The 72,089-nt window shown below is 41.4% G+C and overlaps 2 protein-coding genes across 6 annotated transcripts; both read left to right on the forward strand.

Moving 5' to 3' along the window:
- Positions 1-26,308: 26,308 nt before the first annotated feature.
- PENK (proenkephalin) lies at positions 26,309-31,092 on the forward strand. Of its 4 annotated transcripts, none has more exons than XM_054816679.1 (3): positions 26,309-26,585; positions 27,092-27,233; positions 30,113-31,092. In XM_054816679.1, exons 2-3 carry the CDS (start codon positions 27,096-27,098, stop codon positions 30,773-30,775), a joined length of 801 nt encoding a protein of 266 aa, XP_054672654.1. In that variant the 5' UTR covers positions 26,309-26,585; positions 27,092-27,095; the 3' UTR covers positions 30,776-31,092. The 4 variants fall into 4 exon arrangements, with proteins under 4 accessions (XP_054672654.1, XP_054672655.1, XP_054672656.1 ...); XM_054816680.1 differs by having other exon boundaries at positions 26,313-26,933; XM_054816681.1 differs by having other exon boundaries at positions 26,366-26,581.
- A 13,550-nt stretch (positions 31,093-44,642) lies between these two features.
- Positions 44,643-55,431, forward strand: LOC129203667 (epidermal retinol dehydrogenase 2-like). 2 transcript variants are annotated; one of them, XM_054818482.1, is made up of 7 exons: positions 44,643-44,895; positions 45,777-46,133; positions 49,997-50,128; positions 51,533-51,632; positions 53,325-53,469; positions 54,467-54,589; positions 55,094-55,431. In XM_054818482.1, exons 2-7 carry the CDS (start codon positions 45,804-45,806, stop codon positions 55,185-55,187), a joined length of 924 nt encoding a protein of 307 aa, XP_054674457.1. In that variant the 5' UTR covers positions 44,643-44,895; positions 45,777-45,803; the 3' UTR covers positions 55,188-55,431. The 2 variants fall into 2 exon arrangements, with proteins under 2 accessions (XP_054674457.1, XP_054674456.1); XM_054818481.1 differs by having other exon boundaries at positions 44,643-44,872.
- Positions 55,432-72,089: the final 16,658 nt, after the last annotated feature.

Here is a 72,089-nt window from a genome sequence, read left to right on the forward strand (position 1 = left end):
TGAAAGTAAGCCTTGTAACAGCTTTCAGGATTAATAAGCTTTGAAGGGGTGACACTGGGAGAGTTTCTAAAGACAAGCAATTTGATAAAGAGCAGAATTAATGAAACTCAAATTTCAAGTTTTTCTGTTTTTACTCTCCTCTGTGGATTCTGATGTCTGATAAAGGGTGAGCCTCTTAGCCTTTCTATCTACATGGGTGCCTGTTCTCCTAAGTCTTGTAGGAATTTACCAGCTGGGAGGTTTCCACCCTTCTGTTAAAGAGGGTTAAAACTGAGCAAGTTCAAAACTTGTTATAGGGAGTCTGATACAAGCACATGCACACACAGTAGGACTGATCAGGTCTTATTTCTTTCAGGAATCTAGATATAAAAAACAGGATATGAAAGTAAAACATACCTTTGGAGCAAAGGTGGGAAACTTATAAGGAAAAAATTCAACACCTTGGTTCTAGGAAAAGAAAGCGTCACATTAAAAAAAAAAAAAGCAGAAGTAACCACACTTCTGCTCAGAAGTAACTTTGATCCATGATAGCCTGGTAAAAGAGAGAAAACTTCATCCACTGAAAGGCGACATACCTTAAATTTCACTTTTTGTTAGAGCCTGATAAGCAGACTGGGGAGAAGGGAAAGGGGAATGTACAGTATCCTTTGGGGTTTCCATTACCCAGAATTACTTTGTTGCATCCCATTTGTATTTTGCTAAGTTTTGTGATAATGAAAGATCTTGAAGGCTACTAAGACATGCAGGCATCAAAGTATTTAATGTATTTCCTGTGTGCTGTTGCTGTATGTTTCATAGTAGTAAAGATAATGATAGCAAAAAGTATCTCTTACCGAGACAGGCATTCATGAAATGTAGGAAAAAAAAAGGCATCACACTATCAGCAATGACAGGTACAAAAACGTGCCGTGTCCCACTGTGATACAAAGGATCAGGGATTGACAGAGGTCACAAAAGTCCTTGTTGATTTTGTCAATTTAGTGATAGCTGGTAACGAAAATGCAGAAAATAGTTTTGAGTGGGGTAATAAATACATATATAAAAAAAAATGTATATTTAGCATGTCACATCAAAAAGTAACATTACATCTTTATTTTAGTCTCCACAGTAAATTAAATTTTCACTTTCTGAAACAAAATCATGTTAAAAAAAAGTGTTTGTGAGTGGCAGACAAAACAAAAAGGATGTTTATCCGATGAAATAAAGTTTTATGGAATGTGAATCAGGGCAATAATTCATCTTTCTTGCCATTGCTTTTAGACATTAGTCACTGCCACAAGGTTTTCATCCCTGCAAATTACATCCTCCCAAATCACTATACTGAATCACAGATCTTTCTGATTAGCTGCTTTTATTTAGCTGCTCCATAATCATTTGATTCTCTCCATGCAAGTCAAAAACAGAGCTGTGATCCATCTGTTAAGTTATAGACCATAAGTTCCCATCTGTCATCCATGGACCAGTGGTAGTCCCCAGAGCACTCTCTGCCCATCTGCAGAGAGTTGGCTGCTCTCCTGGTGCTGCCTTCTCCTTATCTCCAGCTGTTAAATCACATTAAAAGATGGGTAAAAAAACACAGAAGAAAAAAATGTGAATAACATTAGTTTTCCATGTAAACAATTGCTTTAGCTGCAAGAGGGATGTTATACAATTGTGAAGGGGCAGGGAGGAACCTCAGAGCCACGTGCCTTTCTCAGCAGCAGCTTTGCGAATGCCAGGTCCCTGCCAGCGGCTGCGGCAAGGGCTCCGAGCGGGGTCGGCTGCAGGGTGCTCCTCCAGAAACCCAGGGCCCTCATTCCAGTGTCAGCACCATTCACTGGTTCACTGCTGATCGCTTCGACAGAAACGTCTACCACGTTAGGGAAGAAAGAGCTGATTTCCCTGGATTAGGCTGGACCAGTTGCCCCCCCTCCCCAGCTGTTCATCTGGTCCTGCACCCGAAGCACCAGCTCTGACCACAGCTGAGCAGTCTTGTGACAGCTCTCCCATCTCCACAGCCTGCGGTAGGAAATGTAATTTTTGTTTACTTCAGTCTGCTAAGCTGCCATAGTTCAGCAGTTGCTACAGATCCCACTCCTGGAGATGAGGAATTAGTGGGGCATTTCAGGCATCCCACTTCCCTCTGACCCCACGCACAAGGTGACACTGCCCGGTCCCTGCCTCTCGTTACGTCTGACAGCCCATGGCAGGGCAGCAGCAGAACTGGTTTCTGTCCCCTCCATCCTCCCACCCCACCTGCCCAAGGTTACCGACCCCACCAATACCACAGCTGAACATGGTCTCCAACCACCTCACTCACAGCCCAGCATGAAAGTGAAAGTACCATCAATCCTTGTTTGTTTTAAAATACCTCAGGCCTTTGCATCCCCAGTCCCTGCCAGATGACCTGCTGGGGTAAATTCTTCAGCTATCACACTGAAATCTGACTGAGATCATGAAACCTATAACACAATCCCAGACTGTCTCACAGATACCTGAACCCATCAAACTGTCCTTCAGCCAGGACCCTCCAGACATAACACACAATATTGCCATTACAGATCAGACTGAAAACTGAGGATGCAAGAATAGCATAACCAATCAATATTTAATTTCATCTAAGAGTACCTGAAGGGAGGATAGGTGCGGCAGTGGCTCTGTTATTGGGTTTTACTTTTTTTAACTCAATAACGTGTCCCATTTTCATGTGTGCCAAATACATCAAAGTGTTCCTGTACACTGTGCCAAAGAAACACAGGCAAGGGCCACATGGTAAAGGCAAGATTTCGGTGTTTGTGCAGTTGGTACATGATGTTTATTCTCATCTGTACAGGAGAAGCTGGCACACATGGATTAACACCCCATAGCCCTTTGCCCACCTGAATCTATTTGGTAAAGCAAATCGATTTCTGTGACCAACAACACACCAGAGAGTGTACGGCCGACATCCATCATGAGTTCAAGCAGCCCAGCACCAATTTACTGCTGGGTCTGGTGGGAGCATCCTTACACACAGAGCTGGGACAGAGCTTCAGTCCATACATGTTGATTAACACTGAGACAGCTCTGCAGCTCTGCTGCCAGTCCTGACAGCACCGATATGTCTAAAAATGGGTTGACGTGGGAATACTCTGACACAAAGTAAAATATCACCCCTTACTTAACTATCCCCAAAAGTGCTATTTCAAACACTAACTCATTCTCGGAGCACGCACGCGTGTACTTACTTAGTTCCTAGTAAAACCAGACCTACCAACTATATTTGAATGGTGCCAAGAAGATGAACATGTTTGTGTGTGTCCTCAGCAGTAGCTTCTTGGGGCCAGTTGTGCCAGGCTCAGGGTTCTCTGGTCTCTTCAAATTTAGCATGTGTTTAAGCACTTTACGGTGCTTAATTCTGGGCTTGTGGGAGCCTAGAATACTCCACGCACTAAATATGTTAAGTAATTGACAGTCGGAGCCCTCAGCGTCTCTCAGTTATTCATTTGGAACAAAAGGTTGTGCTTTTCATGGACTTCATGCATTGCTAGCCTGGAATGAGCATTTTGCCAGCCCCCAAAGCTCAAATGTGAGCTCATCCAAACTTTGGGAAGGATGGATCCAAGCCCTGTATTTCAAGGCCATCTTTAATCTAGTGCTAGAAAAGGGGTGGCGGGGGGGGGGGGGGTGGCAGGGGCTGTTAAATGCTAATTCCCCACTTTCTCATCAACCAATGGAACAAAAAGGAGGAAAAACTATCTGGGTCCTAGGGATATTATCTTCCCTTTCTGTTGGAAATACATACATGATGAACCAATCAGGCTGTGAATGATAAACAACTGCTTTAAATAGATAAGAAGCAAATAGGCAAGGAGACAATAAGGTTATTAAGGGATAATACTGGGAAACTGCGTGACAGATGATTATCTGAACTTCATTTAATTTCAAATTTAGCATTTCTTTTATGTTCACTCCTATAATTTTTCTTTTCCCTTTTGTTCACATTCACTTTCTGCAGAAGAAAAAGGGGGACACATTCAAAATACAGAATTTGATATCATCTAAAGCAAAACTTAACTCACCAAAAACTTAGTACTTTGCCACGGGTCTCTAGGGTCACATGCAAGGGCTTTCATGCAGATTGCTACCTCCGTTCTCTTGTCTTGCTCTTCAGACAGAAGCCAGCACTGGCTGAAACAGGAGCGGCTTAGTGCAGTCGGTAAGACCTGTCCTGCCTGCCCACTGTTGAGACCTGAGCTGTCTCTGTTCCCTGCTGCTCTGGAGCATGGGCAGAGGTGACACATGGCTTTTTACCCTGATCAGGCATCACTTCAGAAACTTTTGTTTAAAAACACAAAGATGAAAAGTCTCGCTTTAATTTTATTTTAATTATTATTAATAAGGTGAAACTTACTTATGAGGCATATCAGCTCATTTTGTTGTTCATTTCCCTCAGAATAAACAGGAAATTTGATTAACTGAGATAGTCTTGGCTTCATGGGCCTGATGAGTGATGTCCTCTTTCATTCATGCACATGGGAAGGGTGAAATGCTCTTCTGAATGGTCTTGCTACTTTCTGCGCCACAGAACTTCCCTCTGAGACAGAGGGAGAAGACTGGTTGTGCACCAAAATCATCTCACGGAAGGAGCAGCAATGCCCCACTCCTGTGGAAGCTGACCTGCAGCTCAGCAGCTCTGTCATACACCACTCCCAACAGAGTTGACATCAAACTTTCACCAAAATGCATACAGTTCTCTCTCCTCTTCATTTGGAGCTCCAAAACCCATCTGGTAGCTTCCATCCAAAAGCACAGATGTTTCACCCTTTGCTCTAAATATTACCACCTTAACCAAAAAGAAATCCCCACCCTCTCATCTTCTCTTCTATCCTCATCTTTTACTATAATGTTTGGTTATTCAGGGATGAGTAGCTCACATCTTCTTTGAATAAAGTATCAGCAATTTTCCTATGCATGGTTTCATTCACTTGGCAGTTTTACAGCTGCTAATGCTACTGTGGATAGCATCCTTTTAAATAATGCCTGAAAATAATGTAATTTTACCCTCAGAAAGTAGCAAAGTTATATGGTTCTATTGGTTCATACATGAATATGCCATTCTTGAACCAAAATTGTTTAAAATATTTTTTTAATCCTTGCTAGAAGGAAAGTATCAAAAATCCTGTTTTGTACTAAATTAAGGTCAACATCTCCTGCAACGGTATCTCTGATTTTATGTGCATAGGGCATACAAAATGATATAATAAGCAGAACTATAGTGATAATGTTTTTCATCAAAAGAATAATTCAGTATGAAATGACATCAGCATTCTAACTAATATTTCTTCATTGGTTTTAGGCAAAACATCAAAGAAATGTTGTGAACTGATTTTTCATTATATTTAGTTGAGGTCCCCAAGAGACATTTTACGACTCTTCAGATCAGACATTAGCTAGTAGGAAATGTTGGGTAGAAACTGGTAAACTAAACAGTCATTGTCCAGTGCCACGGAAAACTTCTCCTTTGCGGAAACTCCAGACTACTAATATCCCTTATGGGGATTCAATCAGTTGGGTTCTAAAGAACTTCAGCAAGTTCTTATTAACCTAAAAAATTAGGTTTTATTAACACAAAATTAACCTAAAAACTGAGTACCTTCTTAATTTTTTTTTTTTTGGAGGTGGCTGCTGGCTTTTATGCATTCAGCAGAGATATTTTGCTAAACATTATTTGATTTTTTTGAACTGTGTAACTGTTCTCAAATTCAGCTAAATTCTACATGTCTGTAGACAAACAGTCCCTGTTGTAATACTGGAGAACATGGGTAAAAGCAGGAGAGAGCCTTTTGGGAACACTGCCGCAAATCAGGGGGAAAACATGTAGCTTGCCATGTGTTTAACTTTGTGAATTTACATCCTGAATGAATTCCAACAAAATCCCAGCTCTGCAGATAAGGAGGTAATACAGATCCTTTCTAGTCATGAATTGCATCATCCCAACATCTCTTGGGAATGGCACTTATAACAAACCCCCCTAGCATTTATTTCACTGCAACAACTTCACAGAGTTAGTTCATGGAAAATACAAAGCAGGCTAAAGATAAACCTCATTTGCCTTCTAGAAAGTGCAGCAGTTGTGGTTTTGGGGGACCTTTTTCATTGACACCAAATTCTTTGGAAATCAGAGCAACAGAAAGAGAACTCCCATGTCCTCAAAGTGGAACTGTAGAATAGAATTGAATGTGGTTTTAGGCTTGTTTCTTTCAATAGTGAGGAAAATAAATGGACTACCACCATGTCTTTCAGAACCCATCAAGAGGGATGGGACACCAGAGTCAAGAAGAACAGCTGCTTCAGCAGCAACAAGATAAAGCAAAGAAATTCTGTTGTGAAGAATACAGTAAATCTTAAAAAAAAAAAAAATTAAAAAAAAAAAATTAAAAAAAAAAGCTGATGTGAACAGGAACAGCCTGCTGTTCATTATCCTCTTGGGAACTATGTTCAGAGCGTCATACAGCCAGAGATATTGAAGAATCGGTAATGCTTTGACATGCCTTTACAGTATATGGCTTAGGAAACAAGCACTGTTCCTGGTGCCAGCGAAGCTTGGAATTACATTTCCAATTATTTGTTTTGCCTAGCAGAGAACAATAAGGCAAAAGCTTATTAGTATAAAACTTGTGCAGAACTAGTATCTAGTGTAAAACGAAATCACGTGACTACATAATGTGCACTACTCTTTGTGCTACAGTGCTACATCGTCTATCAAATACAACTACAACAATGCAAAGAGAACCAATCCATTTACCCTCTATAGTTAACTAATACAGCAAAAAGGACAATCTGCACATTTTTGTATGCATTTTACTTTTACCTAAAATGTCTTTGTAAAACAAGCATACGCCTAAGCTGATATGAAAAACAAATTTGCATTAATTTGTATTTGATAGCTATGTTCCAAAGAATAGAGCCAAAGTATGGAGCAGGAGCTCTGCTCATATGCATCTTAACTGGGCAAGCAAGGGGGAAGATGGTGACAGTGGCATAGAGCAGAGGGAAGGTCGGTGAGGCTGAATTGTGTTTTCTTGTACACATAAAATGTGTTCAGTAGTCTTTAAAAATATCTCAGCCCAAAACAAGGAAAAGATGTCTTCAGTTCCTAAGCATATATATATATAGCAAGTATTTCAGAAAGCTGATAAACAGTAGCATACTTCTTGTATATTGTTAGGTTCTTGCACAACCTTTTCCCCTGAACTCCTAAATATTGTATTTCCTACCAGTATTCACTCCCATTCTTTCTAAAGGTAAGAGGAAATATTCACTGTATAAATCCATGGGTAATCCACATCATGAACACAATATGCAGTTCTGATCTCCTCATCTTTAAAAAATATATACAGCAGATCTGGAAAACTTTGAGAGAAGGGCAGAAAGAGGAATCAAGTCACAGACCAGTTTCTGTGTGAGGAACTGCTTCATAAGCCAATGTGTTTGAGTTTGGGAAAGAGAAGACTCATGGAGCATACAACAGAGCGCTGCAAAATCATTAGGGATGTGGAAAGGGTGGATAGGATTTAACAGTTTGCTGCCTCTTCTCTAACCAGAACTACAAATGAAGGCAGAAGGAATCAGCTTAAAAAAGGATTAGGGGGAAGCTGGTGGTCCCACACATATGGAGTAGTGGGTCTGCAGAGTCCCTTGAGAGATGACCCTGGGAATGCTAAAAATTGACAAGGTTTCCAGGGGAGCTGCTCATGTGAGAGGAGTCCTCTGCTATGGGACACACAGAAACCAATCCAGCTCAGGAGACACTGGTGCTGAAAATATCTAAAGGCTAAGAAAATATAAGTGGGAAGTATTACAAATGCTTGGCCTGTTCTTGTACTTTCCTAGACAATGAGGTAACTGGGTACTTATGGACACAGTGGGATACTGGATGTTGAACTAAATGGATCGCTGATCTAAGCCAGGATGGCTCATTTTATTAGGATGAGAGAAGGAAAGGGGGAAATTTCAACAGGAAAAAAAATCACAAAATTAGTTTGGTTTATGATCATGAATTCTTGTGCTTCACTTTACTAAAGAGAAAATGCATCAGTCTCCATCCAGACTTCTGCTTTGCCATCAAAATGTCACTGGCGTTCAGGTTAAAGACACTTCTAGTTCAGAGAAACAACATTTCACAACTGCGCCTTATCTTCGGCTCCCACTGACTTCAAGGGTTCAGCAGTCATGAAATTCTCACTACAGGATTGCAGAGGTGGAAGGCAATCAAGTTATTTTCTACAAATGCACAAGAAAAAAAAATATTTTTCCTAGATAAAAATTGTCACAAAATAGGAGTTATTTCATTAGGAAGCTCTACAAATCTCAGGTATTTTCTAGCTACCCTCCTTCAAAGAACGTGTCATGATCCTGCACATTAACAAGCCCAAGTCAGAGCCTTTCCCAAAGCCATTGTCCAAGACTGATCCCCTTCTGTCAAAGGGGCAGCTAAGCAGCACACAGGACTCTGCGTGTCCCAGGCTATAAGACAGATATAACACTCAGATCAATGAAGTTCACATCCTGTGGGGGTTTTGTTCAATACAAGGAAGTATTTATAAGCTTTCTGCATTTTTCATCTTTCAATAAATGCTATAACAATTATATTGTCTAATATTTAAGTAGTAAAACTATACTTAACCCCTTTCAATTTCACGATTGTATAAAAGGATTGTGTGGAGTACAAACTACCTGGGAAAAAAAAAATTATAAATCCTCATGTTAACAAGATAGCCGTCAGCTACCTGGACGTGGTGCCAGTGGGTTGGCATAAAATAGAGCTGTTGGTGGGCTGGCAAGAAAGGAACAGGAGAAATAGTCAGGCTTAGTTCTAATTACTTCATTATTAAAATAACTGTAAAGGGAGACTAGCATGAGTCATTTTCTTGGGGCCAAATTTTTCTTACTTTCAGTCACGTTGAGCAATACCGTGCTGCATGCGTGGTTCTGCAGAATTCAATGTGATTCTCATCAAATATTATTCAGTGTTAGTCAGCAGGTGGCTTGTAGAGTTTGGGACTGAATTTCAAAACTAGCTTGGGTTGAAGAAATACATCATGGCATGGATAGAAGCCTTTTCTCCTTCCAGTCCTGGGACCAGAAAGACCTGATATCCCATTGCTATCTCTGCCCTTGCTTTCTAAACTTGCAGCTTATCTCCGGAGTTTGCACATGATTTGGATTGTCTGTCACATAGAGCAATTCCTCCTCCTGCCCTGAGAAATAGAGTATGATACACCTGATATTTAGAAATGGAGGGGGGTGGGGGGAATGGGGAGATTAATCACTATTTAAGGGAAACTTGTAATCTGTAGATTGTTAAGCATTTGGCACTCCTAAGCATGTTGGAGAGGGGGGGAAATTAAAATACTGGTTATTTGGTTTAGCATAAAGGTTTGTTGGAGTTTCTGTTTACACTAGAGACAGGAAAACTATCTCTCCGGGTATGAACTGAAGTAATTACACATTCAATAGAAAAATCACATAGAATTTACCAATAGGAAAAGGTGGCAAACACTTGTCAACGTGGCAAGAGAGTTACATCAAAAAGGTCTGATTTCCTTCTTTAAGATAACAACATTGATAGAGATCAGTGCTGGAATGATATGTCCACTTCTGGGATCGATGTTCTCTAAAGGCATTAGGAAAATAGAGACACTACAAGAACTATTTGAGAGTTGGAGAAAGTCCTTTACTGGGAGAGACCAGACAGATCTTAATAGCTCATTTGAAAAAGTACATTTAGAAAACATGTGATTACAGTGCACAAATACTGGCCTGGAAAGAAAACATCAGATAGGAAAGCCTGTGTAATCCTGCAGAAGAAGGATTATAAGGATCAAGAGCTGAATCCTATGCAAAACTAATTTAAATTAAAAATTAGGCATCACTGCTTAATTATGGGGAAAGAGGTTAATTACTAGGAAAAGCTATGAAAAGAATTTGAGCATCCTCCATCTCTGGATATCGTTAGAACAACATGCTGCTTCTAAAGCCAAGATATTGGCCTCATAACAGGGTAACTAGGTGAAGTTGAATGACCTATGATAACAAGAGGATAAGACTAGCCTTAATAGTCAATCTTGATCTTAAAATCAGCAGAAAATATCATGAATCAAAATTTAGAAAGCTGAAAAATATGGTAAAGAATTACTCTGCAGACTTGATGGAATCCACTCTCACCTAATGCAAATGCTGCTTTTGGAGTACGACAGTACTTAGGAGCAAAGTCATGGCCTGAAGAGCAATCTGCTGTAGTAACACAACTCAGAAAAAAAGCAAGCAAAAATGCTTTAGTTATCTTGGTGCTTGAAGAAAATATAAACAAGTTCCCAGGTATTTTGCAGTACTCACCTTCAGAATAACAAATAAAAAAAATAAATAACTTGCATCTTAAAGTCCTTTCAATGGATTGATGCATCTGGGCTGATGGATCTTGATGGAATGATGCACACAGGAATGAAAAAGTGCTTTAAATAGAATCTGAGTCTTTCTAAAAGCCCAGGAATTGAAGGAGGAAATTTAAATAGATAGTTTTGCCTACGTGTGACAAGATGCACGATGGAAAGTCGTTTCACAAACCCGATTTAACACTTCAGGTTTTTAATGAGAAATAAAGAGTGGTGGGAAATGGCAAATGAAATGCTGGAAATGTAGGCTGGTATTTATGTCACTTGATAATTACTGGCAGATATTCTCCATTGTATTCTGCTTTCCTCATTTAAACCCACTATCTTAAATTCTGAAATATGGAAACTAACACTTTCAATTTAAATGTGCAGTTCTAAGGAGCTTTGCTGGTGCAGTGTCAACCATACGGTAGAACAATTTAAACAAACTTAACCAGTTTTCATCTTTACACATGTATCAGCAAAACAAAAGTCCTACAATTTAAAGGGTTTGGGTTTTAATGTTAAATAGCATGGTTCTTTTTCATGGTTCATTAAGGCAAAATGGAAAGAGAGCTAAAAAGGCAGCTGAACTATAACAAGACTTCTCTCCTTCTGCAAAATCAAATGAAGTTGTGTCCAACTTCATTTTAACAACACATTATATATGCACTATTTTCACGGAATTTACTAAAGGGAGGTGGCTCAACAAGATACTTATTAGACCTTAACATTGATTTATATGATGATTATCTGAAAAGAATATTTTCTATGCTGGTGGTAACTTGAAACATCGTTAATGTGACGTTTAAATTATTCTTAATATTAATCCTTCCTGATATCAGCGATACAAGTACATTAGGTGCTTTTCTTCTTCATTTATTGATACTATTCCTCATTAAAGAAATCTTATTTTCACTCTTCATCGACAACAAAAAAAGGATGCCTTTGCTTTTCAGAACAGCAGAGAGAGGGACGGACTTGAAAGAGAAACTAACATTTCTATTTGGTATTTTGCAATGATAAAGACTTATTAATGCTGCCTTTAGCCCCATTTATTTATCAGCTGCAAAGAATCTGTCTCTTTAAAAGCCAGCTAGCATGAACTCATTCTTGGGTACATGGGATTCAAATAAAAATGTAATAGCTTACTACTTGTTTTATTTCCTCTCTCATTATAAAAGTAATGTTAAACAACTTTATGTATATTGAATAAAGATAATGATGGTAAAAAGCATTAGCTGAACATGGGGACATATGCACTATTTCTTCAGGGAGTAGTATACGACAGCCAGCAACAGATTAAATTTGCGCACAGCCGCACCACCTCGCCCATGTACCGCATTTCGGCAGGGGGAAGTAATTGTAATGTCTGTAACATTACACAACACAGAATCAGATTGGAATTTCTTGCATATTTGGCATAAACTAGTAAAATCTGTGAAAACTGAACATAGGTTGGATGAAACTTAAAATCTTCATGAATTAGAGATGGCAGAGGTGCTCCTGAGCCACGGAACTCCTCAAAGGAATAATGATGCCTATTCAAAATGCATTAATCTGTTGGTGTTCCTGTACTTCCTTTGTGCCTGCAAGCTGCTGTACGCAGGTCAACATCACTTGGCCCCCATTTCCTTCTGAGCTTCCTACTAAGTTTTTTGGAATATCCTCTGCCATTTCAGCGCTCCGACTTCACCAGAAGGTTTGGTGGTGGTGGCTCATTATTGTGTTGTTTGACTCAGCAGCTGGGTGAGTTGTGGCTTTTGTACCTTTGTCAGTGGCCCATTCACTCCAGCTTTCTTCCCTTTAGATGCCTTTAGATGAGACAGGCAGGGTTATGTTGCAGACTTCCAGGACCAAATTTTGTTTAAATACCTACACATGATGAATAAACATAGATTCGTATCCCTTGAAAGTCACCTTTAAAATAAGAATAATAAATATTTTTCTGTCTAATAATAAAAATCTCTGTCACTGAGATTTGTATTATTAAGCAAGACTTACCAAGATAATGTGCTGCCTAGCTTGCTATTGACTGAGTTTGAAATCTAGATTATTTTCCAAAGGTTGGTTCCATATGGACCGATTTACTATAGAGAAAATTGCTTTTCAGTTTAAGGAGTACATATAACAGACTATGATGTGCAGTCTGAAATGGAGGAAAGCTATCCTTTGTGCAAGTAATCCTATCTTATCAAATCTGTCTTGCAATATACCAACATGGCGGGAGTGATGGATGAGAAATAATTTACTGCTAAGATAACCTTAGTCTAAGTGATCCTTGGCAAACTGCAGCTCCAAATTATTGATCAGAGTTTACAGAGTTTGTCTTGGATTTGACAAATGTAGGCACGACTTAGGCAAAGCTCTGATTGCTTTAACTGAAATCTATAATCACATACATTTATTTTTTGCTTCGGCTGTTTTGCATCCTGCTGCCTCTCTGCTGCTTCTGCTAAAATGAAAAAGTTCAAAATTTGTGTTATGAAAAGTTGATATTTTCTGTCTCCTGTCCTTGAATAATAAAAGACATCATTGTCTAATCAATGGAAATAAAATTTCATATCCATGATGCTACTAACAGCTTCTTAGACATAGATCTCTTGTTTTCATAAACAATTCATGTGAGAGGCAGTTAACATTTTCTGATCATTATCTGCCGCTACCTACATTTTTAAAACTTGTTTACAGAATTGATTTGGAAACTTCCAGAAATTGAACTAAGTTTTCTCCCTATCAACAGGAAGCATGAGGAGTCATTTCTAACAGAACCAGCCAAGCTGCTGCGTGACAGAGTAAAACTCAAGTAACAGAAGGCTATAGCTGACTTTAAAATACATGTAAATACCTATTTAAATATGAAGAATTGTTTCACTGTACACATGTAAATTTATATTATAAATATGCAAGTGGAATTTAGCTGAATTAAAGTTACAGACAGAATCTATAGCACATCAATTTTGTGTACGAGAATACAGAAGTCCTTGAAACCTATATACACCGACACTTAAAAATATGGTCACATAAACTGTGTTTTGACAGCAAAAGAGATGGTCATCTATTCCACAGTGCCGTCTGAGATGCAGCAATGTAAATGTTAAACAGGAAAAGTCATTCAAGAGGGCAAGAAAATGGGACTCACAAGGTTCTGATCTTCTGACTACTCATGTACAACAGCGGCTTAAAGCAATGGATAATCCTTATGAGTACAAACCTGAGATAATGAAGAAACGTTAAACTTTTGCAAAGGTCACCCTTGAAAGGTTTAGTAATCTGCAGCAGGTTTTCAGGTGAGGATCACCTTCCACACATTTTTAGAGATTAGAGAAATTTGACAAAGTAAACCCAGAAAAGTTCAAAGCATGTACAAACACACAGAAGTGGTGAATGGTATATGGAAAAAATATAAATAGCTTGATGAAGGATGAAATTCAGGTAGCATGGCATCAGTACGAAATTCAATAGATGAATGCATTCATTCCTAAACCACACAGAGAGTACTGCCCTTGCAGGAATGAGACTGACTAGCTTGTTCCATGCAAGCGCTTTGAGATGTTTGGATGAGAAGCATATGGATACAAAAAACCTGAGTGAAACTGTACTGAATTTTAAAAGAAATCAAATTTTTTTTGATTCTCATAAGGTAAGTTTGGCTTTGCCATTAGTAACAGGATTAACAAGGTCTGCAAGGCTTATCTTCAGTGTATAGATATTTATGAGCTTATAGGTATATTCTCATTGAAATATAGTATGCATCAAATCATCAAAATAGGAGGTGGAGTGAGCTTTCCTAAACATCCTTACTGCACTGATATATTGTTCCCCTGCCGCGTAATTAAATCAACAGGCTGAAACTAAATCAGGCAATAGGGGTGCCACCACTTACCTCATATGCAGCTTAAGTTTGGGGAACAGTCTAAGCACTCCATTATGTTAAAAGATTTTCCTGAAAAGTACATCAGATTTTAGCTTACTTTAATGTCACTGCTCAGAGTCATGCATTTATCTTCTTTTCTGACTGCTTTTCTTTATAATAAAGCAGTTATAAATCATTGTCTGTAATGGATTTAAATCAAATGATGCACAGCAACTAAAAAGATCAGTGCCATAAAAACTGGCAGACTGGAAAAATATTAAGATGAGTATATGACACGCAGACAAGGAAAAGTAGTTTTAAACTTCATTGAGAATACAGAATACAGTATCACTGTAGCTACACGAATTTGCACCAGCCAAGATATTGGCACTAAATTTCTAAAGGGTGACACTTTGTGCTCCTTGGCCACAAAATGATTCCTCATGGGACTGAGATATGGGATCTTGACCCTTAGGTAGAGATTAAGTAAGATTAGGCAAGGAGGTTGCTCTGAACAGGTGGGGAAAGGCGGAGCACTGAAAATCTCTCATGCTTTCATGGGTTATTTTATTACAGAGAGTGTTAAATGCTGGTATTTCGGGGCCACTCAAGAAGCCCAGATTACCCAGCAGAGTAAATTACCTATAACCCTTTCCTCCCTCTCAGAAAAGGTGGAACAAAAAGGAAGAGTAACCCGGACAGTAAATATTAGCATGGGTACTAATGCCATGACTTTCTTTTCTGTAACATGTTGTAATTGCTTTCTATTTTAAGTTGATGGTAAAGAAGCAATGATCCATTAAAGTAGCAATTATTTAATACTTAGATCACTGCATTTCAGATACTATTCCCCCGCAACTTTCATATGTTCTAATTTATAACTCGGCTAACTGCACAATAGATACTAATCACAACTCAAACAAAGTGAAGAGTGTCTTTTCACAAGATCAAGGAGGGAATAGATGATTAAAACTGAACCTCTGTTTTAAATAGGCCTCCTGGAACCGAATACCATATAGTCACGTATAAATTAGCCACAAAACTCCACAAAATTTCAGTTTTACAGAATTGCATTAATTCTGTGTTTGTAAAGTGCATTTGAAAATACCAGATTCAGTTTGATTTTTATTATTTTCAGAAAGAAAGGCTTACAGGAAAGTTCTTATCCTGTAAAAATATATGCACTGCTCACTTCTATGTGTGCATCAGTGGACATTACTGGATTCTGCGCATTCATAATGGTAAGCTTGTGCAGAAGCTCCAAGTCATAATTTAATTAAATTTTTAACTGAAGACATTATTAAGAGGTAAAGTCATCACTTTTCTTTGAATTTCATATAGCTCCATACTACTCATATTTAACTTATTTTATTGCAATAGTTGATAAAACTCATTAATCCATATCTGATAAATTAAAAATGTAGTTATCCTTTAAAAAATTAAAAGTTACATCTTTCTCCATTATTCTCAACCCATTTTGCTGAGTATTTGCAATGTTTCACATTACAGTTCCCTTTTTTGAACGGATATGCAATAATACAATTACTATATGTGGTGGGTTGACCCAGGCTGGATGGCAGGTGCCCACCAAAGCCGCTCCGTCACCCCCCTCCTCAGCTGGGCAGGGGAGAGAAAATATAACGAAAGGTTCGTGGGTCGAGATAAGGACAGGGAGATCACTCACCACTTACTGTCATGGGCAAAACAGACTTGACTTGGGAAAATTAATTTAATTTATTACCAATCAAATCAGAGTAGGGTAATGAGAAATAAACTGAAATCTTAAAAACACCTTCCCCACACACACACCTTCCTTCTTCCCAAGCTTCACTTCACTCCTGATTTTTTCTCTCCCTCCTCCCCCTCAGCAGCACAGGGGGACGGGGAATGGGGGTTGTGCTCAGTTCATCACACGTTGTCTCTGCTGCTCCTTCCTCCTCGGGGGGAGGACTCCTCACACCCTGCCCCTGCTCCAGCGTGGGGTCCCTCCCACAGGAGACAGTCCTCCATGAACTTCTCCAACGTGAGTCCTTCCCACAGGCTGCAGCTCTTCACAAAGTGCTCCAGCGTGGGTCCCTTCCATGGGGTGCAGACCTTCAGGAGCAGACTGCTCCAGCGTGGGTCCCCCACGGGGTCACAGCCTCCTTTGGGCATCCACCTGCTCTGGCGTGGGGTCCTCCATGGGCTGCAGATGGGTATCTGCTCCACCATCAACCTCCATGGGCTGCAGGGGGACAGCCTGCTTCACCATGGCCTTCACCACGGGCTGCAGGGGGATCTCTGCTCCGCTGCCTGGAGCCCCTCCTGCCCCTCCTTTTGCACTGACCTGGGTGTCTGCAGAGTTGTTGCTCTCACATCTTCTCACTCCTCTCTCTGGCTGAAATTGCTCTCAGGTTTGGGGTTTTTTTTTTCTCATTCTTAACTAGGTTATCCCAGAGACGCTCCCACCGTCTCTGATGGACTTGGCCTTGGCCAGGGGCGGGCCCGTCTTGGAGCCGGCTGGCATTGGCTCTGTCGGACATCGGGGAAACTTCTGGCAGCTTCTCACAGCAGCCACCCCTATTGGCCCCCACCCCCCTGCTACCAAAATTTTGCCATGCAAACCCAATACGCTATGTTGTACTGCAAAATATTCTCATAAATACCTAAGCCACAGATGTCAAGTAAATTAACACTGCATTGCCCTGCCTTTTGTTTTCTTTTGTCTCCTTATTAGCTAAAAGACTATGATAATCCATAAATGGTTTCCCAGTCATTAGCTTTCAATTAGCATCGTGTCATGTAACTTTTTGATGGAAAACTCTGGAGGTGTAAAATAGAAAATATGCACTCCTGTGAACATTAGCAGAGAAGGCAGGTAGCTTATGAGAGAAGGGAAGATTTTGTCTGAAAACACAGATTCAGAAGTTATCAGTGAGGTTCATCACTGTTAAGCAGCCAAACCAAGCCCAAAGCACCAACGTTGGATGTCAAACATCGGTTTATCTCCACGCGAAGCACATTTTTATAGAAATGGATCAGTAATTATTTTCTCAGACTCAAGTGCTTATTCAGATTATGGGAAAAAGAGAGCAACCGCTTCTCCCCTCCAAAGCATCCTTCAACAGCCCATGACAAAGGATAACACAAATATGGATATCAGACTAAAGCTGATGATGGGTGGAAGATTTTCACCATGATACCAAATAACTGGCAAGATTGAAAACCATGATGCGCCTTATACTTTATCTCATCTTTTTTTCTGTTGCTGTAGCTCTATTCTTCATAACAGATGTTCATTTGGCCATGGCCCACCACACACAAAGACAGGGAGCTCCAGTGTGGACGTAGAGAACCTGGAGGCCATCAAATGTCCAGAAGATGACAAGTCTGCAAACAAGATAAAGCAGAATTCACTGGAACTGTATCAGATCTCCACAAGCACTTCATTTTGAAAAACTTGGAAATCACATTAATGAAGTATTTTGTCTGACATTTTTCCTCATGAGCTCTAACTTTGAGCTTTAAATGCGTAGTTAGAGTTTACTGATTCACAGTTATAGTTTACTGATTTATGGTTAGTTTACTTCACACATCCTCTCAGTAGGTTTACATGCATGACAGTCATGTTGGGCATCCATCCTATCTGCAATTCTGTTCCTGAGCTCATACATGGTCTTAACAGAAGAAGAACCAGAAGCTCAGCTGCTGAGCGCTGTCAGAGGTTCCATCATTGTCCTAATAGAACTAGAAATGTACCATGGAGAAAAAAATTTGACATATCAGACATATTTAGAAAGCTACCGGCCTGCATATTCCATCAGTGATGAAACCCGACGTTGGTCCCCTGAGGAACCCCTCCACCACCTGCAGGTATTCCTGCACATTTCTGCACTGCCTAAACAGGGGTAAAAACAATGGTCTAAGGGTCAAAATGACAGTCAGCTCTTACATATGGGAATTACTTTATATACTCCATCTTCAAAGGAAAGCAAAGCAGCTGAGTGACAACATGCAGCTCTGTCCTCAAGTGCTGAAGCCAAAAGCTGTACAGCCAGGCTGGTGATAATGGTCACGCTTGTCCAGAAGCACCCTGACCTTAGCAGCCTTCCTCTTCCTTCTCTTGGTTTGCAGTGGTATTTTGATCAGTTGGCCAGGGAATACAGATCCCAGTTATTTTTGCCACATCATTTAGTTTGCTATAATTTTAAAGATTTTCACTAATATTTATTTTTGCAGTTTCAAATAACAAGCTTACTGCTTTTCAAAACGAAACTGACATTAAAAGAACCAGCAGGAAAGCACCAATAAAAAAAGCTCCTCCAAATTCTGGCATCACTTTTGGCACACACGTTACATCCAGTTTTAGCACAAAGTATACACCAGACCAATCCTAAATATTCTGGAAATTTCAGCCTAGTGTAATCATAAAAACCAAGACGATTAGACAAATGAGTCATTTTATTTACTGCCACAAGAAAACAGCAGAGCACTTTAGTCAACTTCATGGCACAAAAACTTTGCTGCTGCATTTTTGGAGAGTAGTTCTCACTTCAGTAAATGATTTATCTCTATTCATTGTGTCCCATGATAAAGCTCCACCTAATCCTGAAGATTTGGGTGAGGTGACAAGGCAGTCTCTAGGATGCTCTCAGAAGCAGGTGGAGAGTCTGCCTCAGCTACGGACCAGCGCTGCTGCCTGCAAAGAAGCAGGGAATACACACCAGGCAACAGCATAAAATCCAGAGGAAGGTAATCAGCTTCAGGAATGTTTTGTGACATAATTGTCTAATCTAATAATCTCATAAAAACTTCCCAAGTGTGACTTTCCCCATTCTACTTCATCCTTGACTCAATTTTTCTTCTCTGTGAATTATTTGCTTACAGTACCCATTCTCTATACTCAGAGTGCTGATGCACTTGAATAAGTTGAAGTGCAACTTATTTCTGCTTAAAATATATTAATATTTTAGTATTATGAGATTTGCATTATTTTATATTCTATGTCTTTTTTTTCTGAAATCTTAGCACTCATCAGTCTATTTACCTTGGATATGTCTGAACACATCAGCTGATTAAATCCTAGGGTACCAGTGTAGACAAGGGACACTCCAAAGGTAGTCTAAATCACTAAGCTGAAAGTCTAAAATACATGATCTTTTAGTCCTGTCCTAGAGGTATAAATACTATACCTGATACTTTGAATGAACTCAATCAAATGCTATGGAATAGCATCGATTACTTTGTCTAGAAAAATGATGCCAAGACAGGTATTATCAGATCATAATTGATAGCATTTACATTACATTAGAGGGAAGTGGTGAATTCATCACTTTGAGGTGACACAGAAAGCTTTTGGCAGAACTAGAAAAGACCAGACACGACTGGTCAGCTGCGTGACAATGTCATTCTGAGCACTTTCATGTTAAAAATAAACCTTGTATTATACCTCCACTTTAGCAGTGGTTGCCACCCTGATTTTATAAGCTTTCAGACTGACAAAGGAAAAGCTAGGTATCATGAGAGCAAGGCCATATAACAACCAAAATGCAAGATGTATCTTTGGAAGGAGGGAAAGGAGTCAATCACAAGGCAATCTCCTGCAATACATGTATGTCATCCCAAAATAATCAAAATATCTTACCACATCTGTCATTTTCCTTTACTATGCACTGTCACTGCACCTACATTCTCACCCAATGTGATGTCTTCTGCTTCCAAAATCATTCAGGATCTCCTCAGCTTCTGCATAAATTCAATCTTCAGGTTAAGCCTGGGCCCCAGTCAAATTCACAGCTTCCACTTTCATGAAATATTTTCACCAGGGCTGTGCAGGAAAAGCAATAAGGGCTCAGCTGGCTGAGGTTGCTTTTTAGTTTCTAGAGTGTTCAATTATGCAGCAGGAGAAATGAAATTACTTTCAAGTATAAAGCAAGCAGCTTTAAAGGAAAGGAATGTAGACGAGTGAACTGAGAAGGAAAAGGTCAGTTTCCAGGTTTTTTAATAGAAATACAAAGCACAAAGAGGTACAAACAATGGCCAGTGGAACAGGTCAAATATGTGTAAAATGAAGGAATGTGATGACAATGTTTCTTATTTCATTTTCAAACGCTCTTAGGATGTTTTCTTATGTCAGCATCTTCTTCCCTGTCCTAGCTAGATAACTTGATTAATTAAACTGCCAGCTTTCCTTCCTACGGAAAACACTTTCTGGAACATAACTGAAGTCCCAATTCATGTAAAGGAATTGAAAGTCATTTACATTGAAAGAAAAACAGTGGACCTTTCACATGGCGCTTGTGAGAACCCTGTGCTTTACGCACCTTTCCCACTCCGTTTTTTGCATGAATGTCATCTGTTTAGTATTTGCAATTCCGCAGGGAGTACAACTGTGGCTGTAGCAACTCCAGAGTGAACTCTACTGTAAATGAGCATAAAGTTTCTGTTGCAGCTGAGGAGTTTAGCCACCATTAGACCAACGTGTGTTGTAAGAGCACAAGAGGCTCCGTGCTGCTTGCGCACGGGCTGGGTGCTACAGCCACAGCAAGCTGTAAGGCAGACAGATTCCCGGTGTGGACGAGGGAATTTCCAGCAGAGGTATAATGAAATGAAGGATGACCTCATTGCTATCTAGGTCACCTCTGGGGAATCCCTCCAGCGAAAGAGCAGAAGAGGGAGAGCACACATGGCCCTTCGCTGTTTCCTTCATGGCCCAGAGAGAGGTCGTGCTCAGGCCATGGTGGGAGCAGAAAGGAGAGAGCTCGGTGCTCGGCCATAAAACGCTCCCCGATGGGCTGTTGGAAATCACAGCCACCACCGACACCATTTTAAATTACATTTCTGAACTGCCCAAAATATGGGAGTTTCAAGTCACCTCTGCCTGCCCTGCAGCACCAAGCTGTGCCCCCCGAGGAGCGCAACAAGGAATCCAGCCAGCCTTTACCCTGTCTGCATGCAATGCGTCAGGCTCTCCTTACAGCTCCAGTCTGCAAAAACAACTTGTTTTGAATGTTGTGCTGAAGTGTGAACACAGCACTCCCCAACTGGGCAATAAAATACTAGCAATGAAAATGTGAGGCTGGAACTGGGGAAAAAGCTCCAAAATTCTGCTGTATGAATGTGAATAATGGGAAAATAGTTGAAGCTTGCCCTCCAGATACATTATTTAGACTCTGCTTGTTTGTTTTTCTTAATATGACTGAAGTGATCAAAATCTCTCATTTACAATTTTCAGCTAATCCTTCCACATATGCATTAGACACTGCAATCCTTTTCATAGCTGGAATCTAATACTTCCTTTGTAATTCATGAATGCGTTTTCTTAATTAAAAAAATGAGGATAAATCACTCCACTCATGTGGAGTAGTTATTGTCTTAAATAATAATCACTGTGCCTGGATTCCATCACAATGTATTTTGCTACTGAGCACCCTGTTTTCTTCTTGTTTTATTGAAAGTACCCCTCCCATGGCCTCTGTGGAAATGAGCAACATAATGCTTTTATAATGAATACGGATTTTGTACAGTTTGTTCTACTTACACTGCAGCACATTCTACTTACTCCAGTTCAGGCCTGATCTCAGAAATCTTTGAGTGCACACATTCGTGTGCCTGTGAGAAACAGCAAAGCACGCAATAAAGTGAATGTCCGTGTATCTCCACGGAACAGTAGAAACTTCTCTGCTTCGTTCTTATCTTGTCTGATACAATCGCAGGTAAACAAATGCACCAAGCGTTGTATTTGTTGTATGCTTATACTGAATGCATGTCACACTCTTATTTCACTCAGAGAACATAGCACGAAACTTCCTCCCCCCCTTAGAAAGCTTCCTGGCATCAGCCACGAGACAGGGACAGAAGCTGTCGGTGCTCTTTCAGTGAACACCTCTCCTTATTGCCACTAGATCAGCTCATGGTTTTGCCTTCTAAAAAAGGTGTCATTTGTTCAAAGGCAAAAATATTTTTAATATTTTATTTAATATTTTTGTTTGAGATTAAAAGCTTACCATTCCAGTTCTTCATACAAGATTGTCTTCAGCAGCTGTGAGCAGAAACACCTGCATCGCTGATATCTTTCTTATTTCTTCATATCTTAAATGATATACCTAGGTGTATATTAAGGGATATACAGAGATATTGGAAGCACTAGAACATCTCTGTCCTGTAAAAGTAAATTTTGGGCAATGCCATACCAACCATACATTGAGTATCTCTCTGTATGACGGTTCCTCTCTGCTTACATTAGCCATAATTTAATAACGATATTTAAAAAGCAGCAATGCATACCTTGTATCTATAGATTAATAACTTGTGTCTCTAAATTACTTTGATGATAAGTGTGGTATAGGAGAATTGACTTGCAATGCCTTTCTCAGCTCTAATATCAGTTATATATGTTCCCATTAAAAATTAAGCCTATTTAGACTGTGCTAAATGGAAACTGACTGGTTTTAAGAAATGCTGTGACCTTTTGCACTGAGCTGAAGAAAATAATCGACATGCTGTTTTACATTCCCCGTTCCTCATTTCAATTCTATCAGAAAGGCTCTGTGCTGCAAGAAGGGTTGCTTGGGGTGCTAACAGCATGTTTATTTCATATTTCCGTAAATCTATCTTCATTTAATGATTTTGTAGCAGCTCAATTAGCATGATGAGTATAGTTTGGAAAGGAAAGCTGGTCCTGCACTAAAGATACTGATGTGAAATCCAAGAGAGAGAGATTTAGTTTCTAGCTCGGCTGCCCACTTTTGGCAAGACTTTGTAAAGTCATTCAAATTGTGTTCTCCATCAGTAAAATGAAGATGATTTCATCTTGGCTTCACCTTGGTCTAGCTTAAGTCTGGGAGTCTGGGCAAGCCACAGGACGACAGAACCCTTGGGGCTGCAAGCACTACTGCAATACAAACAGGTTTCTTTTGGCTAGTATATTTTGATGACAGATAAAAAGCAGTTGGTGTCTGTGGTAATTCTGGATTATATAAATGCCAAAGTTTTTATCAACACCAGGACATTTTTATTACAGAGTTAGTAGGGAGCAACAAGTTATCATCTTTACTGCTGTGAAAAGTGTTCCCTTTCTTTTTATGCCTCCCTATTTCTTTGTTTCTCAGTCCTCCATTGCTGAGGATATATTACCCTCCACACCTACAGTGAGTAATTTTCCTTATGTAGTTTTTGCTCTGTAGCATTTTGTCAAAATTGTCCAAATTCTCTCTTGCTTTCATTCTCTCTCTGCAAAGAATATATTCCCTGTACAAAACTGAACTCAGACTGGGAATTACAGAGTTTTTATCTGCTGACACTGGGAAAAGTGAGCTCTTCAAGAAATATTTTCTTAATTACTCCTTCCTTGTATTACTACTCATTCTCTCTAACTATTAGCATCTTTCAGGAGGAAGGAGAGGACTCTGTGTAGCAGGCACTGCTACACCTAGTGGGAAAAATGTAAAATGAGAGTCTGGCTGGGACCTTCTTCCCACTCCCCACCCTGCCAGGTCCTGGGGACCCTCACACAAACTCCGTAAGGATGCAGGATGACCAGCGATAGAGAGGAACCAGCCAAAGTCTCAAATGACAGAGGACAGGGAGAAGCAGATGAACGAAAGAGTCAGGGATATCTGTAGCACTTCCAACAGCTGGATCCATGGCTGGATTTCTTCTGCCCAGCGCTGGCTGTGCACAGGTACCTTTCCTCTGTCTCTTATGGTGTCCTTGCACCAGTGCATTTCACACCTGATCTCTTTCCATCTTTTCCTCTTCCCTGGTCCCCACCAGCAGCCATAAGACTTATCCAGTGTAAAATAACCCTCCTCATTATTCCTTTTCCACAAAGAATTTACATGCCCTTTATTTGCATTACTCTTCCTTTTATATGCATTACTCTTACTTCTTCCTTCATCTTTTCCTGTTATAGTCTGTATCTTACCTACAGGGATTATCTGCACATCTGTACACAGTGAGATTCTGACACTGGCTGCGTTTTCATCACGACCAGATTAAATACAATAAGTGACATTAAACAGAGTAATGAAGGACATGGCAGGCTGAGTAGCTGAGTGGGCAGGCTGAGCGTGGACACTCGTGCAGAACAATGAGAGCAGGAGCCAGTCAGCCCAGGGACGTGGGATGTATGCTGCAGGAGGAATAATCAGGAGGCTACTGGGCTATCTGTTCCATCACGCCATGCTGACTATTAGAGTGCAAGCCAATAAATGATGGCAGAGCCGAGGGTCAGTAATTGACCCAGAGGATGAATCTGACGATGTCCATCACAAAAAGCTCTGCTTGTAGAGAGCATCCTTACAGCAAAAGAGGCACCGAATGTGTCACCTCTGGAGTTAGTCAGTGCTTCCCTAACCATCTTAGGAACAAACTTTATAGCATTCCTGCTGATTCAGTGGCACAGCAATTTGCTCATTGCTCCAAATGCAGATCCCTCACATGCTAACATAAATATACCCACTGGGATGATTTTTAAAATGTCTACCCCTTCTCTTGAGGGTTCACTCACAAAGCTGGCTGATATTACTACGTAAACAGAGAGCCTGATTCTCTTCTCACATACACTGATTGTACCCAAGAGCTATGTCTTTGGCTTGAATGGATGTATTTCTGAAAATCCAGACATACATTTGAGTGTCCTCAACCTGAGTCAGATAGCTGATGTAAAGATTAACAGGTGGCAGAAAGTGCAATTTCCATACAATAATAGTACTGGATTTTGTGTTAGTTCTGAAGGATAAAGACCTGGCTCTATCTCAGTTACTAGACAAGTGTGTGACATCGATGCACTGCAGCATTAGGAAAGGCACATGAGATCTGAGGAGGTATAAATTGAGATGTCTTCCTCCTCCAAGGGAGATAATTATGCATTAATGTCCTAATGAAATTTCAACCAACATACTGTGTACTGTTCCCATCACTCATGCTCAGAAATTATAAACTCCAAGTAAAGCAAATGCAGAGCAGAACATTTACATGAAAAGGGCCCATCTCAGGACAGAAAGACAAAGAGCACAGCTTGTTCACTTCAGCAAAATCAGGACTAGGGAGAATAATCCGACCCCAGAAAAACACCAGGAAGGGGAAAAGTGCTCTTTAAACTGAAGGACAACGCTGAAAGGGGGTTGGGGATCTTCCAACCCAAACTATTCTATGATTCTGTGGAAGAAGAACAAATAAATATAAACCAGCTAGAAATAATTTGTGGCTGGAAATAGAAGGTGGTTTCTGACAGTCAAAGAAACGCAGCTTAGCACGGCTGTGGCAGAGCTCTCTACAAACAAGAGGTGTCAGGGATCAGTGTCACCGCTCTATGCCAGTTCCCCAGGATGCCGAACGGAGCAGAGCAGTGAGATGCCCCGGTTGCTACGGTTGAAGACCTTGCAGAAGTGTTTGGGATTTTGTCTCTGTTTCCCTCTTATTCAGGTTTTCCTGGTCAGGCAAATCTATGCATACTGGTGAAAGTCCAATATTTTCAAATCAAAAACCTTGTCTTCTCGCTCGCTCCAGTAAAACCTGCTTCCCCCAAACACAGTGTTTTACCCCTGAGGCCCAGGGAAGGAGGTAGAAGGTATGCAGCCGGCACCTTCGGCACCTTCAGCACCAGCGGCTTGGGGTTTTGGCAGGGTGGCAGAGAGACAAGGCGACAAAAAGAAAAACCAACCAACCAAACCAAAAACCCCCAATCCCAACCCCTCTCCCCGGTGCTGTGCAACGCTCTGCAGGAAAACTGCGCCCGCCGTCCCTGGGAGCGGGGCTGCCGCCGAGGGGCTGCCGCCAGCCCCGGGGCCCTTCTCCCTCCCTGCGTGACTCACGCCGATGTCTCATCGCCGCCCGCCCCCCGTGAAAACTTCCCCCGGTAACTTTCCCGGTGCCGGTCCCCCGCTCCCCCCGACGACAGGGGCACCCCCCTCCCATCCCAAGCCCCGTCGGAGTCACTGACGGCGGGGCAGCGGCGCTGGGGGGGGGGGGGAGATGTCGTAAGTGCTGCGTCAGCGGGAGCCCGACGGCGATTGGGGGAGGCCGCGCTCTCCCCGCGTTCACTAATTATAAAGTGCCGCCGCCGCCGCCCGCACCCGCTCCGGTCCCGCTCCGCTCCGCAGCGGTGCGCTCGGCCCCGGCAGCGGGCGCTTGGCTTGGCTTGGCTTGGCTTGGCTTGGCGTGCCCCAGAGCTGCTCTCACTGAAGCCGTCAGCGGCCGCAGGCTGTGAGTTCCTCCCCCCGCGCCCCCCCCCTCGGGCTTTCTCCAGAGGCTGCTCGGCCTCGCTATAAATAATAGCGGCTCCGACGCCGAAGCTCCGGCAAGGCGCAGCTCACTCCCGAGCAACTCCCGGGAGCCCCGAAGGGAGCCTGTATGTGAGTGAACTGCTCTGCCTGCGGACCGGGACCGGGGGAGGGCCGGGGGCGGCTCTGCCGGGGCTGGTGCCCGTCGTCGGGGCGGCTAGTCGGGGAGCTCCGGTGGGAAACCCGTCCCGGGAGGGGCTGCCGTCCCGTCCGTGCCGCTCCGCGGCGGGTCTCTCCCCCTGAGGTGCGGGCTTTGCGGGAAGGGCGGGATAAAGTGTCTGGGGACGAACACTTTCACCGGACGGGAGCTTCTGGTCGCTCCAATCCTTCGGGTCCGCTCCTGCTGCGGCCGCAGGTCCGTTGCCTCGGCAGCTGCCAAGCGCCTGCTTACCGTAAGCAACCACTCCGGCTCCAAGAACCGTGTGAGTTACCGGAGTTGCGTGCGACCCGGGACTTGGTTTCAAACCGCGGCGGCCGAACAATTTCGTGCCGTCTTTTCCTGCCCCGAAGCTGGGGGAGGCAGTGCCGGGGGTGGGAGCGGAGGGAGGCGGCTGCCGGCTGACCTCTCCTTCTTGCAGCCCCATGGCGTTGCTCCTGAGACTCGGCTGTTCGCTGCTGGCCCTCAGCACCTGCCTGCTCCCGCGGGCGCGGGCGGACTGCGGCCGTGACTGCGCCGCCTGCGCCTACCGCCTGGGACCCCGCGCCGGCATCCACCCCCTGGTAAGCGGGAGCGGGGCCGGGGGGGCCGCCCGGCTGCTTCAGCGCCGCGGAGACTCCTCGGCCGGGCACCCGCCCCGTCTTAACTTTGGGAGGGAGGGACAGGGGAACGGGCAAAGGAGCGAAATAACAAAAATAAATAAGTGGGGGAAGCCGCTGGGGTCGCTTGGAAGACCTGTTTTTGAAGGGGGGGAGGGAGGAGCGGGCTGCGGGGCGCTGGGGAGAGAGGCGAGGCGAGGGGGGGCTGACACAAACCCAGCGCGCCCCGAGGAGTTTCCCCCCAGCCCGCCCGTCCCTCCAGCTGCCCATCAGCGAGCGGCGGGCAGTCCCGGGGGGAGCAAGGAAAAAGCCGAGTGAAAACGTAAGGAGGAAGGGGAATCCGGCCGGAGAGGGCAGCTCTGCAGGGAAAGGAGAGATCGCTGCCGGGCACTTCAGTCCCGGCAGGGCGGGGGGGAAGCCGGGCGGGACGGGAGCGGGGGGTCCCGACCCCCGGCGGCAGGCTCCCCGGCAGGATGAGCTCTCTCCAGGCAGGATGGCTGTCGAGCTGAAAAGAGGCGGCTCTGCCTGTAATCTCACAAAAAGTGGGGCTCAAGCCTGGTTTGAGTAGCAATACCTCCCGCTGCGCTGCTGCTTTGCACGGTGCTGCACAGCGTTAGGAGTATGGCTGTGGGAAAGATCCCTTTGACATTGTCTCCCAAGACAAATCATGCTAAGAAAACTCTAGACTCCAGAAGGCTTTTTTCTATCTGTAATTTTAATGATATTGAAATTATTTAAAAGTATAGTCACAGAGGCAATTCAACTTGAAATTTAAGGGTCGGGGTCAGGAAAAGCCTGGGGTCCCTCAGCCCTCCCTGCAGAAGGTGGGAACTCGGGCTGGCAAGTCCTTTGCCAGTGGCACCTGCGGTTCCTGACCTCAAGTAGATGTGTATTGAGGCATCATGCTCTCAGCACATCTAAATGATCTGAAAAATTTTGTTCCTATGATGTCATCGATTATTTGGGAGCACACAAAAAGAAGGACTGGACAGAATTAGGAATCACTGACTACTGCTTACTCCAAAAGCACGAGGACTCACTGTTAACCACAGCAGGTTCATAAGGGCAGTATTCTTAGGATGACTGGCAAAACAGTTCCCTATACTTTTTTTGCTTACCTTAGCTTTCAATCAAGCTTCAGCTTTAGTGTCAATTAGGGAAAAAAATGGTAGTTCGCTCTTTTGGAGGGAGGGATATATGCTCTTTGGAGTGCATGTTGTGGACATCTATGTTGATACTCTCTCTTGCAGACCTTCAGTAATTATTCAAGAAAGAATCAAAGTCCCATTCAGTAACAACATTTACTAGCTGAATAGGAAAAGAAGCAATGTGCCATACCTTATTTAATTATACATGTACAAACAATTTTTAGAAACAAATGTTTCTAGATACTAGCATCTAGTAACATCATAACTGAATTTATCACATGGTATCTGTAAGACACAGATTTATCACATTGTACCTGGTCATTCACACCTATGAGATGGCATATGTTCATGTGACAGTAGAGGGTCATTAAAACTAATTGAGAAGGGGAAAGTCCTATTCTTACTTTGATTTAGAGCAATTTCAAAGGCAGACTGAAGGTGAGATCCCGTTCTCTTTACAGCATAACTATAATACGCAGCAATAAGCAGGTAGTGCCAGTTAAATTATTGTGTTGCAAAATACATAAATCCCTTTAATTTTCTTGTGATCATATAAAAAATCATGTACAAATTTCTCAGACTAAAATAGGGTTCAAGAGACAGGTAAGGCCAGAGGTAGGGAGCTGGTCAGTTAGCTATTAGAGAGAACTGTGCTTGGGTTTAATTTCACACTTTTAAAATATATTGAGATCTTTAGAAAATATTATCCATAGGGAGAATAAGTGTTTCTCTTATTGAAAATATTGATGATTTCTTCTTTAATTATTGTGGTATGAAAACCATGGACAAGAAGGAAAAATACCAGATTCACCTTTTTTTGCAACTGAAGAGTGTGTCTTCACAAGTAAACTCCCCTGACACAACAGAGATAGTAGAAGCTAATATGTATGTTACTATCTTTACATGACAGGATATGAAATATGCATACAGGCACTGAAAACTTTTTTTATGTCTTAGCCTGAAAATTTTTCATTACAGCCAGTAGCAACACAGCTTGGGATTTTTTCCCTCTTTCTCATGTTCACTACTTTGTATGTCAAACTAGTAAAAACAGAACTTTGATCCTTTCTGAGAGAGCCTGGTTTTCTACATTCATATTGGTACACATTTGAAAGATCTGTTTCACAAAGAGAAACTAGTGATAACAGACAGAAATACAGCCTTTAAAGCTACGCAGTGTATTGAAGATACTGACCAGTACGGCTTCTGTGCAATGACAACGCCTTGTAACTTCTTTCCTAAAATTTCTGAATGTTACTTTTAATTATGAATGTTGAATACACTTCTACACTTTCAGTATGAAGCAAACCACAATTGGTTTTTGGCTTCCCAGTAGTAAATAAATAAAAAATAATCATAACAACACACCCATGGTAAGGGAGGTGCAAGAACTGTAAGTGTGGCTTCCTTTGAAACAGAAACATAGGGGCAGCCTTGACATACAGGACCCACAATTCATCTTGTCCTGTATTCTGTCTCTTAGAGTGGAGACTACCATGTCCTTCAGAGAGGGATATGAAGAACTTCAGAACAGACAGGTACCAAAATAGCTGTTCATGAAGAGCAGTCCTGCCAAGCCACTCAGAAAGAGAGGCTTATTCACGGTCTTTTAAAAACAAGGAAAGCTAGGACAAGGTGGCAGTGAGGTGCTTGTTACTATAAAATCGTTCTCAGCAAACCGCATCCATTTTTCAGGCATGTACACTAGAATGTGAAGGAAAGCTGCCTTCTGCCAAAGCCTGGGAGACCTGCAAGGAGCTCCTGCAACTGGCAAAGCTGGATCTTTCTGAGGATGGCAACATTGCTCCAGGAGACAAGAAAGAGCTGGATGAGAATCATTTGCTTGCGAAGAAGTACGGAGGCTTCATGAAAAGATACGGGGGGTTCATGAAGAAAATGGATGAGCTCTATCGGGTAGAACCGGAAGATGAAGCTAACGGAGAATTCCTGGCTAAGAGGTATGGAGGGTTTATGAAGAAAGACTCAGATGATGATGCCCTTGCTAATTCCTCTGATCTGCTGAAGGAGCTTCTAGGAACAGGGGATAACCCTGAAGCGGGGCATTACCGAGAGATAAATGAAAACGATGGCGACATCAGCAAAAGATATGGAGGCTTCATGAGAAGCATAAAGCGCAGCCCCGAATTGGAAGATGAAGCCAAAGAGCTGCAAAAGAGATACGGTGGTTTCATGAGAAGAGTGGGCCGGCCAGAATGGTGGCTGGATTACCAGAAACGATACGGTGGGTTTCTTAAGCGCTTTGCCGACTCCATTCTCCCTTCAGAAGAAGATGGGGAAACTTATTCCAAAGAGGTCCCAGAGATGGAAAAGAGATACGGGGGATTTATGAGATTTTAATACCTTTCCCTTTATCCCTTTTGTCCTAAATGAGAAAGACTGCCTTATTGGTCATAACTTATTGTAACGTGTTGCTTGTACTGTACAGTTTTTTACTGTCCTTGGTTAATGATGCAACTTGCGATTTGTTGTTTCAGGGTCTGTGTTCTTTGAAATCAAATAACTAATTTCTGGTTTAGTCAAGTTTCAGTCTGTATTGTAGTTTCCACGCTAGAAGTATTTTGATTATTGTATTAATTTTCTTTAAAGAGGAAGTACATCTACAGTAGCATTGCTTAACTGTATATACAATAAATTCTTCATCCTAACTGCATAAATTCTGAAATGTTATTTATTTCTCTCAGTCATTTAATCAAACATCATCCCAATTTTTCTTTAAGCAATCAGAGCAATGCCGACCTCTTTTCTGTAAGTACAGAATTTGTACTGCACACACATCAGCTGAAACACATTTTTGTCTTTAGTTTTCTCAGTTTCTTAGAATACTAGAATAATAAATATGCTCTAAAGCGAATATAACTGTATTTGCTCTAACTGCTGTCATTTTAACCAGTTAACAGAATAAATGTTTAAAACCTAAATTTATAATTCATAGTGTTCAGCCAATTCTCATTAAAAAAAAATATCATAAGTGTGTTTGACGTAAAAGCACTAAAAACATTTCCCCAGTGCACAACACAATGCCATGCTTGATTAGTTACACCTTTTATATCTATCCAATATAGAATTGTACAGTTGGCCTTAAAGTTATAAGCACTAACTCAAAAAGCGGTAAGTCAGTGTGTGCAAACTAAACATGACCCAAAACTGCATAAAAAACCCTTAAAAATCCTAATTTTACAGAGCACCTGACAAATGGTTTTCCATAAAACAGCTTTATGTTTGATTCCTCAGCTGGTATAAATCGTGTTGGCACTACTGAAATATGGGAAACTGCTGGTCAATCTTTTCTGTTTCAAACAAAGGCAGTGTAAGTAAACCTGAGAACAAACTGAAACCCCAACACTAGCACTGTAGATCCTTTGGCATTTACATAGGTGGCACTTAGATCGAAGGCCAGCTCCCATCCCAGCGTGCACTTCCTTCCATCATTCGGACTGTCCCCCTACATTCCTAGTCTGTGAGCACCTTTCCCCCACCTACTGCTACTAGTTACTGGTTACTTCCCACTTAAATCAACATGGTAAAAATCGCTTTGACCACTGGCACTGACAACCATTTAAAGTTTCTACAGTCAAAATCCTTGAAGCTGTTTAGATAACTGATTATTGCCAAAATAGTTTATGGGAGCTAGATGTCCAAAACCATCTGCCGCTCTTGCATTTGGTAGCTGTATTTCAGCTTTGCACAGTACTGCCTATTGACACCAAGGGCAAATTAAGGGTCTGATTTTTCTTTAACTTCAAGTCAATGGGATCTTTTAGGTACTTGAGACCTTTCAAAATTAAGCTGTGTTTAAATACGGACTTAAAAGCCTCATCACATAAAATTAGCTGCGATGATTTTTGGCTTGGCCCTTAGAGGATGATTTAGGTGGTCTGAAGTGGCCAAAATCCTGCTGAAGAGTTGATAAATGGTAAGGTATTTCTTTTCCTTCAGTAAAAAGCAGGCCACCTATTTTCCTCTTCCTGCTGTACAGGATTGATGATACGACATTTCAAAAGACAGAAAATACAGATGCCTGTAAAAGCTCCATGGCCTTTTCAGGATTGTGTCCCCTATCACCTTTCTAGAGAGTTCTTCAAGACGCCACCAGTCTCAGGAAAAGTCTTTGCATTCTTTCCCCCCACAGCACCTGCCCACTCGTGGCTGGAGGACATCAGTCAGGCTCCTGGAACACATCACCTGAGTGGTTTCATCCACAAGAACCTGGGGCTGTACACACTAAGCCTGCTCTGCAGCTCAAACCCCTGCATGGGATGCAGGCATCAGCAACAGGTTTGTTTCAAACGTACACTCCAGAAAGAACTAAAATGACAATGCAGTTGCATCCTTAATCTCTCACTTCAACATTTATTCACTTCTTTTACCTAAAACTTACCCTCTAATTTAGTCAAAGAGAGGCCCTTGCCAGCCTTCTAACTAAAACAAGCATTGTTGTACTTGATGATGCAAAAGGTTTACTAGTTGTTGTCACCCATCCTTCACAGTAAACAAAAACTTGGTGATTTAATGAGGAATAAAATTCCCAAAGCCTTAGAGACCTAGTATGTATCTTGCAGAATGAAGCATTTTGATCTACTAAACCTACCTATTTATATCAATTTGTATAGTAAAAAAAGTACTTGATACACACACCTAACGGGGATATACGCATACAACCCAAAACAGGAGTGAGGGCAAGCAAAGTGGAGGAGTAAGTCTGTTCCAAGGCTGAACAGGCAGGTGGATGCAACATGGAAGGGGGATGCAACTTTGATTCTCTGAATGAAATAGCAAAGCTGAATAGTCCTCATTCCTTCCATTATAATTGAAAACCTCTCCAGTCAGACACTTCCTTGATTATAATTTAAAAGATGTAAAATCAGAGTAACATCTAATTTCTTCTGTTGATGTGGAATTTCTTATCTTATGACTTTCAGTTATGCCATCACTCACGGGCTCTCTAACACTAAAGTGTTCTAACATTCTCAATAATTAACATTTCAGATGGAATCAGCTTGAAATGTACCAGTGAGTCAAACAAGGTTTCCTGAAGTCCACTTTACTAAATCACAAATCACAACTAAGGTTGAAGATAGGGTCTACTGGGCTGGGAGATGAAAAAGGGCATCTCGCTCTTGGTCTTAGTTCTGAAAGCATACCCCAGATTTCCTCATATGATACATTCCTAGAGCTGTCACTTCATCAGAAGATTATTGAAACAGCTCTATTGCTTTACATAAATAAAAGCAGAATGGAGGAAAGCCTGATGTCTGGAAAGAAAATTAATTGCAAGAGTATTCTGAAGGAAGAAATGTCATCCTGAGACCAAAAACTAGATTCTACATTTCCTTTCACTGGCTTTCATCATTGGTTTGGCATTTTTACATGGCAATCAATATTCCAGAGTATGATCAAATATAGTATCATTGCTTCGAATACTGAGTGAGTCTAACAAAAACTGAACAGGAACAATGAATGCTGGAAGGGTCTAGACCAGTCAGAGATTAATGCCTCTGCATTGGGAACAAAAGGAAGAAAAAGATAGTCTAGTTGAGGTTAGGCAAGGATGAGTTGGGATTTTTTATAGGAACTAATTAGAGGAAGGAAGCAAAAAAAAAAAGAAAAGAAAAGAAAAGAAAGGATTTCCTGAACCAAATGGAGTTCACATACGGGAGCAGATCATGAGGGAGAGAGAAGCCGATGAATACAATGATTTCTGAATACCAAACTGCATGCAGCTGGAGCTCTGCCTGAAAACCTAGGCTTAAATCTTGGGATAATGAGGAAAGGTCATAGAGCCATTCCCACATCTCAGATGAACTTGGCATATTCTATGAACTGAAATATGCAGAGCATAACTTCTAATTTCCTGCTGTTTTTTTTCTCGTAAATGAATATGTAGTATGATATATAATAAAAATAAATAACTACAAAATTATTATTACAATAATTATTTCTAAATAATTATAATAATTTACTTTATAATTGTTTATAACCATATCATAAATACAATGTTGTTAGCTGTTTCAGATAATGTTTCCCAAGATAGAATCTTTATAAGAACAGAAACATGTTCTAATTTAATATACTGAAATAAGTATTATTAAACTGTGTTCAGCATAGACTCTAAATATGCACTGGCTCATTTTAATTCTGAAGGGAACTTAATTAACAGGAAAGAATGTTTTTGTGTATAGTGTATAAGGGCCTCTGTGTCATTAAGGATGGTTTTGGAGGTCTACATATAATGCAGAATGATAAATTCATAGCACAGCTCTACAGTTTATGTATACATCTCAGTGCCACAGAAAGTTTTCTTTACAGCCTCCTTCCTCAAGCACTACAGAGCTCAGCTGGACACAAACAGCAAGATTCCTTCTTATGCCAACAGGAGTATCCCAGAATCTGCAACTTAAAAGGCAAATGAATGGTTAAGTTCCCTGACCTGAGGTCGCTTTGAGAATGAAAAAAAATCCCAGTACAGGTTAGCCGGCCCCAAAACCCATTTTATTTACAGTGACATCCTGGGACAACCCAGGGAGCGTACCATATTTCTGGCCTTTTAATGCATTGAAGTGGGATCTAAAAAGTCACACAGAGAACAGTGTAACCACTTCCCTTATCAGAGTCTTAAATCCTTCATGTTTCTCTTCAGTTCCCACCAAGATGGGTGATTCAAGCATCACCAAAGAGATCCCTCTACCTGACTAAGCTCTGCAGTCTGGTCTCTTTCTCCAAGAGCAGCTGCTTTGGCAGTGCACAGACTTCATCTCTTCCACTTCCTTTGCAGTCCTACCATCTCTCACAGAAATCCCTTTGCCAGTCTCCACTCACAGCTTTGGGTGTAATTTCACCACCCACGAAACTGAAGGTTGCTTTCTGACTCAAACCATAAAAGACAATTGTATACATTTAATTGGAAAATGACTGAGACCTGCAGTTCCAAGTCCTAACTGTGGAGGTTAGGTGGCTATTTTTAGTTTTTCTGCTTTTAATATTTTGATCATAATGCTTTGCTGCCCACAGTATTAAAACTAGTTGTACATACCATCAGGAATGCACCAATTACATCAAATCTGTATCATAACTGTATTTCATAATGTCATCACTTTATTGCAGTTATAGACCACTACTCCACCCACCTGATCAGGGCCAGGAGCTATCATGAACATAGCTGTAAGCAACGAACAGGGTAGCAAAGCCAGTTGTAAATCATTAATCCAAGCATTCAATTACTAATCCCATCAGCCTCATTTAAAGCATTTAAACTGACAGTTGCATATCCAATTAACTGTTGCTATAGAAAATGAAAACACTTAGAGGTATTTGACAGACAAATCTTTACTGGCCCAGCAGGGATTTAGACTGAATTTGTTTAATTAGATTGTGACTTTACCTAAATTAAGCATCTACTGTAATCCTTGCTGAAACTATCGAATGAAATCTCTCAAGGTTAAACAGTCATCACAAAATCATATCATTCTGCTGAATGATTTGTTAAAAGCACTGCACTACACTGCTTCCTCAAGGAGAAGGCTGGCATATCCTTGTACACAGGTTCCGAGTGCTAAACCTTTCCATAGCTATCCATGTCAGTGGATACACAGGGGAAAACATGACCTTTGCCTCTTGCCTTTCTGCCATCACTCCCTTTCTCAACACAGTTTTTTCCAGCCCAACAGTTGACTATTTGCAAAAGATCCTACTGAGCCTGTATTTTCCTACTAAATCTAAATGTATGCATTGACTTGTGCTCCAAGTCTGCAGTGAGATCTGTGTGCAGACCTCTGATCAGATCTCATCTTGATTCCAATCCATATAAAATTACAGGACACTGAGTTATGAAAACTGTTCCTACGCTCCTATAAGAATCTGCATCTTAACGCTTAGACTTAATGCCTCTGGAAAATATTCTAAAACACTTATTCAGGTAATGCTTTTTCTTTCTCTCATGAGCAGAAGACAATGCCAGCAGCAGTATAAATAATAGGTGAATTTCTCTCATAAAAGCAGTTGAGGCAGATAAGCCACATTAGCCTTTCTTAGTACATATACACCAGCATTTTTCAGTCATGATGTACAGTATAAATGGGTTTTACAGTGGCATGTTCACATTTCTCTACATTTCCATCTTTATCTCTGCAAATAACTAGCTGACAAGGGTGGGAAATGGGGCTGAAATTTCAACTTCACCATATTCCTCCATCTAGAGAAATATTCCGTGGAAGAATATCTTTTTTATTTTATTTCTTGTTAATACAGCATAGCTGTCATGCTATGACAGCTAATGACACAGTTAATGTGACAAAGTCATTCTCAGAAAGTGATTAACTCATTCTTTGCCCATCAGCGAGGAAAAAACCTGTCAGCTTCCATCTGAACAGAAGCAGAGGAAACTAGTCAAAGCAAAGAACTTCCATGGGAGCCCATGTATGCTTAAACTTTGCTTACTGAGATGCAGATCAGCACACTTGAGGTTAGGGAAGTGTTTCACTCCCAGATATCCATCATACTGAGTTTCTTTGTAGAAACTGAGACAAAAATTACTTAAACAGGATTCTCAGGCTAGTTTAAGAGGTTTGGAAGTAATAGCTTCTCCTTCTGAATTCTTCAGAGATCCCTTAAACTCAAAGAGTTTCACCATCACTGCATAACATGAATCTGTTGACCGCATCATGACCATTCATAACATGTAGCACCTGCAAATGCCTTTTAAACACACCAACCTTCACTGTCACAGAACCAATCCTTGTGGGCCCTCAAAAGGCTAGAGTCACTGGAGAAGCCTGGCCAAAAAAGATTGCAGCACACTGACACGTCTACTCTACCTTCTTCGTGTAAATGTGAATACCGTCATCATTCAGTTTTCTCAATATCTTAATGAAAAGAGAAGTTAAATCACTAGCTAACCTTAACCTGAGACAAAATAAATAGACATAGCAGTAGGTAAAGAGAAATGCTTAGAGGAAACAATTTTCTGAATAATGTCCCTCACTACTCCAGTCCCCTGCCCCTCCAATTCCTGCACAGCTTTGAGATCTTGTGTGGTTCGCTGGCACTGTTAGCACACTCCAGCTGTTCTGGTCTCCTGGTTGCACTTCTTCCTAGCATCACTATTCTTTGGTGATTTTTCTGACTATCTGATTATTCAAGTTTGTTAGATACATTGAGTCACACCTTGAGAAATCTCCAACTACTATAAAAAATAGCAGTTCGTCTGCCTAAGTGCCCAGACAGCCATCAGCATATCCCCTTTGCCTTCTGCTCTGCACTGTCTCACTACTGTTGGAGTTCAGAGTCTCCGAATCCAACCCAGCGTCCCTGATCTCAGAAAAGAGACCTTTGCTGAGCAAGAATACCAGGTTTCCTTCCCCTTACCCATCACGATTAGGCTCTACAGCACCACAGTGACACTGGGTACTGTTTAATCAGGCTCAAAGAGATCAGACAACCCACTTCTGTAGTCCTCAACAATGCTGTCACTAATATAAGAACTCATTTTTTCAGTATACAAGAAGAAAGGCAAATTATTTAAGAGTACATTCAAGTGCTGCTATACCCACATGCAAATTAACAACCCATCCTAGTGAAACAGCCCAATTGCTTATCATTCAAGCTGAAAAGTGGAGGTCTAGTGGAGGATGTCCCTGCCCATGGCAGGGGGGTTGGAACTAGATGATCTTTAAGGTCCTTTCCAACCCAAACCATTCTATGGTTCTATGAAAGGGGTTGAAGAGAGAAAAGAATATATAGTGCCATAATCATAAATAATTTCAGTCTTTTCAATTAATTGGGAGACACAGAATACCATTTGACAGAAAGAACTGGCCAGACTACGTAAGAAAAGACTTTGTATGTCTGACTAACTTACGGAGGACATCATTCTCCCCAGCTTCTGGGGAATATGCACATTTCACCCTGGGAAGCAAAGTCAGTTTTCTTTTTACCTGCCTACATTCAAGAGAAAACTTTATACATTGTCCTCTGCTCAGTTGCCTAAACCTGTCTCCATGTCTGGCTTTTTCCTTGTGAAGAGCACAGTCAACAGTAGCTTTTCCCAAATGACACACATTTCTAGGGATTTGAGGTTCCACAGCTTAAATCCTTAAGTGTCTTTAGGCACAATAACGCCAAGCTCTGTTTTGTGCCCTCTTCCCCAGGAACGGTACCATCAGCTGTGTGTTTTCCTTGGAGTGAAGCAGCTGACAAGAATTGGTGCCCTGCGAAACTCACACCAGATATGACCATACTATCATAGACACCACATCTGAATACCACCAGATCGCAAGGACTTGTGTTGGGTTTGCATGGCAAGGTTTTGGTAGCGGGGCATGTCTACAGGGGTAGCTTCTGTGAGAAGCTTCTAGAAGCTTCCCCTGTGTCTGATAGAGCCAATGCCAGCTGGCTCCAAGACGGACCCACCGCTGGCCAAGGCCAAGCCCATCAGCGCCTCTGTGATAACATATTTAAGAAAGGGAAAAAAAAACAGTTAGAGAGAGAGCTTTTGCAGCCGGAGAGAGGAGTGAGAAGATGTAAGAAACTCTGCAGACACCAAGGTCAGTGCAGAAGGAGGGGCAGGAGGTGCTCCAGGCGCCGGAGCAGAGATCCCCCTGCAGCCCCTGGACAAGACCATGGTGAGGCAGGCTGTCCCCCTGTAGCCCACGGAGGAAGGATGAGGGGGTGTAGAGATTCCACCTGCAGCCTGTGGAGGACCCCACGCCGGAGCAGGTGGAGGCACCTGAAGGAGGCTGTGGCCCGTGGGAAGCCCATGCTGGAGCAAGCTCCTGGCAGGACCTGTGGCCCTGTGGAGAGAGGAGCCCACGCCAGAGCAGGTTTGCTGGCAGGACTTGTGACCCTGTGGGGGACCCACGCTGGAGCAGTCTGCTCCTGAAGGTCTGCACCCCATTGAAGAGACCACGCTGGAGCAGTTCATGAAGGACTGTAGCCCGTGGCAAAGACTCATGCTGGAGAAGTTCGTGAAGGACTGTCTCCTGTGAGAGGGACTCCATGTTGGAGCGGGGGAATGATGAGAGAAGTCCTCCCCCTGAGGATGAAGAAACGGCAGAAACACCGTGTGATGAACTGACCATAACCCCCATTCCCCGTCCCCCTGTGCCACTGAGGGGGGCAGAGGTTGAAGCCGGGAGTGAGGTTGAGCCCGGGAAGATGGGAGGGGTGGGGGAAGGTGTTTTAAGATTTGATTTTATTTCTCATTCCTCTACTCTGTTTTGCTTAGTAATAAATTAGATTAATTTCCTCTCTAAGTTCGGTCTGTTTTGCTCGTGACAAAAATTAGTGAGTGATCTCTCCCTGTCCTTATCTCGACCCATAAGCTTTTTGTTATACCTTTTCTCCCGTTTAGTGAATGAGGGGAGTGATAGAGTGGCTCTGCTGGCCACCTGGCCCCAGCCAGGGTCAACCCACCACAGGGCTACAAACCTGGTGCTGGCTAGGTGTATCCTCCAAGCACCTTCTCAGTCACGGGGTGGTGTTGCAGAACATTAAGCACCTGTAGGGTTAGATGCTGATGCAGATGAGCAACAGCTTCAAAGACGGATGTGGCATGCACAGGCCTGCTGAGGGATCCCTACATAGCTATAGAGATCTGAGCTGCAATGTCTCTGTAGGGTCACTATAGGATGGCTTAAATTCAATAGATGAGGATTTTCTTTACAGTATTAAAAGTCTTTCTTAAATGCCTATGAGAAATACAAACCGTCCCATAGCTGCAGTAGCCTATAGTTGTCTTATCTCCGGGATCGTGCCCCAGCAGTATTGCAACAGCCATCTGATATAGCAACTCGTAATTTTCACTTGAACACTTGGACTGGAAATTAGATTAATTTGACTGACTGTGTGATGAAGTATATTGAACCAATTAGCAGAAAAGAAAAAAACAATAGGAAAGGAGGTCGTCTCTGCTCCCTACTATTCCTCAGAAAGAAAGAAACTCATGGTTTGATTCAGGATACAAGATCCAAGCTCTGTGAGCTGGAACTCCTTTTCCTCTCCAGGTACAGGGTGTACAGTCACTTCCCTCATATCCCTGATCAGCTTCATCTTGAGGTAGAATGACAGGTTCACTGCAAAGTGTATTGTCTCCTGGGTGCTCTACTGTAGTCCTGAGATTTAGGCAAAGTTGTTAGAAATAATACACACAGATCCAAGGGATATACATTAAGTTTGTGCTGAGGATTTAATTTCCTTCTGATAAATTAATCAAACTGCTACTTTGATTTCATTTAGCTTGAGTCTTAGCTATCTGGTGAGATTGCAGACTGACACCTTTGACCCCTATGGATCAAGAGTATGTTTTGCCACAGACATTTAGGAGGCAATTTGAGCCTTCCCTGCCCTTCTGAAAGTTAAAATTATTAAAGAAGGGCTGGAGAGTTAAGGTTGTCACAAATCCTGTGTAAGAAGGGATTCCCACATTTCATCTTGTGTTCCATATTGGGTTAAAAGTTAATTACATGACTAGACTAAATTCAGTGTCACAGACAGATACTATAAACTTCTTGTCTAGGTCCTCATGAGCCTGGACATTTTCTTTTAATAGGATCACTTTGCTAACATCACTGAATACTAGTGACCTGCAGAGAGCTGCTTTTCCTCACCAGTCCTTACCAGTGCTAAATAGTTCACCTTTTGAGGAATTAGGTATATTTGGATTTTTTTTTGTTTCTCCAAAAATATGAATATAAATTACTTTACCACATGATCTGCACAACTACATTAATTGTTAGCACTGATATGATATCAAACTACTTTTGAATGTCTGAAAATTCTTCACAACTTCAGCAGAGATCTAAAGCACCATTATCATCTGCAGAAATTAGTTTTGTCAGAAAATATTAATATATCAATTTATCTGTATCTATCAAAGCATTTGTTTGGCACATCTCTTTGCATCATGTGAATGGCTTATATTAAGTCTTAAAAAGACAAATGCAAGCCATTCAGCTGCCCAATAAAATAATTATTCATCGAGCACTTTATTAAAGTAATCTCATTCTACTAAATCCTTTTTTTTTTCTTTTTGGCAGTAGAGTTTTAAGTTTTACATACTGATAATACATGAATGCCTTATTAATATATTGATACATACTTAATAACCATTTATAAAAAGCTGTGGAATATAATAATGACTAGTAATTAATAACTGGTATTTAAAATATATATTACAGCTCAGAGGTCAAGGCACATTTCAATATCATTCGCCTCAGCGCCTTGCAAGTAAGCTTCTTCACATTCTCAGTAACAAGAAGATGTTTGGTTATCCACCAAAAATATTCTAAAGGTCCAGCTGGCTTGAGAACAGGAGATAATTCTCTAACTCTAATCTTTATTCCCAGTCAAGAAGCCAATAAAATGAGTTATACTTGCATTTACTGTGCATGGCCTATAGCAGTTTTGACAATCCGGCGTATCACAACAAACATACACTTACTGAAATGTTATGTCATCTTTATCACCTTGGAAAATGCAAGTATGCCAGAGGATTTACACCATGAAAAAAACCTCAGCTGAATCCCTTGCTACATGGGTAGATTTTAGCATGTGTGTTTGACCAATTCTTATGCAGCCAAAAAAGCAGGATGGTGATTTATTGTAATAGACTCGCTTGATAGACTGGATAGGCTTAATTCAATATGCCTGCTGTACCTTCTTGTAACATGGAGTATATACAAAGTACACAGAGGTGCATAAAGATGCTGGTGTACCATCATGTTTAGTTATTCTCAGTTGTGTGGTTATTTCTGTTCTTGATCTTGTTAGTCACATACCTTTAACTTTTAAATTGATCCATTGTGCATTCACCCTGTTTCATATATTTAACAGCTTTGCTATGATAAAAACTAATGCCAGCCATCTGAAGGTTTGTTACTGGAACGTCAATAATAAAAATGCCTCTCACAGAACTGTTTGCGTGGCTCCTCTGGCTGTAGCATTATTTACTTTTTTCAGTGCAGTCAAACATTGCAGACAATTTCATTCCTGTATTCTTACTATCACTTATGAAATAGAGCTTTTTGTACGAGCCATTTGCAGTTCAGTGCAAAGAAAGGTAAGTTTGGGGCTGGAGACTAGTTACTGTGCATACAGCAGCCAGAAGAATAAGTTTCTGTTTGACAACAACGTTCAACATTTTGAAACACTGGGACAAAATTGGCACAAAAAACTGCACAAACATATGAATACCAAATGCTAAACAAGTCGCTAAAGGAGCCATCAAATCTAGCTGGTGGTGAGCAGAATGCAACCTATCCTAAATAAACTGTGTGTTCCCCAAGTCCCTTGTCACTCACCACATCCACTCTCTATCTAAAGCTAGCAATGAGCTGTAACCCGCCACTACCACACCAAAGCCTCTAATTTAGGTATCTAAATTACTAATCATCATTGTCATCTTGACTACTTATGGAATGATACCTATCTGCTCCTTAGGTCAGTTCAGTGTGACAGCAGGGAAGTTATGTGTTTACATACTTGCATAAGCACGTGCTTTGGAAACAGGCTCCTCTTGTTACTCTACAGCTTGCAAAGATCTGGTTGTAACACCATTCCTCACTGATGTGGTTTACTTTGAAATGTTGTCCTGATAAACGAGCATCTCCTCTGGTTTGTTTCATAACCAGGAATTCATTGCTGAATCATTTCACCTTCCCCTTCTCATAATCTGCTGCTTTTGCCATGTAATTACTGATTACAGTGTAAGACGCTTGGAGTTACCTTACCCACCTATTCGGCATTGGTTGGTGCCTTGTTTGGCACCACGGTTCACTGAGGCTCTCAGATCTTCTGTCAGCCTCAGTGGGTGTATCTCAGCTTCACCTTTTGCTGGCACCTAAATAGAATATGCAACAGTTAATTGTGCATGGAAGTACATCATAGAATCATAGAATCATAGAATGGTTTGGGTTGGAAAGGACCATACAGATCATCTAGTTCCAACCCCCCTGCTGCGGGCAGAGACACCCTCCACTAGACCACATTGCCCAAAGCCCCATCCAACCTGGTCTTAAACACTTCCAGGGAGGGGGCATCCACAACATCTCTGGGCAACCTGTTCCAGTGCCTCACCACCCTCACAGTAAAGAATTTATTTCTAACATCTAATCTAAATCGACCCTCCTTCAGCTTAAACCCATTACCCCTTGTCCTGTCCCTACACTCCCTGACAAACAATCCCTCTCCGTCTTTCCTGTAGGCCCCTTCGGGTACTGGTAAGCCACAATTAGATCACCCCAGAGCCTTTTTCTCTCCAGGCTGAACAACCCCAACTCTCTCAGCCTGTCCTCATAGGAGAGGTGCTCCAGCCCTCTGATCATCTTTGTGGCCTCCTCTGGACTCGCTCCATACAACATCACTTCCATACAATTACTAGCACTGACAGCGTAGAATTTTCTACCATATTTCTTGGTGTAAATTACATCAAATTATGTGAACCATTTCAGCTGAAATGAAAAAAGCCCCACAATCCTCCATAACCTGTCATCTGAATTGTGTTTACAACATAGATGTGTGGACCAGAGCACACCGTGAGACTTTATTCAAATTCTTTCCTTCTATGACTTGCTGATAAACAACACAAGACCTTTCATAACATTTATTCACAATTCAAAGTACAGCAAATAAGTAGTGCTCTCTTCATTCGCCTTTTTACATAAACAGTGTGTGGAAAATGTCACGGTGATCGAGACAAGCTGAGAACATAACAGGAAAGGCAGAGTCTTACGGGCCTAAGTAGGAACATGGCCTTCTGTTCCATCTCGGGAAAAAAATACTGACTCTACAGTGGTGCGGGACTGCGGTTTTAAAGCTGGATAATGTGTGTATGGAAAACCCAGGAACCACGACTGTCATTTTAAAGATGTAAAACAATGATACTCAGGTGATTTCACTGTTTTATAGGGAAACACTTATGATCAGCGTCTTTATTCCCATTCCAGCAAATGGCCAAGCTGGAGAACAGTAATTTATGATATAAATTAAGAAGTGTTTAACTTCATAACTACAATGAAGTGGCAGCAGAGGAAGGAAAGAGCACTTGCTTTCCAAGTCCTTGGCCAGGTCGTTCCTCAAGTCCTAAGCGAGATGCCAACATGGGGTGCCAACCGGGGCAGGTCGGGCGCGGGAGAGGCGGCGATGCAGCAGCAAGGTTTCGTGACCCGGGAGCAGGGGGTGCCGCCCAACACACGGCTTTGGGAATCCACCCAGGACTGGCACCCGCTTCCCCAGAGCCGGGCGGCCTCCCCGCCACTCTCACGCACAACCCCGGCGGCGAAGCGCCGCCTGCCCCGGCCCCAGCCCCGCAGGTCCCCGGGCCGCCTCCGCCCCCGCACGGAGCCAAACCCCCGGGGGCGGGCTGGGCCGGGCCAGGCCGGGCAGGCCAAGACCGGGCCAAGCCAGGCCAGGCCAGGCCACCCCTGGCCCGCGGCGAGCAGGCAGGTGCGGGGCAGCGAGCGCCGGCGGTGAGAGCGGGGGGTCCCGCCGGCTGCGGGGGCCGGCGACCGCGCTGGCGGGGGGGCCGCGCAGCGGGACGGCGCCGGGGGCAGCCCGCCGAGGGAGGGGACGCTCGGGCCTGCCCCAGCAGGGCTGGAGGGAGGTGGGGAGGGGGCCAGAGCCGCGGGGAGACGGGAGTCACCCCCCGGGCCGGGAGCGCAGCCCGGCTGGGGGGGCGGGAGGCAGCGGGCTGGAGCCGGCGGGTCGGTGGTGGGGGCTCCGTCTCCGGAGCCTTGCCCTTCCCGTCCAAAATACTGTAAAGGAAACGGTGTGGTCTAAATGCAGGGCAAAAATCCTAATTCACAGGGCCATGCTTTTTTGTGTGGTTGGTAATTTGCTCACAAATGAAAATACGTGGCGTGATTTCGGCCATACGGCATTGGAAAATATACATGGCGTAGATGCGTTCCTGTTGCCCGCTTCCTGAAACGGTAGATCACCTTTTCTGCCAAGGAGGACACCTTCCTTTCTAAGGTTGATGTCAGGCCAGTGTTTTCAGTATTTTTTGTTCAGCTGATATCACCTCGCTGTGAAAACAAAGCACTCTACAGCCCTCCCCACAACATACCTGTATAAAGTGTATGTTACTAAACCTTTTAAAAAACTGAGATGGAAGCTGAGGACTCTGGAACAGAACAGCAGGTGTGTAGGATCTAGCAGAAGATATGTGCTTTATTCCTACTAGTAAGAAGGCAGGAGCTTTCACAAAACAAGGCTGTAGTAATGTATTTTGTACCTGCACAAAAGAACAATGTGAAAGAAATAGATGTTTAAAAGTCAATCTCTTTTTTTCAGTCAATATCTCAGTGTTTTGAAGGGCCAGTAACATATTTCTGTGTTTGCATAACAGAAGAGCGGTGTTTGTGCCTGAAAAATCATGTTCAACTTCAGAAGCATCCTGAAGATACTACAGTTCCTGAAATTATTATTTTGTTTATTTTTTGAGAATTTAATCTTACTCATATTTCCTCGATGCAAAAAAACTTTTGCTGGGGAAATAGTGCTTATTACTGGCTCTGCAAATGGGATTGGAAGGCAAATTGCCTTAAAATTTGCTCCTTTGGGAGCAACCTTGGTTCTTTGGGACATCAATGATGAAGGTAACAAAGAAACAAGCATATTAGCCCAAAATAATGGAGCTAAACGAGTGTTTGCCTACCACTGTGACTGCAGCAATAGGGAGGAGGTCTATGAACAGGCAGACAAGGTAAGATACAGCTTCTTACATCTGATTTTTTACTTCTTTTTTATAGTATATGCTATTGTTTTTTGTTTTTTTCCCAGAAACTACTATTCACTAAAGGGAAGTAATCGTGTAGGCCAACAACTTTCCATCTTTGACAAGTAGTTTCTAGATGGAACTGAACCTATGTTTGCAATAAAGTAACTGGGTTTAATCTGTTCTGTCGAGATTTATCCATTTCCAGTCTTTGTTGTAAGATGGTAACTTCTTTTAGATTAAGAGTGTGGTAAAACATGCAGCAGAGGTTAGCCAAACTTGTTTAGGCTTTAAAATTTCTTTAAGATACCAAGAAATAAATTAAATAATAATAATAAAAAAAAACCCAACAAAAGAAACACAACAGTGGAAATTATAAGGGGGATGTGTCCTTTTCTTTGTCCATTTGTTTAGAAAACTGTAGTTCTTGAAGGGTGCTGTGGGGTGTAATAGTTTCAGAAATACCATCAGGACATGGCTGGTCTCCAGTCAAATTGATGATTCAGCCTCAGTTTATTCTTTTGGTCAATCCAGCTGGAAAGTAAGGTAGCGAAGGACTCCATTTTAAATGAGACTCTTCTACTATGCTGTCCGAAGCTTTGTAAACTATTAGGTTTTTATTATTATTATCAGAGTCCAGAAATTGGACATTAAATTAACATTATTAATTTTAATTTGTCCTTAAACTACATACTGCCTGAAAATATTTCCCAGTATAACTTCACTTATAATCCAGTTAGACACTCTTCTGTTTTATCCAAGGATAAATTCTTCTGTTAAATTCTGAGTATGTATGCTTATATACATGACTCTTAAGTCACATCTTTGACATTCTGTGTCCGAAGGCATACATCAAAGAAATTAACTAAAATATTTCATGACACATGAATGTTGATAGATTGTTGTGGAATAGCCTTGAAATGTAACATTAATTTTCTATGAGTTGTCAGGGAGGCTCTTTCTTTTGTGGTTGTTGCTTTTAATTTTAACCAAATCAGATTAATTCTTTCTGAACATGGCTATGAAAGTTTGAAATAAATGTTTTTCCTCAAGAAATGGTCCTGATGAAAAGTACTTCTAAAGGGTGAAGTGGATTCAGGATCTGTAAGTATCTGGAACTGCAATTCCCGTGCTTGCAGTCAGCAAGGTATTATTTTACCCGTACTTGTTAGCAGCATTTGGGGCGCAGCCAACTAGCAGTGCACAGGAAAAAAACCCCACAATCCATGGTGATAGGTGTTAAGAATCACAAGTGGGATCGCAGTCTTACTTGAACAGTGGTGGCAGGGATGTATCATACCATAATAGTATGTCTGCAGAGATGCAAGCTGTTGAGTGTCCTGGCCTGTGCTGACCTAATACACAGTGGTCAAGGAGGATGTTCTTTGACAATTACTTGGGCAGTACAGATGATGTGATCCTCACCGTGTAAGACATTGATTATGACTCCTGCAATTTTGGAGTAAGAATCCCAGTAATTTTAACAATCTTAATATCTGTTATCACTTCCCAGCAAGATGAAAAATCAGTCTGAGCAACTTGTGGTCAGTACTTCAAATGTAATGCTTGATCTTTATTTGCAATGATACAATAAATCAAATGGCAATTCTTCTAGAATCCTCTTTTCACAAGAAAAAAACCAAGAATTTACCAAGATCAAATGTCTTTAAAAAATAACATTTTAAATTGGCATTAAATCCCTACTCCTATAAATGCTATCTGCTTCTTGCAAAGACATGCACCAAAATGATTAGTTTCAGCTTTTGTAAGTAATTTCTCTGTTACTTTCCTATTGATGCTGAATGTTTTGAAATGATTTGTTTGTTCTTAGTTTAGCAGAGTCTCAAATGTTTGTTTTGTGCACTCAAGTAATTCTCAATCTCCCAACACATTAACTGAATCAGCCACAGGGCTCCAGCCTGCCGAATTTGCTGTGCCCGTATCAGCAGAGAGTATTCTGAAGTGCACAGACTGACCTACAAGCAGAAACTCAAAGAACTGTTTCAAATTCAGGAATTGCTGCTAAGGCGTTAATTATTGTTAATGATATCTTTGTAGGTATTTGTATGAATTGAACAGTGGAACCCAAAATTTTTTTAAAGTGAGAGTTTTTCAGCCAGGGGTCTCCTCTACTCTTGCAAATATTTGCAATTTTTTGATTGGTAATAAGAAAAAATCTTGAACTTGGACACAGAAGATAAAGAAATAGCAGAAAAGTTAAATTAATTGCTTTTATTTGGTATAGTCACTGCGGAAAAACTTAGGTATTTTCCCATAATGGAAGCTTTCTTTCTAGGAAGTAAATCAGATCATTGAAGTCCCTGAAGAAGAGGGTTTAGAATAAACTGATGAAGTGAGTAGCAACTAATTTTCAGGATCAGGCAGTGTCCACCTGGGAATTCCGAAGGAAATCAGATATGGATCTCATGAGCTAGAAATGCGTGGGGAGTGTTTTGCTACAACAGGTGTCCAAGGAACAAAGACTAGCAAATATGCCAGTTTTAAAGAGCACTTGAGAGGACATCAAGAAACTACAAACATGTCATACAGAAAATTGGTGGAAATTATAATAAAGAATAGAATTAATAGACACCTGGAGAAATGAATATTTGGGAATAATCAGCTTGACTTTTTGTAAATGGAAGTCAGGCTTCCCACGCTTTTTGGGGGTAGTGAGTAAACAGCTGAAATGAGGCCAGATTTAAAAAAAAAAAATGCTGCTGCGTTGTCATGTGAAGAAAAAGAGTGAGGAGAAGGTACAGGTACATCCCGCAAGGGATGAGTTGGGTAATCCTGCCATACTTGGCAGTATTTAGATTTGCATGCATTTGTGCAGGTGGAAAGGTGCTCGTGTGTGAGCCCTGCTGGTCTGTGACAAGGAGAGTGCCTGACACGGCTGGAGGAACATCAAACGAGTCTTCACTGAACGCTAAGGTTCAGGAAGGTCAAAGGAAGGTCAAATGTTGGGGCCTCAGATCCAGGCACCTATTTCCAAATTGCCAGACAGCAGCAAATCTGTGATTTTTATGTTTTTGTAATTATTCTGTAGTTTTTGAGACATCAAATACCCGTTTGCCTCTAGCACAGAAATCTCTGCAGTGAGCCTGATTCTTAATACTATAAGTAAATCTTGGCCATCTGCTTTGATATAAATGCAAATCATGGCATAAAATCTTTTTATAGCAAACCCAAATTGAGTTAATGGTGATTTTGACCTTTTCTCCAAGTGATGTTATTTGTCTATTTCATGGTACATGCTTCTGTACTCAAAAGATTGGTGGCCCCCAGGGATCTGTGCTGAATTCTCTCCTGTTCAGTAGAAACGATCTGGAAAAGGGATTGAACAGGCTTGGCTGAGGAATACAGATTCTCACAATACCAGAAATAGGGGACAAGAAATGTTTGGGTTGCAATTAAAGCATGCTCACTGTGCACACTAAAGCTTTGTAACTTATTACCTTAGGTTCCTGTGGAAACCCAAAGTATTCTGAGGTTGAGGAATCAATTAGAGAAATTCTTGGGGGACAAAAAAAATCATTGTGATATATTAAATACAAAGATATAGATCCTTATCTGTCTTAGGAAGATCCTAAGCCGCAGAGTGTGAAATGCTGAGTACTACACTGGAGGAGACCTTAGTGTCCTGGTCCTTTTTTACTGCTTTCAACCATGGGACAAGGGCTATGGGGGGCTAGGTGGACCTTTGATCTGATGCAGTACAACAGTTCTTATATACTTACATTTCCAGTAGAGATATAAATAATTGCAAATATCACTAAACATTTTCATACACAGAGCACAAGAGGCAAGGATACCTTCTAAAGCTTTCTGTTTATCCTTTTTTTATTCAGGTTAGAAAAGAAGTTGGGGACGTTACTATTCTAATCAATAATGCTGGCATACTGCTTGGGAAAAAGTTCTGTGATATTCCAGATGCAGATTTTGAAAAGACCTTAAGAGTCAACTTCCTCTCTCAAGTCTGGGTAATGTATTTTTTTCTCTCTTGGGTGTCTGAAAGGTACAGCCAAGTGGTTTTAGTGTGAAAAATCACCATGGTGGCATGTACCTGGGGAACTCGATTTGGAATAGGGATGGGAAGGGCCTTGAATGGGGGAGGATACATTTTTTTAGTCACCCTATAATTGAAGACACACCAAATTGACAATCTCCCCATTATGTCACAGTAATATTAACACAAACCTGCCCGGGCACTTTGCTAAATCCAAAGTTTGTGCAACCATATCATGAAATGTGCTCTATACGTAACAGCTGTGGCTGAGTTAATGCTGATGTGATGGCACGTGACTTTCCTACTCCTGATGTTTGCTGGCATCAGTGTTTTGTCTAATAGGCTTGTGGCATTCAGGGAGGCACAGCTATGTTGCATGTGTTGGTGTCAGTCTTCAGGTTGTGCTTTCATTCCTAGTCACCCTTTCCTTAATGTACATAGAAAACTAATCTAGATAGTATGTATTATCTTTGTTGTTTTGGTGGGGTTTTTTCATACCTCTGAAGGAATTTGCTGCTATTTGGGATCTCACTTGACCTTTAGGAGGTTTTGTAGTGAGGGAGTGTTACTCTTGCCTGCTCTTGCATTTGTTGTTTATATGCCCGAGTGAGCAGCCTGCATCAGGGAAAAATGTAGCATTATTGCAAATCCCTCTCTAAATGGCATTCATCAGCAGAAAATCATTGCGGATAGAAGTCCTCTAATCATTGCCCAGTCCACAGAGCATCATTCTTCCAAATAGTTGAGCCAGAGGGAGATGTTCTTCCTAGCAGGTCTGAAGGGACATGGGGCAGGAGGACAGTGACTGTGAGCCCTCAACCAAAAAATCATGTACCAGGCACACACATTTGGAGTTGAATAGACATTGCAGCACACCTCAGCTATTGAAAAAAATTTATTACTGCTTTGTATTTTTTCTTCTCTTCCCCCTCATAAAACACTAGCATCCTGCTTATATATATTAGTTAACATCACCCACAGTGGAGGTGTGGGGGCCCGGAGTTGTCAGTGAGGGTTGTAACAAACAGGGCCCGTAGGCAGCTGAACTCCCCTTGATGTGTTGACTTCTAGCTCCCTCTTGTGTACCAAATCTTTGGTAATAGTCAGAGGACTCCAACTGTGAGGAACCAGGAGGCAGAGACAAAACAAAATTTGCTGCTTTTAATCACACGATTTTAATGCTGACAGATATTCAGAGAGAGGGCAGCCACGCAAGGAAATGCTGTCTCTCATTTATAAATTCTTACAGAGACAGAAGGTCAGTTGGGCATCTTGTATATTGAAGCCCCAAAAAGCAAATCGGGTTGTAAAGTCTAATTTGAAATGCAACATTTTTAGCACATCTAGTTATAATGCGGTTTATTTATATGTCTCTCAGACTTGCAAGGCCTTTCTTCCAGCCATGATTGCCTGTAACCGTGGACACCTGGTTAGCATGGGCAGTGTAGCAGGATTGTTGGGAGTCCACAGAATGTCAGGTTAGTATCGTCAAGTGCTATTTTGAATTAGATCTACATACCAATAACTTTTCTTGGAGATCTCATAAATGCTTGGCTGAAGCAGTTCATACTGACATACTGAGCACTCAGGAAGAACTTGCAGATAGGAAAGGTGGTGGTGTATTGAAGAGGATGGTGGTGGCATGTTCCCTGAGTGGCACGGGGAGCTCACTGCAGATTTTACTGTCTGACTGCAGCCTGTCTTATCTCCACAGAAGAAGGGCAATATGGCTCATATGTGTGCAGTGGGAGGGAGCCCTGCGTACAGGTTGTCTAACACTTTCTCATGGCAGGTTTTCTGCAGATGAATGTTCAGAGCCCTGAGACTTACGTGGGTTATACCTAGAACTATACATTTAGATGGGAAATGGTTTTCAGGTCCAGAAGGCATTTTGGCAGAATTTTCATTAAAATTAATTTGAATGAACTGTGTTTTAAGCTATTTAACAGCTCCATGTTCTCAGCTGTTTCCCTCAGAAGAGTCGTCTGCTACAGTCCTATTTCATCAGCCTGGGTCTGCTGCCCAGTCTCTCCTCAAGCCTCTCTGACATCCTGATCGTATCTCTTAGGTCGTCCTATGAGAATGTGAACTTCAGTGTCATAAGTATCTCTTGTTTTTTCTGCTGATTGATGGTGTTACTCTAGTGTTTGTTTGCCACCTGTTATTGTTGGATCAGATTCGGTATTGATAATAGGTCACATCCAACTTTCATCATTTAACTGTAAGACTTATGAGAATGGAGCTGTCCATCCATGCATTTTAACTTTTTACACCTTAGCTACGCATTTTGAGGTTGTATGGTTCCATCATCCACTATGGGTGAATCCCTGAAGAATAACAAACTGCCTCTGATGCCAGTTTTTGAAGTTACTCTTTTAGCAAAATTGGATTTCATTGCATCTAACAACTATTTTCACATGCATTTGAAAAAGCCTTAGGAAACCACATGTAAATTCCTGTATTAAAATACGGTTCTTACAGCTGCAAAATTATAGAATAAATTGGGTTGGAAGGAATCTCTGGAGGTCATTTGGTCCATACTCCCAAATAAAAGCAGTCCCAACTTAGATCAGGTTACACAGGGCCTTGTGAGGGCAAATTTTGATTATCTCCAAGGATGGAGTTCCATACGTTCATCAAACAATAAAAATCAGACAAGATTCAGTCTTCTCAGGCAAACAAAATGGTATTGTAGTTGCAGGGCAAATCAGAAGAAGGAGTAATATAGGTTGAAGCAGTACTTATAAGTCAGGTATTAAGATTTTACCACTAGAAATAGTTCTTACTGAAATGTAACCTGTGATATTAGAGAGTGAAGACATTCTGAACTGGAAGAGTGCCTGGCTTGTACATGAGTATCTAGAAATGCACATAAAATGTTGAATAAGCTCATCTGCCTATATCTCTGTATAGTGCACTGAAAAAAAGTCCTCTGGAAAGGTTTAATTTTATCCTTAGACAACTGCACATCAGTCACAGGAAGAGCCATTAACTTTCAGAGTTAGCATCACCAACATGCACAGCATCCTTAAAATACTAATTACAAGACTGCTAATTACATAACTAATATCAGGGCTTAAATAGTGTTACAAAACATTAAATTCTGTATATAACGCTTACTGTGGTGCTTTTGACATACTTTGGATATTTCTTCTTTCTTCACTTTTCAGATTATGCTGGAAGTAAGTTTGCAGTCATTGGGATGATGGAAGCCATAGATTCGGAACTGTATCATGCAGGAAAACGAGGCATTAAAACCACAGTCATTTGCCCTTATTTTATTAACACCGAATTAGCTAAAGGTTTTCAAACCCAGTAAGTAAAACTTAGATCATGTACTATTTAATTTGTAAAAAATAATCATTATTCACTAGATATGCCATATTCAGTCTCTAACTATTATAGGGTTGATTTGCTTTTCAGTTCAGTATTTTTGCCCTATTGGCACATACAACTCTGTCTCCTGACATAAGAAATCCAAGCTTGTATACAATTGATAACTGACGTGCAACAGGGACTGCATAATACCCTTGCAGTCAAGGAATGGTTAGGGATGCACGGCAGTATTTAAGGCAACCTTATTTGTCAGTAGAATGGGCACTGATGAGGTTCTCTGCCCCATGTACTTTTGGCGCAGTGATTACAGTTACGGCTGTCAGGATACCCATGACTTATCATTATTAACTGTATTAGCAGGTACTACACTTAGATAAGCGAGAATAGCTGTAGTGGTGGTAGTATCTGGTGGGTTGCTGTATTGTAGTGATGGTAGAGGCTGCAGGCACCGAGTTAGCCATTGCAGTAGTGCAATACCAGTGATCTTGGTTTTTCAGTGCTCTGTTTCTGCTTCCACCATTCATCATCCTGTAGTAGCATATATTATGCAGAGCACAGCCTTTCTCCTGGCTGGAAACTGGCCTACTCCTGGTCTGTGTAACTGTCACCTCAACATCTACAGTAGAAAAGGAGGAGGTGTGCGGAGGGCGGAACTCATCCATAGAACAGCAGGTACTATGGATTAACTGGGAAGTTTTCAATGCCAGAATTATTGCGGGTATTAACTTTGTTAGGGTCTGAGCAGGGCTTGCACAAAAAGTTACTCATTAGTCAAAAAAATGCACAATATCACCAAAGTTTTTTCAATTTATTTTGATGATGGAAGGAACAAAGAGGATTGGAGACTCCTTTTCAAGACTACTTGAGGGGATGGCAAAAAAATCTTAAATTATTTAATTAAATTATTTCTGTGTTAGAATACATCTCAAAAGTAAAGTTTTGTAATTTCATAATGCTTTGTTTCTTGTTTCACCAGAAACACCCTTTTCCTTCCTGTTTATGATGCAGAATATATAGCCAGCAAGATCATGGATGCAATTCAAAAGGAAAAGTTTTACCTAATCATGCCTCTGACTTTACGCTTTATTGGTTTCAAAACGTAAGAATGTGACTCATCTTCTAGTATTGCCTTCTTTCCTTTGCCATAGGCCCGCAAAATCAGCAGGAAAGTTTAGTGAAAATAGTCCTTTAGTTAGTATTACTGCAGTCAATCAAGTTGTATGTACCCAATTATGAAGAAACAGTGATTTAAAGTTTTAATAATCGAGGTGAATAGCATTCCTTTGGCCACTTCTGTCTCTAATATACGTCTTAAGCTATAGTTGGGTATAGAAATTTCAAAACTTTTCCTGGGATGGTACACTGGGAGCAATGCCTGGGCTAGAGCTGTCTGCTTCCAGGAACTGCCTCCACCACCAGCTGGGCTTTCACAAAATGGCTTGGTCTGTCATTCATTTTCCCCACTTATTGCATGGGAGCGCCAAGCATGTTATTGTCAGACATTAGAAGTATTTAGCACATATAACGAATTTATCATTTCTTTATTGACAGAGTACATTATTTTAAAAAAACCATAAGGCTAACTTGGTGTTTGTCTCATCAGTCTCATTCCTAGAAAAATGGTACTACTCTTAGAATCGTGCCTTCAGATCGCCAGCAGCTTGGATAAAGCCTTTGGTCAGAAGAAAAAGGATTGAAATCAAAATATTCTGAAGACCTTGAGTGCCATCTAATTGAGAATTTTCAGTAAAAAGTAATTTTGAATCATGTTTACTCTTTGACAGAATATTTGCTTCTTGTATGATATTTGGCATTGGTCAAATGCAATTTAATTCTTCATAACTGTCTTTTAATCGCTGATTTTTAGCCACAAGCTGTTCTCTCATTTCATGATGGCATGCTGGTTTACCTGTGCTTTCAATAAAAATCAGTAACACCAGGCAGGGAGGTTTGACTTCATTTCATAGTCTGAATTCTCAATTTCTGAGCAAAATCTCAAAGCATGGGAAAAACACACTACGGTTCATGCAGAAAGGAAAAAAAACCACAAAGCATGTGACATATTTCCCTCTCAGGGTCAAAATAGCGCTGCAGTTCACAGAAAGCTGACATGAAGAAGGGTGCTGTGGGATGATGTGCTCTGGCTGGCGAGCCACATGGGGAACCTGTGTCCCGAAGAGGAGTGAACTGCAGTGAGTGCTAATAAAGTGTGTGCAGCGCTCTGCTGCTTACTGTGCTCCTCGTTAGTCACAGCACACTTTTCTAAACATAATTCCACGGCAAGCGTGTGCCTTGGTTTTAATCCATGGCTAGAGGCTGATACCGGATCATTTATCAAAGGCTGTGGCTTAGAAAGAGCATTTGTAAAACCAGCAGTGGCAAAAAATCATGTGCCTACTCATAAAGGAAAGATGATGAAGCCCCACAATCAGAAGAAGCAGGCACGGAAAAATCCTTTATAGAAATTACTTATATGGTAATTAATTGCCTCTATAAATTTTGTAAACACTTCCTACAACAGAAGAGTCAGAGTTCATAGACACGGCTCTGCGGTGAGCATCTGCTGTAGGCAGCTGCATGGTGGGCACTGGTGAAGTCCATAGGCATCCGACTCCCTTCGCTGACCCTAGAGACACCTATGTGGCTTTGAAGCACCCTGCTGAGGCCAGGTAATTGGGTTAAGGTGGTGTGTCCCAGGTTAGGTCCCTAAGTCAGCAGCTGAATCTGGACCCGCAAACTGGTCCACACAATTCTCTTTAGTTTCAGTGACCTTAGTAAAATTACTTAGAAAATTGTTGACTTGAGAGTATTGTGAGGAATCTGTGCAAGAAGTCTTTGTTTGGCAGGTTTTTGAGTAACATTTGAAAAATCATTAAAATTTAAAATGATATAGGTATTATGTTAGGCGACCAAGAAACAAATTTTCATGGACTACATTGCTTTTCAGAGACTGCCTTTTCAATGAGGTAGCCTGTTTGTTAGTGCGAAACTGAGCTCTGCTGTAAACCATTGGAAAAGAAATATAGACAGGAGGAATACCTCATGTATTCTTGGACAATTATGGGATGGCTCTTGGGCAAAATCTCTTCTTATATTTGGAAAGAAGTCACATCCATCTCCTTCAACTGTCTCTAAATGAAATTACAACCTAAAGATCCTAAAGGCAAAAATTCCCCAAGAGCAAAAGTTCAGAGATTAGTGATGCAAAAGTATGTGCTGGTACTTAACTGATAAAAAACAATCCTCATCAAATTATCAGAAAATGCTAACAGAAAACATTCCTAATTTGCTTAATTTAAAAATAAATAAATAAATTGCAACCAGAATAGGAAACCTACAAAGCATAGTTTATAAAACTCCACTGTAAGGAATTAAAGAGACCCTTGAACGGTCACCTCTTGCCCACATTTGTCACCATATTTCTATCGTACTTAACTAACCCCATACTTTCAAGCTCCCTTCCAGCTACAAATGCCCGTAAGAGTGCACACTCCAATTAAAAAACTATTTTTTTAAATCCCAGTGTTTTCAAAGTACACATACATTCAGTAAATTCTTTAATGTACCCTGAAGATATTATGGGGAAAATTTTAGCTGAGAGAAGGAAAAAGCTATCTGAAGTTTGGCTTTTTGGAAAGCAAGGTTTATTGATTTATATTTTGAAAAGCTCTCTAGGTGATCAGTAATTGAAATATGTGTTTCTTCCAACTAATGAGCCAGGAACAAAGTCTAAATTGCTCCTTGCAAATAACGATCCTTTCCTCAACTGCAAACAAGTATGTTAAATATTGAGATTCCCCTATTCCACATGAATGTTGCAATTTGGCTCTAGATCTATGATTGCTTTTAAGTATGGTTACAGGAGACCACACAAATTCTATTGGCATTATATTTGTGAATGTATTGTGGGCCTGAATATGCTTAAGACATAATTTCATTGCTTGTGCTGTAGAGCTTATGAACAGGGCTCATCATAAGGTGAAAGACATACATTTTAAAATGCTTTGTAAAATGAGGCTCCCATTTGAAGTAGCTACCTGTTAGTGACATTAAGATTTGGTGGCCTAGCCATCATTAAAAATCTGATATGTCAGGATGAAATATTTGCAGCCAAAGAGCACATTGTAAGGGCTCTCCTTTCAGTACCCTTTTTTTTTTTTTTTTTAACTAAAATATGCCAACCTTACTGCTGACATTTGCAGTTTTAAGTTTACCATGTACATACACAGGACATAAGAAGATTAAGAAGAATATAAAGGAAACAACGCTTTATTTTCTAAGCCATATTCCACCTGCCCTGCATAGCCACCCTGCAGAGCCTTACTCTGTATTGCTGCAGTCTCAGCCAAGGGCACTCTTTGGCTCCATTTCTTCTAGCTAATCTGCTTGTCTCAAGAAGGAATTTGTAAAGATTAGACTTTCTAAGTCTCACAGTGATCTGTTAGATCTTCTTATCAGCCCCAGAAATCAGGAACTCATTCTTTTCTATGAAAATATGAGGTCAATATTTCATTCTTTTTTATTTTTACAAAAGAAGAAGTGTGATGGATCCTGTAAGCCAAGACCTTCCTATTTAAGTTCAGAAGAAGTGACTGGATGCTGTTCCTGGTTTTCAGTACAAAATTATTTTTGGTGTTTTGAAACATACTGTGCCACTTAAGAAGTATCCCAGAGTTACTGACAACTCCTGAGTAACTGTGCTTTCCTTTTTTGAGGTTTTCATCTTAGTCATAATTCCTCCACGCGAAAACAATGTTGCAGGGGAAATTCTGTTAGTGCTGAAGCTGCAGATGGGACTGGAAGGCAGTTTATCTTCATTTTTTCTCATTTTGGAGGAACCCAGGTTCACCGTAAAACTGATGAAGAAGAGACAAGTGGATTAGCAGGATTAGCCATGGGCTCAATCTACCTGTGTTGCTGCATCAATACAGAGATAATCCGTGGTGTCAGATAAAATACAGTTTCTTGCTCTTGTTTCATACCCATTAGTACAACACACCTTTTCAGATCATGTTTTGCTTCCAGAGGAAGTTGTAGAATCACATATCTTATAAAGATCATTAATCATACTCAAACTATAAGCATTTTGAGGAAACAAACGTTTGAGTGATGATGGGTCACCTTGTAATCTATCAAAAATCTTTAAATAAACCTTAGTGGCAACCACATGCAACTTTAATTTCTCAGCAATTTCTGGAACCTCTTGGATATTTCAGTGCCACTCTGTGACACTCCCTGAGCAAGGGCTCAGGTGGGTTTGGTGGTATGCAGCACCCCATGACTCCTTAACTCCCAGAGCATGAGGAAGAGAGAGGCTCACTGTAGCACCTTGTCCCATTAAGTCCACGGGCTGGACGGCTCAGTGCAGCTTAGTTCCTGCCCTGCATCAAAGCTTCTTCTTGAGGAAGAGCATTTTCAAAGCATCTGCAGAAAGCAGAGAATATAGTATGATATAAATGTACGACACACTAAACCATAGACATCGTTACGCAGCAGCCTTTTAGGCTCAGACCCAAAATGTCTGCAGTTCCTTCTGGGTGTATAATGCGCTGTCATAGCCAAATCAGAATAACCACCTGAAATACACAGCTTTAATGAAGACAGCCATTGCATGGAGATGGAGATACATTACATATGTTCTCCTACATTTTTTAATTCATCTTTTACTTGAGAGACAAAAGTTTCCACCCAATCGAATTCATTTTATATTCCCTATAAGTCATCGCTGCAATTTCTTATATATGCTCAAATTATTCATTTGTATACTTAAGCATGTAACAACAGCTTAGAGACACTGAGGTGTAACTTGCAGCACATCATAGAAACAACTGGACTTTCCCAGAAATTCTAATAGCTTGTTCTGTTTAATCACCTGAATTGGTATTATCCCATTAAATTATAAAACATTCCCAGAACAACCTCAGGCTTTCCAAAGGCCCCATCACCCTCCATAAATGTTAGTCTGGAAAACTCATTAAGTTATTTAATGAGTTTGGATCCCAGTTTCAAAGAGTCAAACCAATCTGAGAGAGTAAATGACTAATACAGTCAAAGAGAAGACCAAAGGAAACAGATGGGAAAAGACAGCAGGGGCCAGTCTGGAGACCTTTGTGTGCAAAATTTCCCTTGCACGCCATCATGATACTGGTGCTTGCGGGAAACCCAGCCAAAGGTCTCGGGATACCAGATAAGGACAATTCGTTTCCATCAGATGCTCCCAGCCTGCACAAAGACTACAGATGTATTTGCACACAGACCACAGAGCAGCACACATAAGTATTTGCGTATGTTATTCACTACGGGGAAGATTCCCATTAATTTCACTTAGTGTTGAAACACGTGCTACAGGCACGTTACTTACTAGATACTGGGGGTTCCCAATGTCACCTTATTCTCCTATTTTATCGAGCAGTAATTCTGAAACTGGGCAAGATTGCCCAGAGTGGGAGAAATAAAGGAAATCATTTTAGTAGGACAGCTTTTATAAAAAAGACACTCTAAGATCCTCAAAGCTCATTTGAGGCTAGTTTTATATACTAACTCAAAGTGAAAAAAGTATTTTCAAATCCTGCAATATTTGAAGTCTCGTTCATGAGTGCCCTGGTTTCAGCTGGGATACAGTTAATATTCTTCCTAGTAGCTGGTATAGTGCAGTGTTTTGGATTTAGGATGAAAATAATGCTGATAACACAGTGATGTTTTAGTTGTTGCTAAGCAGTGTTTGCAGTTAAGAGCTTTTCAGCTTCCCAGGCCCTGCCAGCGAGGATGCATGAGCTTTCTGCAGGATGCGCACAAGAAGCTGGGAGGGGGCACAACCAGGGCAGCTGACCCAAACTGGTCAAAGGGATATTCCACACCATATGACGTCATGCTCAGCATATAAGCTGGGGGGGAGTTGCCCAGGGGGCAGTGATCACTGCTCAGGGATGGGCATTGGTCAATGGGTAGTGACCAATTGCTTTGTGCATCACTCCTTTTGTAAATTCTTTTATCATTCTTATTATTTTCTCTTTCTTTGCTGTCTTATTAAACTGTCTTTATCTCAGCCCAGGAGCTGTACTTTTTTTCAATTCTCCTCCCCATCTCACTGTGGGGGGAGGAGTGGCCAAGCGGCTGCGTGGTGCTTAGTTGCCCACTGGGGTTAAACCACGACAATGACTAACTTGTATCTTCTTCATAGCCTCTGCGTGGAAAGATGTTTAGTTCACAGTTCCTACAAGTAATGGGACACTTGTAAATGAATAGACTTGGAGCTGGAAGTCAGGAAATCCCCTGTTCCTCTGTCACTACCTTTGTCTTTGACCAAAAGGTTTAATCCTGCTGTTCCAGTATCCTTATTTGCACCCTGGGAAACACAAAATATAGTGAAAGTGGCATTAAGTATGTATAAATATACTGTCCCTATTTTTCACTGTTATAAATTGTGGACAAGGAGGCTTCATACTTACAGAATTTTTCAGGCTAACTAGAATCTCCATCTTTTTACTTTTATGCCTAGAAAATGTTATTACTTTCTATATTATCTCATGATTTTCAATACTTCATATAATTTCATGAGGTAGAAAGGCCTGTATCAATCCAAAGAGCTCAGTTATTAACAGATCAAAATTCTATGTTGATTACTATTATGGATTTTTCTAGTTTCTTTCTTCGGTCAATACAATGCCTCTGTTAAATACTTGAGGATGCCACAGACTGCTAATAAAGAATGACTGTTTTAATTTAAAAAATAATGAATACAGATCTAATTGCCACTTGCCATTGCACAGAACTGTTGCTGAAGCGAAATAAATGATCAGGTGGCCATCCATTTCATTAACTAATCGGAGCTGGCAGCACTGCCTAGGGTGGCAGTGGTTTAAATAGTCACAAGGCATTGCTCAATGCTTTCATGAACTCCATGCTTCCCAGGTGTTCACTGATCAAATGTATCGTGTTGGTGGAAGTGGCATTCTAGCGGTTGTTCCGTCACTTCCATCATTGCTTCTTTCTCAGAAATGTGGTTAACAAATAATACAATATTTCCAATATATGTTTTGAGTGCTGTTTAAGTCACCATTCACCTGATTTTTTATTGCGCTCTGGTTTAGATGAATCATACCAAGGAATGCCTTCTCTGTTGCATTGTCATTAAAGGGAGTCTAGGTAGCTTGTGTCTACAGGTGTGTAGGATGTAGACGCCTACTTTGGGTCAACTGAATTCCCCAGCTACCAGGGCAGCCCTCCTATCTAATGGATGGAAAACTCAAATGGTATTTTTTCACTGCACTACTGTAGCGGTTCTTCGCTTGAAGCATTGCTTGCCATCCCACCAAGCCACTGGCTGATGATTAAAGGCACTTCTTCATAAAATTGTCCTACACAACATATTTGCTGTTCCAATATCTGCATCTGTAATCTGGGAAGCACAAAAAAATTAGTATAAAAGTGATATAAAATATATATATAAATGTATCATTTCTATTTTTCACTCATGAGAGACAAAAAGATGATATAAGGACAGAAATTATTGCTTTAGTCCTCCATTTCTCAATTGCTTAGTCAAAATACCCACAAATCTTAAATATTCATTATTGAAAATTATCTTTTCACTGCTAGCATTTTTAAATTATTAGCATTTTTAGTTACATATTTATGGCCTTACATTTTTTGAAGTACAGGCAAATCATCAGTTCCATATGAAGATATTAATAAATATCTTACACTGTTAAATGATTTACTGTTTACCAAACTCAGCTCCTTCAGGAAAAAGCATTTGTGAAGTAGCAGCAATGATGAGCCCAGTAAAAACAACAGAGATGCTGACACACAACCAGACAAAGCATCCATGAATAAAATTTAAATGTCTTCATTGTCTAACCCATCTTACCTTGTAATTAAGAACTATGCAAGTCTTGTGAAATACGTCCATGTTCTACGACATTAACAGCTCTGTAGGTCCTCAGATGCTGTCAATGTCACCCATGGATTAGTTCTAGGCATCTCCCTATATTGCAATTTTTATTTTAATTTTACTCTTCCTTTCGACTGTATAGTCAGCCAAGTTGCATGTGCCTTGCTAAGGCTAAGCTTTCAGGGCACTTTATCCCCAGAAGAGTTTATCTAAAATAGATGTAATGAATTTGGTTCTAAATCCCTTTGGTTTTCATTTTGGGAAAGACCGAATATAATTTTCAGCTCAATCATAATATACTTTAATGTGCTTCTTGAGTTTTGGACATTATAGAATGTACACAAGATTCAACTGTCCTAGAAAGAATGAAACAAAGGATTTTAGTTTAGTGTTGAAGGAGAGCCCATATATAATTAAAGCAAAGTACATATATATGAAAGAGGAGTACAAAAATGAATTATATGGTTCTAGCTGCCAGCCTATGTGTACCAGAAAATAGTTTCCCCAAAAGATTTAAATTCCTTGATATTTCCCTGAGTCATGCATACTAACCTTTAGGTACGCTAAAATTATTTTTTTAAAAAACACTAGTTAATGCTCCTTTTCTCATGGTTTCCCATAGTTAAATGAAACACAAATTTCATGCAGATGCAAACATATATACTGTTCTCTTATATTTACACACATAAAGCTACTTTCTTTTCTGCAGAAGAATGCATTGAGTAGAGCTGGCTCAAGAGTCAGTAGTGTTGCCTGTCTGCCTGGGATGATATGTGAGGAGGTAACAGGAAATAAGGAACGAGATACTCCTCCAGAACAGGAAAGGAGTTTGAAAGAAGCCAGGGAGCGTGATAGTCTTGAAAAGGTCTTTGAAAGCTACTTAGAGTCTGACAGCAAATAAGCTTAAAGTAGGAAATCAGGCTAGACCTGATGTCTAGTTTGTTATCTAAAGTCTTTCGTTATCTATAGCTTACATTTCCCTCGACGCTGAAGGAATAGCAGTGCCTCAACTGCTAAACTGGTAAATCTGAGAGTCCCCACATACATTAAGAGAAGAGCCATAATTTTAACCACACCTTGGAAAGCAGGAGGTGAATGCCCACACTGTAGGCCCATGCCGGAGTGGAAATTAGAAGAAAATTGTTCCATTTCAGTATTTAAGCCATGTTACATAGGAACGTGCTTCCTTTATACGGGTATGTTTACCATCTGGTAAACTGGTGGTGTTTCTTTAATATATATAATTCTTTAATATATATAATTTCATGACAGCTGATTGCTTGCTATGCAAAGACTTTACAGTGAGTTTCTAATTAATGATTTCCTTCAATTTGCATTTTTTACAATGTCCATTCCAAAGAAGGCACATAATTTTACATGAGAGTCAGAAGCCACTGCAATAACTAAAGTCAGAATCAGGAAGAGAAATAGTATTTCTTTTACATTAGACACAAACTTGCTATAGATCAGCAAAAGCAACAGATAGAATTCCTACCTAAGGAACAACCTACATAATTCAGGAATCGTGGTACATTTCTCACAATGTAAAACTCAGGTGACTTCAGCCACATATAGCGGCAACAGATGCATTGTTGGGATAAATTCTCATCACGTGCACTTTGTAAATGAATGGCATGTTTCCAGCTTGGAGATGGCAACATATCTGATGACATTAATGTTAATTAATTAGTTTTAGTAGTTTGTATTCTACCAAATGCAAAATACCTTTAAAATAACTCCTTTATTATTAGCGTGACTAGATGTATTCAGGTACTTATTAACATAAACTGTTAAAATACCTAAGTGGAAAATACAGAAGATTAATATTAGGAGAATTTGATAATACTACAGTTGTAGCATTGTATTTCTCTTGTACTATTAATAGGAAATGTCATCTTTCTGGGAAAATACAAGGAAGAAGCATTTGGCATTAACTAGCATTGCATGGAAAACAGGGAGGTGAAACATACTTAGATCTTAACGTGCACGAGCTTCTTTTTCTCATAGTTGGTATTTTTATGTTTCAGTGAAATAATGTTGCTTCTGGTTTGTTTGTTTTCTTAATAGAGAATTCTGCTTTGGGTTTCTCACATGCAACTTAAAAATTACCCTGGAAACACTTCAATCCTTGGGGGTCTTCTTTGGGGCTTTTGAATGATGCATATGTCCTCCAGATAAAAAGAGCAGTGCTGAAGAAGCAGAGCTCCAGGTGGGACTGAAAGGCAGTTTGCCTTAAACTGTGGTACGGTTGGAGCTACCCTAAGTGCTCTAGGTTGCTAAGAAAGAAAGTAAAAAAGAAGCACTTAGGTTACCCAAAGAAAATGAGGCATAAGGAATGTTTGCCTACTGGCATGGCTATGGAAATAGAGAGGACAGCCACACAGGTAAGGTAGGATTTCTTGCTTATGTGTTGTTATTCCCTAGAAGATTAAATCTTCTAAGATTATGTTTTGTTAAATTGTGACATTTGGAAAAGGGGATTAACCAAACAGGACTATGATCTTTTTCTGATTCAAGAAGGAAGTTACAGACAACACTTAAACTGTGTCTGTAATAAATAGTCTAACGTACCTTGGAAGCTGCTTGACCTTAAGCTTTCCCATAAAACAGATTAGCTACTCTGGTCAAAGATCAGAATTAGGTGTCAAAAAAGGAGGAAACATACTTCTGCTTTTGGCCTTTTTGTTTAGTCAAAGGTATATCAGCAGCAGTGCCTGGTATTGCTCTGGTTTCGGGGATGCGACTAGGAACAAGGATGGTATTAGGTCCTCAGCCCAGCCGATGCCTGGGTGGCACAAAACTCAGCTTGTGGTATTCACCAGAGGCTACAGCACCAGGACGCAGCACAGTCTGCCTCCGCTCGGCTCTTTCAGCGCACTTGCTCCTCATCTTTGCTGGCTAGGACCTAAATGTTGTGAAAATGTAACAGTAAAATAATATTCCACTGATTGCAAACATGAGAAGATCCATTTTCAAATTTTCCTGGCTATCAAATGAAGCCCATTTACTAGAGGCAAAGACTTCAAAGACTCTTTCTTACAGGGAATACTTGTTTCCAGATACATGTATTTCAGCCTGCATAGTCAGAAAGAACTAACCAGTTTTCCTAAAACTGTAAGCCTCAACAAGATCAACAAAAAGCAACAAAATAGAAAGCTACATAGAAGAAATCTTTATATTACCTGTGCCAAATCAGTGCGCAAACTCTCAGTTAGGGGAGAACATTTTCACGTGCTTCCCTAAGATATGCCTTTAAGCAAAGGACAGTAAGCAGTTAGTGTCACATGTCACGATTTTGGTAGAAAGTGCTAAGAATTTGGCAGAAAGGGGATTTATCCCGAATGGATGTTGGCAGAATAAATTCCTAGCTCTGGCTTACAGACAGGTATCCAAGGAAGGAAAAGCACGGAAAGCTACAAAAAGACACATAACAGTTTATACCTCTTTCCTCTCCCAAAAAAACCCTCTGCGTAGGTTAAGAGGATTCAGACCCCTACTGAAGTATGTGGAGATCCAGGGCACAGTGGAGGCTGCTGGAGAGCTCGAGTTTGACCAGGTAACTCCTCGTGCCCCACACCGATGGGATGATTCTCTGTCACCGTTCACAAACGCCAACACACAACCACACTTCCCCCCTTTACGTTAGGGCACATGAAGTTGCTCAGAATTCCCCAGGTATTAGCAAAGATACCTATAATGTATGTCACTTCAAATAACAGAGAGCTTCCCTCCCAGTTTTCCCTACTCACTGGAGATGGGGCTACCAGTTACGTGTGAGGCATCATTGCTCCCCACACCGGGCACCTCCCATGGTTACAGAGAGGCCAGGCAAAGGCTGATGTCCCCGTGGTGGCTGCTTCTTCCCAGAACGTCGGGGTCTTCAGCCTGCCGTAGTTCTCACAGATTACTCTGGTCCAAAAAAGCCAAAGATTCTTAGCATTTCCCTTGATTTTAAGATTTATTAAAAAATGCATTCTAGTATAAAAATCTCCCTTATTCTGCATCATTCAAATTATATTCAAATAGTCATTAACTTAACCTGGTCACTTTGAATTGGACTAGCCTTAGCTGGCATCAACCACCTGGAAAATCCTGTTAAATTCTGCAGATCCCAATGTACTCTGGAACATGCTGGAGATCAAGTCTGTGATACCAGTGACCTCCTGCCTCCCCAAAAATGTGGGGGGAAAAATCAGGAGCTTGCAGTCATCTTGAAAAATATGTAGTCTTGTTTCATCAGAAAGGTCTTGGATGACACTGTATCCCCAGACTATGTACTACTTTACAGAAATATTCTGTTAAAATGGCTAATTCAGTAGTTATACACATTTCCATTTAAGCTAAAAGTGCTCCCACAACACTTAATTCCAAATGAATTCCTAGCTGAACACTGGTCCACAGTTAGCTTTTCCGATCCTGACTGAGAAAAAGGGACCAAGGAAGGAGTAGGTGACTCGGAAAAAGGGAAGGTCACTCTGAGATAGTTGGTGCCATTCTTAGCACAAGCAGGAGAGGTAAAATAGTTCCTTTGGCTTGGAGGCAAGGGTTCCTTCTCTGAAAAATGCTGCTCCACAACCCTGAGAAAGGCAGCAAAGCCGTCTTCCCTGTCACTACAATTCTCCGACTGGACCAAAAGCAGGCAAAATACAGTTCTGGTGCTTTGTGTAAACTTTAAAACCAAAAACCAAAACAGTCAAGGTGAAACTGATTTAATAAATAAAAGTTTAAATGTGTCTATGGCATTTATTCCTAGATGTACCATTTTTCCTCACAAAAACACAGAATGAAGAGTATTAATTAAACCAGTTATAGTCTTTCCTGGCTTTCACTTGTTAATATCATGCGGTCATTTGCTTTGTTTGCACATGAACATCTTTCTTTTCATCACTATCACAGAAGCGCTCTCCTGAGCTTAAATAGCAGAAGGAATATACCTTGATGATGCTCATTTAAATTCAAAGTACATTACACAGACTTGTGGCACACTTGAAATTGAAGATCTAACTGTGCAGTACTTGCTTATTTATACTGAAATGTGTTTGCTCACCTGAATGATTCCACAGCAGTAAGTATGTGATCTGTCTCCCTTAATTTTGTGGAGGTGAGGTGGTAGACCCAAGCTACTCATTTCATTGCCTGATTAGTTTCTGATAGGATGAATTCCTTTGCAGCAATTTATTTCTACCAGCAGATGAGGAAGTTTGGATGGATTTCCTATCCTGAGATGTCCATTTAATTGGCTAAAATGGGGTAAAGGAATTCCACCCTATGTTCTTAGTGATATGAGTTCAAGTATTTGGACTTTTAATGTCCATCACAAAACAGACAGGAAGGATATAGCTAATTTAAATCCAAGTTTAAACTGTTATTAAAAATTACTTATAACTATACATAATGCCAAAACATCACAATCCTGTTGATATATTGGATTATCCCTTTGTTCTTCACTTCATAGATTAGCAATTATTTGTAACTAATAACTTTGTACTAATTGGGCGAGCTGGAAACAATAGATTCTGAGTTGAACGTGACAGGCAAGGTAAGCATTAAAACACCAGATGTCTTTCCTATCACTATTGAATTAGCTACAGGTAATTTAGGTAACAGCCTTCCTCTGGTAAAATCACTCATTCTGTATGAAGATCAATGCCAAGTGAAAGATTTTTGTGCTTTACAGGATATTAACCTCAGAAATGCTCTTGAGGTTAGGAATGAGTAGTTGCCATTTCTAAAGCAGCTTTAGTGAGTGAGGCCTTGGCTAAAAGGATTGCTTCCCATTTCTTATTCCCAACTTCAGAAAGGCAAACATGTCACGAAAAATACTGATGAAGACATGAAGTTTGGGTTCAAATTCTGAACATTTTGTCTCTTTATTATCATGCAAATTGCTAGAGTACCTTATAAGTTTTTATGTTAACTAGAAATGCTGGTTTTCACTTATGAAAACTAAGCTGCCAGACCAGAAAATGAAGACACTTGTACAGGTAAATAACCACCCAAAAGGCAGGGACAACTAATAAGAGCAAGGAATTGATTTCCAGAGTGGAGGTGGGCTCCTCAGGGAAACCCAAAGAAATCTGTGCTGAGGGCCGTGCTCATTTCACGCATTTTACTGATCTGGAAGACAGGCTGAAAAGTGAAGTAACAAAATCAACTGATGATATTAAGGATAATTTAATAATTTATTTCACTCCCTCCTTCACTTGGCACCTTCATGTCCCAGGCACCCACAGTGCAGAAGTACGAGTTAGCTACCAGCTAAACTATGGCAAACAAACTGGGCTGTTTTTATTATCCCCAGATGAAAACTAGCTGAAATTTTCGAGTTAGTTCACTGCAGGCATGACTCCCCAGGGGTGGTGTAGACAGCACCACGGCCAGAATATAAGAGAAAAGAGCAACTCAGTGACTCATTAACTTTGAAAGCAATTTAAAGGGGATCAATCTGGCAGGGAGAGCTTGGGAGACCCTCACTGTGGCCTGCCTCCATTAACAGCGCAGCACCGAAGAGCAGAGGGCTCGGGTTTGGTGGTGGGTTGCCTGCTGTCCCTGCATTGTTCAGGCTTCATTGCTGGAGCGATGGCCAAGCTGTACCCACTCTGGTTTTTTGATCTTAGATACACAGATCCTAAAGTCTGTACTCACCGTATCTACCCAGCTACACACTGAAGGGGAAAAAGCAGGAGTTAAAACTAGGAATGAGCAGATTGTTGCCAGTGAGCCAGGGCTGCTGGATTAACAGGTCATCATACATTTCAGTGACCCACAATTTTCTTGCAGGTGAGGGGTCCGTGGGCATGAAGGAGGAAACACACTATGTTCCTTTTGAGCCTAGCACTTGGACACAGACCTAAGCTCCACACACCTACAGGCAGGGGCCTGCATGCTAAACTTCAGAGCGTGCTCCGGCGCAATGGCACGGGCAGTAACGCCACATCACACGCACGTACGTACACCAAGGGTGTCCTCTGGCCTGTCTGCAACGCGGCACCCTGGCTTCTCTCCCACACGCTGTCCCGTTTGCCATACAGGACTGTGTTGGCTGGATCTTCCCTCAGCTCACCAGCTGCTCCCAAAATCAGAGAGGGCAGGAGTGGCCACAGCCTTACCCTAAACCTCAACCTGCCCATAACCAGCTCCCTGCCCCTGGGGAACTGCACGCTCCCCCAGTTCCTAACGGGGCCGGCGCCGCACGCCTGCAGCCCCGCGCTGCCAGCCCTCCCCCCGAGCAAGGCCGTACACCCCAACACCGGAGCAGCGAGGGGGTCCCGCCGGTGCCCTACAGCCGCCGTAGCAGCCGCGCCGCTGCGGGCCCACGGCCGCCCTGGGCTGGCGGCGGCTCCGCTCCCTGCCAGGCCCGCGGCGCCCTGCAGGCCGCACCCGGCCCGGCCGGCGCTCCCGGCAGCCCCCGCCGCTGGTGGAGGCGACCTGCCGTGTTCGCCTCAACGCCTGAGCTGCTGTGTTAACCCTCCATTGACCAGCGGCGGTCGCTTTATATTAGTTACAGACATTTTCATTGTATATTAACGGCTATTTAATTCTATTAAACCGGCATCTTCCACTCAAGGAATTCATTTATTAATGTAACAATTTTTTTAATTTTTTTTTTTCCCCTTAGCACGTAACTCCTAGGACGCATCAATTATTTGGAAAGACGAAGATCCTCACGGACTCGCCACACCAAACGCATGCCGCGGCCGGGCGGGCGGGAGCGGGACCGGGCAGCGCCCGCGGCCCCAGCGCCGGAGGGGGGGAGCGGCAGCGTCCTGCATTCGTACGGGGCGATTTCACAGCCTCTTCACTTGCTCCTTAAGTCCTGTAGGCAAAACTTAAAAGCCAAAAGGCAGAACTTGTTCTTCTTTTTTTTTCTTTTTTTCTTTCTTTTTTTCTTTTTTTTCTTTCTTTTTTTTTCTTTCTTTTTTTTCTTTCTTTTTTTTTTCTTTCTTTCTTTTTTTTTCCCCCAGATGCCGGTGGTTTATATTTCCCATTGAAAATGAGGCACGCGGTTTTATAGTGACCGAGGGGTCAGTCTTCTTTTCACCCCCTTCTTGTATCCCCTGCCTTCACAGCTCCCAAAATGGGGAGTTCACCTTTCAATGGCATGATAGATTTGTACAGCAAGAAAGCAATTTAAAGGAAACAAATTCACATGACACTATTACAAAACTGTCAGATCCTAGATCCAGCTGATGCTTCTAAGATCTCGCCTGGCTGTACTGTGCCATATAAGCATGGGGCACAGGGGAGTGCCCTCTACTGAATAAAAACATCTGTATATTGAAAGCAATACCTTTTCATTAATTTCTCAAAGTTTCAGTGAAGCTTTCATGGTTTTGAGCTGAAAGTATTTTTTGGCTTTTTTAGAAAACTGTCCTGTGTACTAGAAAAATCATTTACACCTTCTAAAGCATCCTGGAGTCATTCATATGCCTGGCACTCTTTTTGTATTCCTTTCAGGTTTTTTTAAGACATCCTTAATAATATTTTAATTAATTGTAAGCCTAGCAATAAGAAAAAAACTGAGGACATGAGCGGAATTGGAAGGCAAATTGTTATAAAAGTCACATTCAAAGTGCAGCAAGATATTTAAAAAGAGATGCCCAGAACACTGTAGATCCACAAGATTAGACGTGGGGCAGAGCCAGATTTGGAAGCCCTTGGTAACATGAAATAACAGGAAACGATGAGGTTGCCCAATGTTTAAAGAAGGAAGAGAAGGATAAGCATAGAGAAATGCAGAAGAGTTGGGGATCGGAGCCACAGCTCCCCGCACATCAGCTATGCTAAGAGTGATGAAGACACAGTAACAGGAGTGTCCTCCAGGGCATGATCAAGAGGCAAATAAATCACTGATCTGACTTACACTGAAAAGTCATGTATTTAGGTTCTACTGCAGGAGGGAGTTCTTATTGTTCTCATTCCAGTGCAGGTTTCCTTTGGCACCACATAGCTGATATGTCCTGAATGGAGGTTTTCACCTGCTGTAAACATGAAGACATCCAGGATGTACAGCAGTGTCAAAAAATAGTGATATCCCTGTGGTCCAGCTGTAGCGCTCAGGAAAGCTTAATTCTTCCTTCTCCTGAAGCAGATGAAGCTCCCTGTGGAGAACAGCTGCTCTGCAAATATCCTCAGAAACAAACGGGAAAAAAAAATATCCTTGTGCAGACATGCAGTGTAAAAACCATAGGTGCTTTTGTGCACCTGCCTGAGGGGGTCAGATACTGTGAGACAGATGCAGTCATCCATGGCTCTGTCACTCGCTGCCTCTGCAAAGCCTGCACAGCATGTGGATACGCTTTACTGGCATATCCAAACCAGAGTGACCATACAGATAGCCTGGAACTAATGTGTGCCTCTCTGGGGCAGAGACACACACTGCGTGGCTACATGCGTTTGTAATAAAATCTTTGTACACTCTCTGTATGCTTCAGTCTTGAAGAATAAATGCTTTCTCCCAATCAAGTTTAGATTCAGTTTGAACACCCCATCGAATGACATTGACATTCTTCATGCTTTTACTTCAACTTCCATTGAAGGCACAAGTATTTCACGGCATGTTATAGCTTCTGATGTGTAACGTAGCATAAGAAAGAAAAAGGGCTTTCCCAGGAACTCTGGCATCCTTTTTAGTTACCTAGACAGACAATATCCCAGGTAATGTTGATATGGTCCAGGTGTCATCAGGCTGTACCAGCGGTACTTC

The sequence above is a fragment of the Grus americana genome, chromosome 2, assembly GCF_028858705.1.
Source record: "Grus americana isolate bGruAme1 chromosome 2, bGruAme1.mat, whole genome shotgun sequence".
Taxonomy (NCBI): Eukaryota; Metazoa; Chordata; class Aves; order Gruiformes; family Gruidae; genus Grus; species Grus americana.

Bases quoted from the DNA above. Each gene is read 5' to 3' on its own strand.
- PENK (XM_054816679.1), top strand. From the start codon at position 27,096: ATGGCGTTGCTCCTGAGACTCGGCTGTTCGCTGCTGGCCCTCAGCACC. The intron at 27,234-30,112 runs GTAAGCGGGAGC...TCCATTTTTCAG, and splicing joins GCGCCGGCATCCACCCCCTG to GCATGTACACTAGAATGTGA.
- LOC129203667 (XM_054818482.1), top strand. From the start codon at position 45,804: ATGTTCAACTTCAGAAGCATCCTGAAGATACTACAGTTCCTGAAATTA. The intron at 53,470-54,466 runs GTAAGTAAAACT...TTGTTTCACCAG, and splicing joins GCTAAAGGTTTTCAAACCCA to AAACACCCTTTTCCTTCCTG. The intron at 54,590-55,093 runs GTAAGAATGTGA...TTGTCTCATCAG, and splicing joins CGCTTTATTGGTTTCAAAAC to TCTCATTCCTAGAAAAATGG.